This window comes from Pollachius pollachius (genome assembly GCF_949987615.1).
Source record: "Pollachius pollachius genome assembly, chromosome: 10".
NCBI lineage: Eukaryota > Metazoa > Chordata > Actinopteri > Gadiformes > Gadidae > Pollachius > Pollachius pollachius.
Genome location: NC_136943.1, coordinates 1,000,515 through 1,072,603, shown reverse-complemented (window position 1 = coordinate 1,072,603; position 72,089 = coordinate 1,000,515). Strand labels below are relative to the sequence as shown.

The window sequence follows — 72,089 nt, the reverse complement described above, 5'->3', positions numbered from 1 at the left end:
ACTCATGCAGGGGTGATAATTACAGCAGTACATTTTGAGTTGGACATAAAGAGTCGGTATACATCTGTGGACGGCACAGTGTGGTCTTTAGAAGTGCTGACTGGCTGGAAGGCTGTAATGAGCAGCCATGAGTATCATTGTGTTCTGGGTTTCTCTGAACCCTGAACAGGGGGCAGAAATTGCCTTCTGGTCTCACGGTAAGTCCCGGGCGGCTCAAAACCTTTTGTAGAAAAACAAAGCTTTTAATAGAAATCGCTTGTTCCCAATATATTATTTTTATAGCTGCTTGTCACTGAGGTAAAACAAGAAAAGGGAAAGAACAATATTTTCTGTTAACAGGATTTTTTTTTCTTCTTCTTCCGATATTCCTGTTGTTTAGTTCAACTTGGTCATGTGGTACAGTGCTCACATCTAATAAGAGTCTGACGTGCAAACATTTTATATACATTTTCTCTCTATATTTACATTTACATTGAGAGAATTTAGCAGACGCTTTTATCCAAAGCAATTACATACATTGGTCAGAAGAAAGAGAAACAATATATCACTGTCGGTACAGTGAGCATGTTCCTAGAACCAAGTGCTATCTCTTTCCCTCTCCCTCTGTCTGTCTCTGTCTCTCTCATACCTACATACGTACCTAGCTACATATGAAGTATAGAGTAGAGTGGATAGTTCTGATTGAACCCATGCTATTTGGACAGCCAGTAATGTCCTGAACCCGGTTCTTATGCCTCGGATGTACACGTCAGATAGCGGAATGAAAAACATGACAAGGATGTGATGTTGTTGTTCCCCTCAGAGCAAGCTCCCAGACAGCAGGGTCGGCTGAGGCTCACAACAGAGCACTGAACAACCTCTCAACCTTTTCACGATGAATGGAGCGCAGACAGAGGGGGATGCAGCCCATTGGAAAGATGTATGTTTACGTAAGGCAACAAGATGCACAAGCCTGTTCTTAGGGGTTTTATCTATGAAATTGTTCTGAGTTGAAGACAAAACTGTATTTGCCAGGTTATATTTTTGGTTTCTTATTGATTAATATGGCAGACAAGGGTCATTTCTAATGACGAAGGCCATAGTCTTAAATGTTTAAATAAACAAAGATATGATATAAGATATACAAGATATGTGTTTTATAAAGAATTGTTACAGTTAATACATTAAAAACAAATGCAAACTCTGACCTCAAGTCTATAAGGAAACCGTTGTGTACTCAATTCACAGTTGAGTACACATTGTTGAACGTCGCATAGTGAACCACATAACCACCAGCAAATATTGGCATCACTGTGAGCACATATTTCAAGCTGACATTTTATTTTTTCCCTCATGTTGACTTCTTCACCAATATGAATAATTTAGAAAAATGGCCAAATCCATTAATATAAAAGTAGCATAATAAAATTGTTCGTACAAAATAATCTCACAAGTGTATGGATAACAACATTATGAATTCATAAGCCACGGCCGCCTGAGCTGCCCTGGTGTTTTAAAAAACATTCCCTGTAATATTTCTTTCGGCCTCCGGGCTTTGTTCAGGCCCTTATAGCTGCAGGAGCTCCACTCCCAGCGACTGCACCAACACATAAACTCTTTCCCTGGTATTAATAATAATGAAACTGCTGCTTTACTGACTAGCTGTGCGGTAGCATCTTTCCTTGCCAGTGTGATTCCGGTTGAATCACATTCATAATCAGCCAATCCAAACGGCCCGGCCTCTGTGAAGCCACCTTACGCTGGGGGCTTTGTTCTGGGCTTCAGTACTGGGGCCGGTCCCAATGGAGGAATGTATTAAAAGACCAAGAGTCAGCATATGTAGCTTCAATTAAACTGTTGAAAAAATACAGGTGTGGGCTCTGTGGGTGGCTGTCTGTCTGTCTGTCTGTCTGTCTGTCTGTCTGTCTGTCTGTCTGTCTGTCTGTCTGTCTGTCTGTCTGTCTGTCTGTCTGTCTGTCTGTCTGTCTGTCTGTCTGTCTGTCTGTCTGTGTGAGACATTATGACAAGGTGCCTAGGATATGTCCCTAACATAGGACATGTTGGCAGTCTAGGACTATAGAGGTATAGCACTATGATAAGGTACAAGATCTTTCCTTAACAAAAGTAATTCTAAGCAGTGCAGGTCTGTTTTGTGCTATGAAAAGGTCCCTGTGATCTTTTCCTAACATGGTTAATCCTAACAGTCTAGGTCTGTTTTGAAAGATATAGCTCTATGACGAGATGCCTGGGATCTTTCCCTAACATAGTAAATTCTAAGCGTTGTACATCTGTTTAGAAAGGTTTACCTCTATGACGAGGTGCCTGGGATCTTTACTTAACATAGTTAACCATAACAGTCTAGGTCGGTTTTAAAATATACAAATCTATGACGAGGTGCCTGGGATCTTTCCCTAACATGGTTAATTCTAAGCGGTCCAGGTGTGTAGATAGTTAGGACAAGACGGCTGGTATCTCAAGGAGCCCGGGCCATCTGCATGCAGAAGTGGACACTTGTAACTGGCATATAATTACCCAGCAAGGATAGCACAACCTTGTCTGGCGGGAGCACGCCTGCTGCGGTGACGTGACACTGAAAGGGAAAGTCAAACAGCTACTTATGAGTTGAAGGTGCGACACCGGCTGACATGAGGAATCTGGTTGGCTGGCCTAAGGAGCAGCAGGGAATGTTGATTCTGGGGCCCCGCCAGGGGGGGGGGGGGGGGGCAGGAAGCTTTAGCTCGCTCCCTGAAGCATAGAAAAGATCTGCATGACTCAGACGTCCACAACAACCTCTGTTTTACCATAGCTGAGGAGTGGGTGGCCCGCGGTGTGAGAGCACGCCGCCTCGTCCCTCACACTCGTCCTGCACTCACTGGTCAAGCCGAGTTTTACTTTACTCCTTCGACGATGAAGTCCAAATCGGACTATTTATTTCAATTATTTGACTAATTTAATTATTAGCAGAGACATAGATCATGTCGTTACTTCCACATGTGCATATATATATATATATATATATATATATTCACACACAATTCATATTAGTAAATATATACACATATACATACATCTATACACATATACATAAATGTACACATATACATATGTGTGGGAATGCGTGTGGGTGATGGCTGCTTTAAGCAGCCTCACCTGGCCCAGTGTGATTGGACTCTGGGGCTGATGAGGCAGCACACATGTTGCATATTGAGTAAAGGGAAACCAGCCATCACCACACACACCCACACACCTAACAATATGGAGCCCCATGTCATGTATCATTACCTACAAACTGTACAATGAACCGGATTCAGCATCAGCACCCTGCTTGGGGGAGCCCAATAAAAGTCCTCTAGGTGACGTGCAACACGCAGCATCGCTACACATTAAAAAGACCATTGAAGCTCTTCAACTGTGACTGTATACAAAAAACAATCTATGCGTCGTAACACAGATGTTTAATAGGCTGTAGGATTTTTGCCATTTACATTTCAACATCAATTTAACAAGGAGAATAATTACAAGATACTTATTCATGACAGATTCCCACTTCATTGAGAATTCAGGTATTTCTACTGCTGCAGCCTGTAAAATAAATCACTTTCAAATTAAAAGTTTCTAATGTGATAATAGACCAATTTAATTGCGGAATTTTCCGCGAAGATGCATTGGTCTTGATTAACGCCTTTGGTTTAATTGTTTCATAAAAGTTTTTGAATCTCTTGTATCTATGTCACCGCGATGGGTTCGCTTTATATTCATCCAGCAGATGTTGAATATTAAAAATATTTATAAAATAGTTCAGGTAAAGGCTTAATTGGTTGACATATAATGTTTGGCCACACCTCTACCTTGGCTTCCTGCATGGAACAATATTTTAGTGAAAAGGTACAAAAAAAAGTGTAGAAATACAAATCGCAAATGTCTAATGTGATAATCATTGTCTAATTATATCCCAGGGTAATTACACAGCGATTACGGCCCCATTCTAGTTGAATTGAGCTCATTTCAAAGAAAGAGTATATATGGGATGATTAAAATTACTCATAAGATGATTTAAATGGGAAAGTGCTACAAAGTGTCTTTGTCCATTTCCCATCCATTTCCAAAAGTCTAATTGTGTTTGATTAAATTTGCTCAGACGTTGGTGGCCTGTGAGCGCCTCTTTGATCATCCTGCCGCGTTTCGAAGTGATATGCTGCTGGATCCTTTAACGAACCACGTTCATCACACTGAATCTATAGGCAGTATGTATCTGCCTGTCAAAAGACTCAAATCCATGTTGGAAACAAGTATGATGTGGTCAAAGAAATACATTCGATATGCACACGTATGACAACAAATGTAGAGAATGGTTATTATGCATAATGAGCTTCATCATTACGTTTTGAGGATTCATTTATGTTTGAAATACTAATGCAAATAATGATTATTCATAATATTTATGAATAATCACTGGACATATAATTGTTGTAAATGTGCCATATTAGGGTTTTGTTGGGTATATAGGTATCCATCAATGGCGCCAATTTGTCGCTTTGCTTTTGTTTATCTGTCTGCCTCTGTGTGCGTGTGCGTGTGCGTGTGTGTGTGTGTGTGTGTGTGTGTGTGTATGTGTGTTTGCTTGTCTGCGAGCTACATGTGTGAGACGAGTCCACCCTTTAAAGGAATAATTTGATTTCATGCAGAAGATCCATCTGGATTTCTTTTTTATTATTTATTTTCAGAATCAACAAAACATTGGGTTATTGAATAGGGATGCCTTCGCTCCCTGAACATGTTTATATGGAATTAATGTACTTATATATATATCTTTTTGGAAGTTTCTCACTTCCTCTTGCATATCTACAGGAGAAAAAGGACTAGTAACAGTGAGCTATAATAATCAGAAATAATAATTGATAGGTTTTATATAGCGCTTTTTTGGAGGTCACTCAAAGACGCTTTATATCACACAGAATATACAGCACATAAAGAAAAGAAAAACAGGAAAACAAGATGCAAAACAAATTCAAAATGAGGTTTGGAACAGAGTCAGGTGTGGTATGGGTGGGGTCAGGGGTCATATGCTTTCTTGAGGAGGTGCGTTTTGAGTTGGCTTCTGAATGAGTTTATTGAGTCTGAGTTTCGGATGTTTGGGTTACAGAAGGCTGGGGCAGCAAACGCTCTCTCTCCTAGGGACTCCTATGCAGGGGCGCTATGTGGACTGGGCTGTTTCCTCATACAAGCATCCTGATACTGTGTTCAGCCTAACGATGCATGGCAATCGAGTTCAGATGTACTTTTGTTTGAACTCATAGTGGAGCAATTGGACAATTTATCAATCATCAATTGCAACACACTTGCAATTTATAAACGACAATTTTCATGACCCGTTAACCAGCTCACTTAGTACTTGTTTTTACCGCTGTCATAAAACACTAGTTTGAAGGGGATTATGTGGAACAAATAGTATGAATTATAACATTTTTGGTGCTTGTGAGATCTATTAGTGTTATTACCCAATATCAGCCACAAAAGAAACCGGGAATTTCAAACAGCACTGCCTTGTTACATGTATACCTATACCTAAATTATAGGTGGTTTGAAGTGCCACTGCTGAGAAACGTGAAAGATAGAGGGAACCACAATTTAACAGAAAATGCTTTAACAGTTGTGACTTATTTAGCATGTAGAATACATCAAAAAGAATTGAACCAGAAGGCACATGTGCAGGGGGTGTGTGTGAACAGAACCTCGAGACAGAGGTTTATTTGTAGTTTTCCTCTAATACCATCCTTTTGTAAAGGTCCCCCATAATGCACTCCTTCACCTTGGGAGGTATTGCACCCAGAGAACTAGAAAATCCATTATTCAATTATAAACCACATATCTAATTAAAGGTGATAAAGTGAATTATAACTCCCTGGCAAATTAAAATATAGTTGTGTGCAGTCTAAGGCTGATGAAAGGAAGAGAAAAATTACTGCATTAAAATAATTTAGAGCCCCACTTACAACGAAGACTTTGCACAGAAAAAGATCCATTCACCATCACCAAGGACTCTAAAAACACTTCTCCCCTACACAATCAAATGAAGATAATTATTGTGTGAAAGATTGGGCTTTTTTCCCAGCTGACACTTAATACATTGTAAATATAAGCGTGGGTGTTCTTGTATTCTATAAATTACTCACATTTCCATTTAGTCCTCACAGGCTAAACTAGTATCCAGGCTGAAAAGAATTGTACCAGTTTGGTTGTGATTAGATCTCGCCTTACTATATGAATGTTCAACCACCTTCAGGCCTTTCGCGTTGTCATTTATACCAGCTACAGTTTCAAATTAAATCCATGATACTATTTCTCCCCTGGGGTACTAAGGAGCACAGGTGCGGTTAAAATATGAATCTGTCACTGCGCACTACATCACGCAAAACTACATACAAGGCCTCCCTCCCTCCCTCTCTCTCTCCCCCCCCCCCCCCCCTCTCTCCCCCCACTGGTTAATTTCAAACCATCACAGGGAGCTGAGGCAACAGTGCACACTACTTTACCAGATTTTCAGCTTCCGAATGTGCGGTTGAAACCCTTTTGATGGCGCGAGGGGTCGCACGTCGTAATGACTCACTTGTGAAAGGACCACTGCAGTGCCCCCACAGCGACATGGCAACAGTTGCTTAGGAACCACTTCCTCCTTCCATTGATGCTCCATCGTCGCCGGGGCTTCCAGCGCAGCGCTCTATTTATGCTACTCTCCCCGTTAGCCTTGAGGGGATATTGTTTCAGCGGGCTGTTTAGCTCCCGCTGTTTTAGTGTCTCCTCCTTTCTTTTTTCTTTTAGGCAGGAGGCTATTAGACGCGTTTGCAGAGCGGTTGTTTACCTGCGTGGCGAAACGCACCGCCATCCAGATGGGTCCTCTGTAGGGGATTGCAATTTGGACCGTTCATCATTTGTGTTTATAAATCCCCCATGATGCATGGCTGCATAAATCCGTTGTGTTGACCTATCGTCTGCGGGAATACCCATTCATTTAACAGCTTGTTAGCATGAAGTCTACCTGAGCACATGGCTGGTAGTCTGGCAGTGAGCACAGCAAGGTGCAGGATTAATGGTAGCCACCTCAGCCAAAGGTTGATGTCCAATTTAGCATGGTTGACACTGGCCGCGTCAACAACAATTCATAACATAACAAGCGTTTGTTTTACCGTGCAATAAGGTTAAAGGTGCTGTTGTTATGATTGAAGAGCAACAATTTGAACCAATTTGTTAGTAGTGTGACAGCCATCCGTCAGCTATTAGTGAGGAAATGTTCTTTGAGAATATCTGTTTCGAGTTTTGCCTGCCGCTGTTTGAGCCAATTTAGATTTTAGACCGCCCACGCCTCATTTTTGACCAATCAGGGCATCTCTTCTGTAATTGGTTTCCTGCCTGTCTGTTACTGAAATGCAACCCTCCTCAATGGTGGAAAACCTCAGAGGGAGGGAGTAGAGGGAGAGGGGACATTCTTTGGATTGTTTTTTAGGCCCGACCACAGCACAGTGTCTGCTGCTACCCTGGTGGTGAATGATATTGTCAATGGGATCGACAAAAGAAAACACTGTGCAGCTATCTTTGTTGATCTCTCTAAAGCTTTTGACACCATTGACCATTCCTTGCTCCTGCTCACACTGTCATCAGTGGGATTTAATCCAGGTGCTTGTGCATGGTTTAAAAGTTATTGAGATGGTAGACGCCATTCTGTAAAAATTGGAATGAATCAGTCTGAGTCGATATTAATAACAAAGGGAGTGCCACATGGCTCGGTCTTAGGCCCAGTTCTTTTCACAATTTTTATTAATACCATTGTCCCCCTGCTTAATTGCCAGGTGCATCTTTATGCGGATGACACTATTCTGTTTGTATTGCTGACTCTGTAAAGATAGCCATGGAATGGCTTCAAGCTTTGTTTGATGTCCTTCAAAATATTTTAACTGATCTTAAACTCGTGATAAATGCTCAGAAAACCAAATGTATGCTTTTCTCTAGAACTAGGAGAAACTTGCATCATGACATGTGCATAACCACCCTAAAGGGGTCTACCATTGAGAGGGTCTCGGAATACAAGTATTTAGGGATTTGGCTTGATGAAAAGCTTACTTTTAATTTACACATTGATAACTTAGTGGCCAGATCAAGACAGAAGATAGGCTTTTTATTTAGGAACAGATGTAATTTCCCAATTTTCTGTAGGAAAAGGATTATAGAGGCAGTTGTCCTCTCTGCACTGGATTACGGAGATGTGGTTTATAGACATGCATCTGCCACGTCTCTCGAGGCCCTGGATGCAGCTTACCATTCAGCCCTTAGATTCATAACGGAGGAAGCCCACAATACCCACCATTGTGCTCTATATGAAAAAGTGGGATGGATTTCTCAATCCGCAAGGCGTGATTTGCATTTGTTTTTATTTATTTATAAAGCATTATCAGGGAAACTTCCTGCCTATCGCATCATTGATTGACTGGTATTCTAGCCCTTACCAGACACGGGCTGGCAGGTTGGCATTCAAGACCCCTCAAGTCCGTACTGAGCTAGGGAAAACTGCTTTTAGTTTTTATGCCCCATCAGCCTGGAATACCCTGCAGCATGAGCTAGGTATTAACGCCTTGGTTCCATTTAACCTTTTTAAGACATTGCTCAAGGACCACCTGTCTCATTCATGTAATTGTTTTATTTAAATTTGTTTGTTATTATTTATATGTTTTAATTGTCTGTTTGTTTTCTTTTTCTGCTCCTAGCATTTGTTATCCTGTTATTTCTGTTAAATTCTATGTATCTATGTATCCTTTGAATTTCCCTTGTACTTTGTATTCCAATGTATTCACTCGACATCATTGCAAATGAGGGCTTTGCCCTCAATGAATTTTTGAGTTTAAATAAATCAATCAAGTCGAATTTCGAACTCTTGCCATCGCTGTCTCTCTTTAAAACTCTCGAATCTCACCTACAGCGCCTTTAATTGAAAGAAGAAGACGAAACATTCTATGCCTATACATAAATTCACCAAATACTGACTGTACTGCTGCTTATTATCTCTGTTCTAATCCGATTAAACTACAAAAATGTTAATTGTGTGTTGCATCACCAAGGTGATGAAAATCTGCTGAATGAATGCTTGGTGCATCACATCTGTGTTAATTGCATACTCCCTGCGTCATAACAGCTATTGATGCATTAGCACTGCCGTACATAAACAGCGGCAAACAAAGACCACCCCCCCCCACCCCATCCTGAGAGATCTGCTAAATCACTGCCCATTTACCTATTGTCATTCAATCAAGGCAAGTCAATTGGCGCTCTGCAGAGCACGGAGGTAATGACTATTGGGTTTGGGATTTGAGGTTCTGCTTCATTGTTTGAGTCTATGGCCCCCGTGCTGGGACAGCAGCGTCTGGGGGGCCCAGAGCTCGTTCAGAAGACAGTCAGCCCCGACCGCAACACTCAAGTGTTTCCCTGGAGAGTGCTGCTCCTCGCTCAACAAAGCCCAGCTGAGATACGGCGGAACCATCAGGCTGAAATACACCTCCACTTATTCCTTTAGCTTTTATTTCAAGTGCTTTGTTTGTGCAAGAAAAAAATGATATGTTGAACGCATCCTTGGAAGTTTAATATTTTTCTGACTTTTTGGATTATTTTCATTGTTTGGGTGGTGATTGCAATGTTGCAAAGTAAGGAGAACAATCCCAAGGTATATATCGTTTTTCTTATAGACAGCCTCTCTTCAAACTTGGAATTGTATTAATATTTAATCGCATAATAAATTGGATGAGGAATACAATTATCTAGGTAAATACACCTGTCCCGTCATGCAAGAAATTGAGAAAGTCTCCTTGAGTACAACAGCCGTCTCAAGGTGAGGTTTAAGAAAGGAATGTATAAACTTCTGAACATTTTCTGCAGCGTTGCAATCTGCTTCTATTCATCTCCCTCGCCTGGGGAACAACTCAAAGGAACTCTTCAGAGATGATGAAGAGCTATCCCGAACATTTCAAAGCAGCAGAAAAAAATATGTTTTCTTCTATTTGGGCATTTGCCAGAGCATCTCCGTTGGTTGTAATTTATTTTAGCTACACATCGTTTCTACAGAGCTCCGTATTTTAGTTCATACACATATGAATCATTAATTAAGTCTGTGCATATCCGGTATGCTATAAACGTAAACAATTACCAATTAATCGCCACGAGGCAGTTAGAGTTGCACCAGGTTGAAGGGCAAATGACATTCACAATGTGGCCCAAATGCATTCTGGGTACTGAAGAGTATAACAGACAGAGCTCCTGCTCACGACTTCATTGAGCAGCCAGCTGTATAGGTGGTCAGACCAGGAGTGGGAGATGAGTGGGTTTAGGAACGTTATTCCAGGATAATGCTTGGGAGAGGCTACAAGATTTTTCTAATCTCATACGATGTAAGAAATCTTCGATTCCGTCCGGTCCCCGGCATTGGTATTACATAACCCTCTAGCCCCAGGGTTGTGTGTGTGTGTGTGTGTGTGTGTTTGTGTGTGTGTGTTTGTGTACAGTCTACAGTGTGTTTGCTTATCCAATCAGAAATAAGTAACAGAATAAAGGGACTAAAAAGAGCGTGTGTGTGTGTATTTACCCAACTCCTCTAGTTTCCCCCGGTCTTATACTTTGGTCGGCTCTCTTTAGTAATCTGATTTTATGGGCAACAACAGCTGACCGCAATTTGGATCTGGAGGGAGAGACATTGTACTGAAGCCAAGTATGTGTGCTGGATACTGACAATAGAAATGATGTTGGGGTAACCAAGGTTGACAATGATTGTATTTAAGTGAGAGAGGAAATTGAGGCAGACATTAAAGGCCGGTTTAAGTTTTTTTGGGGGTTTGTAATCCAAAACAGGGAGCGGCTCATTAGGACTAATTACAACGATTTGTAGAATCCACTATTGATGCAGCCAAGTAGCGTTTGCACTTTTCTTCAGAAAAATCTTTAAATCACAAACTTTCTTCATGGAACATTTATAAGCTGCCTCGCTCCACATTTGCCTTCATTTTCTGCTTCCGGAAAAAAAAATACCAAATTCCAAGAATACAATTTATTCCCAAACTTTTGGAATAAATGGTGGGGCTGTATTTGGGCTGGAGCTTGAAGTGGAGGGAGTCCATGTTTATTTACAGGTTTTTTCTTAGTTTGCCTCAACTCCTTCCAGCTCCCCCTCCGCTGCAATCGACAACTATCTGGCATGCTCTCCAGACTAAATTGCTATTTATTCTTTTCTGTGGGTGTCAAAGCCCCAGTCTGGGTCTGAATGCTGCCGCTGGAATGAGGGGTCCATGCTCGGCAGCGGTGCTGACACAACACTATTCCTGAAAGACCAGCTGCTTGATTTATCCAAGCCAAACGTCACAGTAATTGTAAAGATTTATATCAATGGGGAAGAGCTGACTAAGTTCCCCAGCTATCAGATCTGACAGGCCCAATATGCGCTCAATCGGTTGCCTGCGACGCTAAAGGTTGCCAGCGGCTTGACCGAATATGTCCTGGGCTATAATGGAGGAGAGGCCGACCCTCTTGGCTTTGTGTCGCCCGTTGTGTGGCGTGTTAGAGGTCATGCCTTCAAGGCTGGGGTTTGGCTGGGCTCGGAATCACTGCTCAGGTTCCATGCAGATTGGGATTTTGCCTGTTTTGTTTGTCCAATATAAATACGTACCCATGATACGATTATTATTTTGAATTAATGACGAAGGAAAGGAAGGAAGGAAGGAAGGAAAGAAAGTAAAAAGAAAAAAGAGAAAGAAAAACGAAAGAAAGATAGATAATTGTATCCAAATTCTACTTCTGGTGGATTCAGCTACACGTCGTTCAACAGGTAGAGGTTTGTCTTCCTGCCCCAGAATACCTAGAGGTGTAGGCGGGTGGAGGATCTGACCCACCACCTTATGGCTGAGAGTCCCACCCTAACCACTACACCCTCCTGCCCGCCTTTACCCATTCCTGCCCTCTCTTACATGCCTTTTGTGGACCGGGAGACTTCTTTAAGGCAATGTCTCATGTAGGCACTTGTGATAGAATGAGTCAAACTCTCAGATTGTAAATGATTAATGTACAGAGTCATTTAGTTTATAATACAGTATCGTGTTGACAAAAGACATAACAAAAACCAACGACATTTGTAATGAAGGATATTGAGTGAATAACTATCTATTGAGGGAAAAAATAAGGGCAATTTCTGTTCTCAATAAGCCTAAATGTAACTCTACTAAAACAGTAACATGAAGGTGTTTTTCAAACTTCTGCTTAAAAAACACCACACACTCACACACAAATCAAAGGTTACAGAGGTGGAAGCTGTTATTTTCTCGAAAGTACGGTATATCATTTATTCAACACAGTCTGCCTTTCCCTGTGAATCCATCTACAATTTTCCACTTTTTTTTTTTTTTTACACAGCCAGATATGGACACAGTGCAGGAGGCAGGCATCTGCCTCAGCTTATAATGGCTATCGCAAATGTTTCAGTAATTCTATTCCAACTGAAAAACTTCCCTCCCCTTTAGAACACCCCCAAATTACCTATGGAGGGGAGCGCTGCACTGCTCAGCCTTCACTGCAGTTGCAATTTTCCAAGCTAGGGAGAGTGGAAGGAATCCTCCCGTGGGCTTGCATAATGGAAGCAAGAATCCAGTCCAACAGCCAGCAGGTTATATGGAAAGATGTGAGTATTATTAATTGGCCATTTGAAGGATGTGTTTCTTATGGTTTTATGATTGTTTTGGTGGCGCGTTTCAACAGCTGTTGATGAGGTGTGTTTGTTGTTTTACTGTGGTTGATTATTTGACATTCTGTTTATTTTAATTATTGGGGAATTTAAAAGCAAAAACAAAAAACAACATGTACTTTGGCAGAATATTGTGTTGTGTTGAAATCATAGCTGGAAATGACTGAAGAGCACATTTATAAGTTTCCTTTGAAAACTCTTTTGGAGAACAGTGTGGCTGCATAATGGGAGCATTGTACGGGACCTTCAGAGTTTCCCATCTGGTCCTTCACCTCCTGCTCCTCCTCGTCCTCCACCTCCTCCTGCTCCCCTTGATGTCTCTTGGTTCCCTCTTCCTTCTCTCGCCTCTTATTTCTTCTCTCTGAACACTCTTCTCTTAACCTATGCCGTGGTATATATTCAGCCGACTAAAGTCCAATTTTGAGTGACTTTGTTTCATTTGTTTATAAACCTATATATATATATATATATATATATATACACACACATAAATATTTATCTATATATATTTGGAGATCAAGGCTCTCCTTTACCCCAGAGACCTGACCCTGACCACAGCATAAGTAGTTAGACCATACCACTCCAAACAACACATTTAGACAGGTTGCACAAACTTAGAACTCACATACCGAAACAAATAAGTCAATACCAATGGCATTTTCCCTGTTGCTCTTCAGAAGCAGTAAAGTAGTTCAATACAGAGGCGCAGGGCACCTGAAAGCTTTCAGAATGCCCTATTAAATTGCTTTCCCTGCAATAACTTGAATGTGGGGTCGGGGTCCCTTGTCCTTGGAATACAGTATTTCATGGAGGCTTGGATGTTGACAATATGATGAGACTCCCTGTAATCAACTAAGTTCCCATTAATTTCAGGGGGCTAATTGCGTCATCATTTGGAATTATGCTTGCTGATAACATACTAGGTGAAGATAGTGATGAAGCTTTATATCTCAGAATATTCCTGTCAGAATCGATTGAGGTATAGTATGGTGCAGGTCCTATAGTTGAGGTAGGCTATAGCCCAAGCCCTGAAATGGAGAAGCGTGTCTTCTCGTTGTTATATCAGCAGGATGTCCCATGAGCTTTGCATCCCAGAATGAAAAGAAAGACGCCAACGCTCTTCAAAAGGAAGCATCTGGCCGCCAACCCCCCCCCACACACACACACACACACACACACACACACACCCCCACATGAATCTGATCCTAAACCCGGTGTTAGTGTCTCCGTCCCTGACTGAATTTCTCTGCTCTGTCATTTCATCTTTCCCTCAATCCATCCCTCTCGACTTGACTCAATGTCTGTCGGCTCGGTGCCTGTCTCGCCCCCCCCCCCCCTCCCCACCCCCGCCCTAGTTCTTGTAGTTGACGGCGGAGCGAGGTTCAGTGGAGGCTCAGGTTCGTCTTTAAGTTTCCACTGCGCCTTCAACCTGCCTGAGCAGCGGAGTAGAATTCCGCCACCGGTTTTTCCTTTTTTTCATGCTTGGAGAAATTCCCTCTGCGAGGAATTTCGGGCTCTCTGATTACTGCCTTCTGTTTCCTATAAAATTTGAGGAGTGCTCTGGGCTTTGATCCGCTCCCAAGTTTGTGGCCACTGTCTTGCGTTGCGTTCATGTGGATAATTATAACACACGTCCCTTGATTGAATTGAAGTGTGGCATTTGTAACTATGGCACTTTGGCAACCTACATACTTTAGGTTTATGGTATTCCACAAAACAAAAACCTTCTCGTTTTAAATACCATCATATTTGATTGTAGGTCTGTTCAAGGAAGAATCCACATTCATCATTGTTATTATTAGTATAGCTACATAGTGCAGATATGAAATACTAGCAGTATAAATAATTGAGCTAGGAATTTCTTTTTTTATATTTCCTTTGGCCGCTCTTTGCTGAGACCTTCAAAAGTGCTCTAGCGTGAATATAACATCTTTCATTTCTTCCTGTTGAAAGCAATGGTGAACCAAAGCCTTTCTTTGTTAATTTGTTGCCTGCAGCTCGGGGAATCGACTACAACAGAGGGCAAGATTTAATTGGCGGAAAAAAGTTGAATACTGCGAATGTGACCTTTTTATGGGCACAGAAGAACTCTCCTCTCCCCACCGCTTGGCTCCCCACAGCGTGGCATCCATTATATGTTTATCATCACCGCTCTGATGGGAGATCGCTCTATTCCCCGATACGTCACATATCCTCAAAGTCAAAGTTGGATTACGTGCATGTTTGTTTGTTTGTAACGTTCATCGGAATTGGTCGCACATCTGGAAAAGACCAGATAGAACCACGCTGTGACGCTGATTATTATTGATATGGTGTTCACAAGCTCTAAAGGAGGACCTGAATCTAAAGGGAGAGCTTCATGCCTGTCATACCGGGGTGGCATCGGGTGAGGAGACCGCATGCTGGGAACCCACAGCTGCCACAGACCTACGTGTGTGATACTATACGTTGTGTGTATGCCTTGTGCATCATTTTGCATTCCTGTCGCAGATTGAAACGGGGAAAGAGAAGACGGCGCGGTTCCGAACGTACCGGCGCCTGGCTCTGATCCTCGGGCTAGTGGTCCTGGCTTTGGCCGTAGGGGTCTTCAGCCTGAGGTACTTCTGGGGTCCCAACCAAGCCAAGGTAAGACGGTTTAGTCCCCCACTGTTTCTGCACCGTCCCTGTATGTGTAGATACGTGCTGTCTTGATATTTATCGTGGGGATGTGTCTCTGTCTGTTCCGGTGGGCTGACCGCGGGGGTTATCGGCCCAGAGTCGTTTCTCATGCTGAAAGTTTTGTGGCCAAACTGACATTTTTTATCATCATTTTTTTGTTCTTTTATTTGTTTTGCAAGGCTGGATGGAAGAAGAGGAAAAACTAACTAAAGGAATCATTGCAAAAATGGGGGGAAAAAAACCCGGCCCAAAATAGGTTGTTTTTTGTGGACACGTCTCCGTAATTTTTTATCCAAAACAAATCACTGGGCTTAAATAGTTGGACATTTCAGCCCCCCTCCCTTACCCAGTGATTTAGTGTTTATTTACATAGCAAACACTTTTGTGATGCCGGATTCTTAAAGCCCACTATTGGGTTTAATTGCCATTGACCACATTTCTGGGACTGGGACCAGTCAGACATTGGCAAAATAATTGCGGTTAACACTTGTCCTGGCAATTCATCTGGTAAAATCCAATTCAATCAGTTTGATACAGAACATTTTCACTCATCTGCTCAGCCTTGATTTTCCCAGGATGCCAAAAAAAGCCAATCTACTCAAGCCTCCAGCAACAATACATCGATAATTTCTCGACTACAATTTAGTGCTGCAAAGGAGAGAAACATTCTGGCAAATATATGATGTCTGCACTGAGCGAAATGGGTGATTGAAGCAATGCAGAGACATCTTGTAGCCTCACGATAAAATGAAGACACGTCTGCGCCGTATATCAACGGGCCAGTAACGGCTTTAAGAGGAAAAAACACCTTCGTAACCCGAGTAATAATGCCCCTCGTTGGAAGGATATCGCCAGCGGTCACGCCAAATGCAACAAGTCCTCCACGGACGGCGTGCACAGCATCCCACAAGCATAGCGTCAATAATTAAACTTGTTGAGTCTATGCTACGTTTAGGTTAGCCACGGTTCACCGCTACTTCCTGTAACGACACCATGCCCATGTCCTCTCCTTTCAACACAGATATAAATCACCTCAGAGCAATCTCCTTTGTCCTTGTTAAATATTTCCTGCCCGAGGTGGAGCAGTCGTTATTTCCACTTTAACAAGCTGTGATCATTCTCACGTGGTGTAAAATGCGGTGATGGCAGAGGTTGCTGAGGCAATGAACATCAAACTTGTGGACCCTTTGCTCTGCATTAATGGGGTCTTGAGAAGGAGGCGCAGTCATTGCCCTCCATCAGTGAGTGGAGATTGAGCCACTTCAAAGGGGAGAGTGTGCCAGCGCTCCGTTAGGACACCCCAGCTACAGATCTTTGATAGATTGGGCTGGGGACACCGTTCTAGGATGGAAGGGCGGAGGCATGGATGGAGAGATGGAGGGTTAAAATGGCGGAGGGAGGGATAGATTGACAGATGAAGGGTTTGATTGCAGATGGATGGTAGAGGGACGGCTGGATATACAGTTGGGTGGATGGATGTAGACGGAAGGTTGGATAGATAGATGAACAGGTGGATGGGGAGCAGATATCTGGATTTATATAGATGGATTGATGGATTGATAGATAGGTTAATGAATGGATGGCAGAGGAATGGATTGATGGGTAGATAGACTGATAGGTTGATGGATGGATGGGCAGAGAGAAATGGCCAGACATAGATATTTGCAAATATTTACCTTCAGGCCTCAAACATATGCCGTACATCCTCCTACTCAAAGCATAACGTGGAGTCAACTATTGTCTTCCTTTGTTTTGACATTCTGTGAAACAAAAATCTCCCTCTCAAAATGCATCCTTTGTCTCTTAATTCTCCACGCTACTGAAAAGAACAAAACTGACCCTACTGTTCTCAGAGTCCATACCATGTAGGCGTGAGAGGGAAACATAAAGCTTGTTAAAACAGCTTCACAAATCCCTTCTACTTCGTTTACAGTGTACACCACCGTGGAGCGGTATCCCTCTCTGTGCATTGTCTTTCTGCCTAACAGGGGAGCCACTTGAGGACCCATTTTAATTACTCCAAACATGTGTAGCTACACGATCCTCAGGAAGAGAGTTTGCCGTTCTTTCTCCAGCCCGTGCATTTGATATAGTCAGGCACGCCTTGCTGTGTAATTTAATATTCTGATGTCTAGATCGGCTGCACGCGGGAGTCTTTGGCTCACCGAGTGAAAGAACGGTCTCACTATTTACTATGTGCTCATTATTGTTTTGAACCACAATAACTCACCATGGGATTAGCCAGGCTTTCTCAATTAATTCACGGGTCAGAAACAGTGGATATCTGCAACGCCGTTAATACTGCGCCTGGCCAAATGACTCAAGTGTAAGTGGTAAAAAATATAGGTCAAATTAACTAAAACTCTAATTATGATTTATATACAGAGTTTTAAAAGAAAATATTAAAGTATCACAAGGTCTATTTGTTCTTGGTAGTGCCTTTGTTTCATTAAGCAGAATAAAGTTAAGTTAACTGATGCGGGTAAACACAACAAATTGTTGATGCTGTATACTGGCTTCTCCTTTTGGAAATAAACATTGAAAAAGCGTTGGAGTTTGACAGCGAGCCAGGGTAGACGGAGAAATACCCAAGTGACTTCCATGAGGGAATCTCCTGAATATTCAAGCAGAGATGTCTTTGTTCACCTTAATGGTTCATTCTCTCTCTAGCTTTCTTCCCGTCTCCGTTCCCATGGTGGACGCCGTTCTGACACTCAGCAGCATTTGAAGAGCTCTGTGTCAGTACTGTTGTTCCTTAGAGGGGTGGCGTGTAGAATATAGCAGCAAATAGCAGAACGGAGTGGGGTGGAATGGACTATTATATTTATGAGTCGGGTTTAATTAGTGTATGTTCCCATGAAAATAAGAATCGTTGTGTTTTCGTTACCTCAGAATGAGCATATAATCATAGGGAGACGATGATATCATTTTGGCCTTTGGCACCACAGCTTCTTGGTGGAATGGAGGTGTGGAGGGGGGGATAGTCAGCTGTTGGCAATCTGCCACCTCACCACTAGATGGCACTAACTCCTACACACTGCCCCTTTAATGAACGATCCTGGCCCCTTCTCAGCCTCCAGCGGTCATGGGTGGAGGTGTTCCCCAAGGCCGTCGCTGCTGTCTGTTTATAGCTTATAATAAATCAAGTCTTCTTAGCAGTGTCTTCATTGTTCTGCAATCACCACGGGACAGCGGACTGGGAGAGAGAGACTGTGATATCATCTGTCTTCTAGTCATGCAGATTTTGCATCCCTCTCCTTTGTACTTCCTTGTCAGCATACAATATGGTGGATTCTAACTTTGATAGGGAGCTATCACCGAAGCAGATGGCCCTTCACCAAGCCCGGACCAGCTTGTAATCGAACACATCGTGACGCTCGTTCTCCGACGTCCTTCCACTGGAGCTGTTCTTCTTCTTCTTTGAGGATGTTTAATTAAACCACGCCGAGATTCTACATCATGGTTTTTATTCAGGCAAGAGGATAAACGTGGAGGATTATGGGAAAAGGGGACAGTTAAATTTAGTGGCAAGCGGAGTTGAAGTCTACAAAAGCTTTCTCAAAGTTTTGTCACATTGTCTTCTTCTAGAGGGTGGGGGGTGGGAGCTGTATTTGGGAAAATCCGCGCCGGAGCGACCTGTTGGGGCCATTCACCGTGACATACTTCGTTTTACACTGTGCTTCTTCAGTAGCAATGGGGGAAAAGTGCAGCGTGTACATTTACATTTTAATCGCTGGTAGGACATTTTGCCTTTCCAATCCGTGCCTCCTTTGCCGCCTGCTACAAATACAGTGCATCTGGTAAAGTGAGACACGAAAGCCCCCCCCCCGTTTCCCCCCAGATCTACCCTCTCTCACCGCCCCCCCCCCCCCTCCCCCCATCACCCGTTTCCACACAGCGACAGCCAAGCTGTGTGCTATTTGGAATGTGATTGCACTTCACTTTCCCTCTCCCGAGTCACTTCTGCAGTCAACTCGGGGAGCATTCACCATCACGTTGTCGAAATGCGCCCCAAGCACACTTGCAACGTCTACTGTAAACATCATCTTTTTGCATGCATATTTTGAAAAGGTTTGGTGCTAATGCAGTGATAAAAGCCAGGCTTCGCTCCCCCCCAAAAAGGGCTACCCTATTTCAAAGAGGAGTGAGGTTTAGAATGTCCTGCATCTCTACTAAAAACACATATGTTTAGGTGTTTATTTTGTTTTATTTTTCTAACCATTGCTGACTTATCCATTAGTATAGTCTACACATTCATAAATGCATATACATTATATACATAGATACACATATATACATATACACGTGTACACCATACGATTTAATGTATTGATTGCTGACTATCGATTAGTCAGACAAGGGTTTTCTGTAAGCATACTGTAGAATGTTAAATGATGACTTTAAACCTAAAGACTGGTCTTGCTTGTTCAGCTAATTCATCGGCGCATCAATATGTATGTTTAAAATGTTTCTGTAATGCTCCCAATATGATTAGGATAAAATAATACAATTTCAGCAAAGAAATCATTTAAATGCTCTCTAACCGAGTTATTAACAGCTCTAATGATAACATCAAACTCATCAACACAACTATACATTTCTCCTGGTAATTCTTAAGCTTCCGAGTCATTAACCAACACTTCAGTATACTGCGTTATACAGCCTAAATCATTAATTAACGGCAGAATCCAAGAAGAACTAGGTATACAAATCAACAGCCAATTTCTCAACCTCACAAGTAGGACCACAAAATGTGTGTGCATTGGTCTCTCCTTAACCGCTTTATTTTGTGTTCCACTCCGAGGCGGAGCATGAAAGCTGATGGCTGACTGGATATCCCAGATGCTCTTGTGTTGGATGGAAACAGGCCTGCCTTAATAGTTGGGATGACATGGGCCCAGCAGGAGAATTGGCTGTGGTACTTAACATTCACAGCTGAATGTGCTGGGACCGTGAAGGGTATCTGTCACTGAGAAGTCCCCAATTAGGTTGTTTTTCCACTTTCTTGGCCAGTAGTGATCCACTGACATGGTGAACCATCCAAACCCAATATTGTTTTTATACCTGATATTCACCACGGGCTTAAGCTCACAAGTAGGCCTAATTAGTACAACTATCAACACAAACCTAGTTATGACCTCCACTCTTTTATACTACCACTCAAACCCCTTCCCTTCCCTCCTGAAACATGCTACAAGTGTTCTGTGGTCACACAATGAGCCATAATATCCATTTAGCCTATTTTAACTGACTCCCCGCACATTACGCACAGAGCTTTAAACCTACGTTGCCTCATGTGTGAGTCATGGCTGTGGTTCACCACACACCCTCACAGGCCAGCTAAATCAAGACATGTCAAAGTGTCCCCCTTCCTCCTTGGTCTCAATTATATAGCGCATCTAAATCATCATAAAGGCACCTCTACAGACCAGACCAGCCACTCCCTCGGTGTCACTTACTCCCAGGTGGCCCTGACTTCCTCCTCGGCGATGGGACGGTTTTAAAACGGGCAGCACACCAAGCGGCCATGTCCACTGCAGAGGGGTCTTATTCCCAATGATTGTTTCCTTTATAATGTCAGCAGCCTCCACCAATTCGCTGCAATGAGATGTATAGCGCAGCTCTACTTCCCCCCCCCCCCACACACACACTGACACACTGTCCCTTCTAAACATCCGCCTTTCTGGAGCACAATGGCAGACACGGAGGTGATTGATTGCCACGGAGAGTTCAAGTTCTTCAAGTTGTTTTAAATGTCAGGTGGGATTAGTCATGTATATAAATATATATACCCTCGCTGGTTGGAGGGGAACCTCCTCAAATTAAGAGCAACGGTCGCCCGTCGTGGGCGAGAGTCGCGGGGGTCTCACAACACACACACGCTGTCAGGTAGTAACTCAGGGGCCGCAGAGAAAAAGTGGGTCATTACACGTGTTTTACTGCATGTAATAAGCGGATAATGGATGAGAACGTCTGCCTGTGTGTGGAGGAACGGGAGAGGGAAACCGAGCCGATATCGGAAGTGTACCTTTTAAAACAGGCGTGTTGGCTCCTGGTTTGGAGATGACTCTGAAGGAATGATATCCTTCATGTAGGCGCGTGTGTATTTCCCCAACTCAATCCCGGACGTGAGTGCCAAAGGCTACTTAAATCCTGGGTTAACCCTTGAAATTATCATACGTAAAAATGTCAGATTTAATACCTTCATTGGTATTTACGTGGCAACATCGGTTAAATGGGTTTGTGTTAAGTTGTGTGCCCTTCTGTGTTGACATTGGAGACTTGGTCCTTGGGAAGGAATACTAATCAAGGAATAACAAGCACAAACGTTTTCACAAACTTTTAAACGTTGAAGATAAAGGTACATGTAACAACTACAAACAGGCCGTTTTAAGTGGATGGGAACAGTCTATATCCCAGAAATGTTTTGTCCTTTAAGTCAGAGTCCCCATGCCAGATCCTATCGAAGTCAACCCCATTCACCATTGAAGTATTTCAAGACTTTGTGACAATTTTCATCACATTCGATTTTTGCTTGGGTCTTGTTATTTTTTATATTTCAGATTGCGGTTTACAAATAATTGACTCCAATAAAACGTATAAGAAAAAACCTGACTTGGTGTAACCATTATAACTCTATTTTAACAGTGATATTTGCAAAGTGAGACGGAAATTCATTGCAACAAAAGCAAGAGACATTTTTTATCAGCTTCAAAACAGTTCCAGGTACACACACAATTTCAAACATAAGAATCCGGGGGAATTGGGGTGTTTAGATTGGTAAATTAGACCGCTATTTGAAGAATGCTGTACATGTGGGAGCCTCACAGATGATTAGTTTGCCATACTTAGCCAAAACAAAAAGCTAGAAAGTCACAAGAAAGTATAGAGGCCAGATAACAACGTGACTAAGGAGTTTCACAGAACCATACACCTATTACGCCTTCATCTGATCTCAACATGAATCAAGAGAAACTTTTTTTTTTGTACATCAAGGTAAAAGCTCATCTTTTGTTCCACGATTTTTTTATTTTTCTAGCACACCAAAGAAGTGTGGTGGGAATCTTCAGAAGCTCTCAGTGTCACTCATTTAGAGCAGAACGCTCGCAGCTGTAAAACATTAAACAAATGGATGTTTAATGTAAGTGCTTGGATGAGCTTTCTTATCAAAGCAGCCTTACCCCATCCCCCCCCCCCCCCCCCCCCATCCGAGCTCCATTTAACGCTACATACCCCACATTCAGACTCGGTAACGCTGTATGGCTTCCAAAGGCATTGTAAAACAACTGCCAAGTTGAAAGAGTACCAACTGAAGTATGCACCAAAGAAAACTATTTCTGCCGTTCACACCGGTATAGGATAAGATAACACTTAATGTTTTTTTTGCTAATGTTCAGCAATTAGAGGAAACATTCACCCACCTACCGAAGTGCTTTGGCTGGATCCCGCAGAGATCCTTCCACCGAAGGCTCGGGTTTGAGTGCTAGCTTTTCGTTATTGTTTGCCAGCATCTCCTAGCTAGGCTCGCTTCCACAATTAACAGAACCACAGAATAGAGTTGGTTGTAATTACAAAGCACACAACATTGAATGCCTCACAAATGTTTATATTTAGAAGCCCTCTTTGAATTTTTTGTAAACTTCTGTAACCTCTTTCTAAAAATGCAAGCAACATGTATAGCCATCTCCAAGCCCAGGCTAAATATCTGGCTGCTATATTTGGTAAAAATTGCTCTCCATTTATTTTAAGTGGCAGGACAAGATTTTAAGATATGCTCTGAACAGCAGTGCCTTTGACAACAAAATATAAAGTTGGGTAAGGGACGTTAAGATAATTAAGACTGGCATGAATCATTTCAGACACAAATCATCTTCCACCTGCCTGGTATGTCCGACCACAGGGCGGCGATAGAGAGCGAGCTGGTATGTCATTGTCATTATTCAATTAGTGCATCGGATGCAAGTGTCTCGTTTGAAATAGCTCCACGGCATCTCCATGACGCTCAACATTAACATCTGGAAGTCCAAAGCCTCTCTCCTCTTGCCAGTCGCTCTGGCCCGACCCAATGCCTCATACAAAATGCATACATTTAGCAGCAACCCCACAGCTTCTGTTTATATGCAGCAGCACTTTGAACTTCCCTCCATCTCTATCTCCCTCCCTCTCTCTCTCTCTATCCCCTTACAGATATATACTGCATGTGTGTCATATACTGGAGGCCTGCTAAAGATATCTGAACATTTAAATAAACATCTCATATACTACAGTAGTATTATGTCAGACCAAGCAACGAGAGAGATAATATAGATATTACTACAATGCTTCAGATACAGTGAGTGTATGTTCACACACACGGTGACCCAGGATCTCGATAAATCCTCCTTACGAGTGATCATTCATCGTACTGCCGTATCGCACTCTCTTAGTCACGGCTGTTCTGTATCGTTTCATTACCTCAGCGCAACACTTTGCTTTGGACACGGTGTTTCCTTCCCAAGTTTCTCCCTTCCAAGTGAGGGGGGGAGAACGCACACTAATTACTCCGGTTGAAATTGCGCTAGCTTTAATTTTCTAGAGCTTTTTGCTTCAGTAGTGGCAATTTTCCGTGTGCCTAACAGAGATGTTCATTTTGTGCTTTTTTTCTTCATTTTATTTTCCTCCTGAGAGATAGAGAGAAAAAAAGGCAAAGTCTTAATAGAACAACATTGCAAACCAAAGAAGAGCCCTGGGGAGACATTAGCCGTTCTCATGTGGCTGCCCATGTGAACAGACATGATCTCACTGTGAATATCAGCCCCACTACGGCTCCAGCTAGCTGGAGGACAAGGACCTAGTGGTGCTCCTCCATCTCTCCCACTCCCTCTCACTCCCACTCTGGGGGAGGGAGAGAGAGAGGGAGAGGAGCCACTCAACCTGCACTCTGAAACTTCATGAGGAAAAATCTCCTTCTTCCCCTTCTACTTTCGCATTCCAAGAAGCAACTGTATGAAAATGAAAACCCTATGTCGACTCAGTAGCAGTGGCACGGCTGCCAGGAGCTCATTTTTGGTCGGTTGGTTTCGACGAGCGGTGGAAAATCAGGGCTACAAATGAGGCGTTGTGCTTTAGCACGACGGTCCCACACAACAGCGAAAGGCGACAATAACTCACCGTGCCTTTCCTGAGAACGCTTGCAGCTGACATTTTCCACCCGTCTTTTTTTTGGACGGGGATTTTGCATTGGCTTTTGCCTACTCGAATCCCCCCTCGGCTACAAAGCAATATACAACCTGGGGTAAAGGAGAGGAAAATCAATGTGCAAATGCACTGGCACCACAGGTGCTCCACGAGGCACGGCGGCCGAGGCAGAGGGAGACCCCTATACATGCAATATTTGGCGAGACAGTCTGGGGTGGAACAATTGATCCGCTGCCAATCGTTTGCACAGATGGCTTGAGGTATATTTTCCGGTACTCGCAACACAGATGATTATTGAAATATATGTAAAAAAAAACGTCTGTGGAGACCGGGGTCTGTTCCTCAGTGCTAGCCTGGCCCTGGACTAGGGCTGATCCTCCTGCAGCCTGTGTGGCCGGACAAGAGCCTCGGTCTATTATACGAGCCATGCCTCCCCCCCACCTGCTCACCACCTCCCCCACATCCCCCCCCCCCCCCCCCCCTCCACCAGTCCCCCCACCGACCCGCTGGGACTGACAAGCATCCAGTTCCACCTCACCGGAGCCTCTATCTGCCATCCCCCCAAGGACAACCGAGGGAACATATTGTCATCACATCATCCTGTCTATTTGCACAACACGCCAAGCACACACACACACACACACACTCAGACACACACACACACACACTCAGACACACTCACGCACACACTCAGACACACTCACGCACACACTCAGACAGGCAGAGTCCCGACCACAGCTCAGTCACCTGTAACAATATCAGCGTGACCTTTAGCGTAATGTTCTCCAGTGGGCCGCCCCGGCGCTATTCACACAAACAGCCACAGGCTTTGGGGGCCGGCCTGTCGCCTCTCATTGGCTCCCCAAGCCCCTATGTGGGCCTGTGTTAGAAACAATCTGGCTGATGGTTGTTAAGGACCACCTCAGAGAGGAACCGCGAGGAGGGGAGTAAACAATGCACTTGCGTGTGCATGCACATCCACACACGTAAACACACAGACGCACGCATACGCACGCACACGCTCACACATCCATGCACACACGGCATTGTCTGTGACCACTTCCAGGGTGCCATTCGCCAAACACTCCCCAGCCTGAATGTCTTCTTGGCAGCTGAGATGGGAATCCTTTATCTACTGTACTACAGGGAAAGGCTTCCTGTGATGTGAGAAAAAACGGCTATTCTACTGTGAACTGACTATATTGTAGTGTAGGGGGGTTATTTTTTGTCGCCGTTTGTTTTGTCCTCTTTTTGAATACGAAACTGTTTTCGGTCGCTGGTGCAGAATCATTTGCATTTCAATTTGAATGCCAGATAGTTTGGAATATTACACTCAAGTGCTCAGCTCCAATATGCGGCCGTGGCCTCATGTCGTTTGTCCTTCTGTGGGGAAGGGATCCTTGTAGTTTCGCTCACACCAGTGGGAGTCATCAGTGAACTCCAGACATTCGAACAAAAAAACTGTTCTCCTTGCAATGCTTTAGTTTCTAGATAACACAACGTTCAACCAAAGAGAAGTCCCTTGTGAATCAATAAGTAATGAGTTGTCTTGAGGTTTTTCCTTCCTCAGCTTTAAGCAGCCTTGTTTTGGGCTTGTTTTCTGCCTATCGTGCCCTTCTGCTATTTTGGTGTGCAAGAGATAGAGAAAGGAATTAACAAGATGTCTTTCCAATTAAAAAGGTATAAAAATGGGTTATTATTGGTAATTAAATTAACAGCCAGTGATTTTAATAAGGCCACAAGGATCATCATTAATGATGATTGCTCTGTTCCTAACTTCTGGTAAAGAAGTGCTTTAACCGTTGCACCCGGCTCTACGCATACACAGAAGTCCAGGCGTCTGCACAGATAAAAGCACCCACCTCCAAAAAAAGGAAAATTATGAGGGCCGAGAGAGGCAATTTATTTCTATTTTGAGAATGCCAATTACAGTGCACAGCGTCCACTTTGGATATTGAACCAGTTGAAGTCCTACTGCTGTAATATATTATTATACATCTCATCCCTGTGATGTGGAGAGAATCTCACCATAGGATCTTCATCCAAAGTGATGGCCTGCTGTAAATGGTATTCACTGTTCTGGTAAGATCAATACTCCCCCAGCCCCCCCCCCCCCCCTTACGCCACAGACGCCGACGCCTCAACCTTTATGTTAACAGAATCGAAAAATGTTCAAATCGAATTTTAATCCACCACACAGACTTTGAAATTGTTTAATGGCCCAATTTATTTTCCATAACAGCTCAATTGACACTTAAATACCAAGCCCTGGCCTAGTTTAGCTCTGCTGCCGCAGTGTGGAGTCATAGCTCTCGTCGAACCTGGGAATCGTGACCTATGTTAATGAAGATTTTATATTCCGGTACCATTCCGTAGGTGATCCTCCATTAAGACTTATATCCCACGCGGCCATTATTACCGCGGTCGGCATCAGACGGAGGGGAGAAAGCATTTAAATCTCATGAATAATGCATGAGCAGGTATACAACATGCTAAGTACACACATTGTACTGTCAAGTGTGGGGGGGGCTTATGGACTATAAAAAGACCTTCAGATGTTTTCCACCAACGGGGAATCCTGATGGATTCCTGTCTAAGTATATTCATTAGCCATTCGTCTCATCGGCGATACTTTCATTTACCGTGGAGACGGATGAAAATGAACTCAGCAATATATTTCTCATCATAACACAAGCTTCGCATGAATATTAATAGCATATTTTCAGCTGGTGGGCATGGGTTCCTTTCCCTTTTTTCTTTGAGACAGGGAATTTTACGAGGCGCTCATGCGTGACCGAGAACAGCACACAAGCAAGCGGTGGAGATAAACAACGGCGCTCTGCGGCCCGCCAACGCCCGATGAGGAGGAGCCAGAGGAGACGCCACAGCCCCCAGAAAAGAACTCGCTTCAGAAAAAGGCGTCCATTTTGCTTACTGAGCCCAATCTCTAATGATGCATTCCATTATATAAACAGTGCAGCTTGTCACTATAAATATTTTCAGTGTGCCGCTGATTGTTGCCTCAAAGCGCGGGTTATTAATGCCGTACCGTGACGCCAATACTCCCAATGCCTCATGGTGTCCGTCCGTCCCCCCCTTCAGCTCTGGGGGGGGACAGGTCACTAGGCTTATGAGGAGATCAGAACAGAAGTTTATGAGGACATTGGAACAGACGTCCAGGCAATAGAACTCCAACATGTGACGGATTGAAAAGATTTAAAGAATAAAGTTTCATTTTTGTCCTCTGAATATGTAAGCATCGTTTGACTCATCGTTCACACGCTATAGTCGGCGTCTTAGAGAAATATATGAAGCACTAAATCAACATTATCCAATGTGTCGAGCATCTATTGACGGCGCTATCCTAATCCTCCAAGTCTTGCTAGCGTGAGACATGGTAAACAAGTTCATTGTGTGTCCCGTCGTTTCATATTACAACATGATCAATAACAAATTATCAATAACTATGAAGTTGTGCCAGTGATCCACAGTGAAACTAACGGAATCTGAAACTTTGTGTGCCTGTGTTTGTATGCGCGTGCTTGTGTGTTTGTATGCGTTTGCGCCTGTGCGTGTTTGCACGCGTGCGTGCGTGCATGCGTGTGTGTGTGTGTGTGTGCCTGTGTGTGTGTCTGCGCTCCTGCGTGCGTGCGCCTGTGTGTGTCTCCAGGTGTATGACCACCAGTACAAGGCGGTGGTGGACGGGAGGGAGACGGACAGCCTGCTGGAGATAGACCCCGGCCAGCGCATCGAGATCTTCCGCATGGGCAACGGCAGCGATGAGGTGCTGGAGGTCCACGACTTCAAGAACGTAAGTACAGAGTCACGTGGCATGCGTCCTGTAATCTCTGTGTGTATTTAAAAAGACGATACCACGATGAATTTCCACAAAGAACCCACAAAAACGGTGAAACACGGGGCCCGTTTTAAGTCCCGCTCCCCCAGTAAAGCCCCTTCGCTAATGGGATTGTTTCGTTCTTTCCTTTTTGCGATGACAGACAAGGTGACAGAGTCATTCAAACCGCGCCGTAAAAAAATGGAGTCACGGGCAAAACGAAAAACGCGCGTTATGCCACAGTTTGCTGAGGGCTGAGGATGGAAATTGAAATTTTGATGGAAGGAAAAAGCATGCAGCACGCCATTACAGAGACCAAAGCCACCTCTGAAACAATCTCCCCAGAGCCTGAGGGACGTGTAGAGACCTGGGAAATGGAGGGATTTACAACGGCAGGACAATGGGCCGGGGGCAGAAATGGCCGCCGTTATTGTCTCAGGCCGAGAAACCAGACGTGTTTCAGAATGGAAGGCCACGGCGCCGGAGATAAGACGTCTGGAGCGGCGGGACCGCACAGAGGGCGATCCTAGGCGGGCTGAGCGCCGTGATTCACGGCGCCGTGTGGCTCCGCCAATCGGATTGAACCTGACTTTGGGTGACTTTCAAAACAAGTTTCATCCGCAAAGCGAACACATTAACCGTTCCCTAGCAATCACTATTATTGCTCGGTTAATAGACTCATTATATGAGTAACATTTTAGGGAGACCGTCACGGGAATTCTTGGTATATGCGTCCATGGGGAGTCCCCATTAATGGGCGTCACTAGTTCGGCTGACAGCTAATCAGACCCACGTACATATGGCTGATAGGTTGGTTGATTTAAGATCCAACACATCCTGCAAAGTTATGTTTCCTGAGCTGAATTTTCCCCACCACAACCGCAGCCCCCACCTGCTTTGGTTCTGCTCTGTATTGCATGTAACCTGTACGATGGGTCGAGTTATCTGATGTACCACATGGGGGATTGTATAGAGTTTGAAACGTTGGTATTCTGTATCTGACACCTGTAGGTCATGCTTCAAAACCTACAGCAAGGAGCACTCTAAAAGAGTGGAACATTACCACCAAACCAAAAGAGTATGACCATTACCCGCAATAAATGGTTGAATCTATAACATGGGTGATCTCTGACAGAACCTGGTTAACAGCAAGGTTGAGTTGGGGCGGGAATAATTCCCGCTTTGAATTAGCTGTGAGGCCTTAGCATGTGGTTCTTGTTGCTAGCTGCAAGCTTTTAAAGCACACTTCCAGTAGTGTACGAGGTCTGAAAACTGCCAGCATAAATACAAATTATTGTGGAAAGAGAGCAAGAGAGAGAGAGCAAATAAAGGGAAGTCATATGCTCTCGAAGCCTGCCCCTGGATCTTATAAAGCATGATAAGTTGCCCATTATACACCACTGATAGACCTAATTCCGGCTGACACAAGTTAAGCTCTCTATTCACTGGAGTTGAGCAGCGAACCGGCAGTTAATTTCAGTCTGTCGCCTCAAAACTTCTCCTTCTAAAGGGCTGAGCCACTCAGCCTCTCGCCTGGTGTTTTGTTCCCAAACATCACCTGCTGACAGCCGCTCGAGTGGACGGGAATCACGGCCCTGGTGTCTCCGTGATTAGAGCTGCCTCCACTCACCTATCCCCAACACCGTCACGCAACTCGCCCCAAATCAAAACATTGCTCACAAACGTGAACGTATTAATATGCCAAGTGGATGCTTTAACGTGGGCCCAGTAAAACGACATCCTTTGTCTTGCCTTTTTTTTTTTAACTTCATTTCTTATCCCCGTAATGACATGTCTTCTTTCATTTTCTGGTTCACCGACTTCAGTAATCATTGCATCTCATCACAAGATTGTCTCCACCCCCCCCCCCCCCCCTCTTTTCTGTTGCAGCTTGCCATTACAGTAGACACAAATTAAACAGCAACTCATCACAATAGAGCTGGGCATAAACATTATGGTTCTGTGTTGGGGGACCATTATCGCCCCATCTCTCTCCCCCAGCGATGAAATTACATGCAGCGGATTATGACAGGCGTTGCTTCACGAGATGTCCCCTTCCCCATTGGTGCTTTGTTTGCAGACGGACCGCACCGCAGAAAGAGGAGGGAAAATGAGGAACGAAATAGCCATCCGCAAGTAATTGATTTGAAAGGAGCGTTGCCCCACCAATCACCACAGCCCCTTGATTCAATTTCTATAGAATCACATAAACACGTTCACATCATTCAACAACGCTTATGTCATTTTTAATTGGACGCCGTTGTGCGACAGAGGCGGATCTCCCAGTGCGCTACGACCGTCCAAAGACGAGAGAGAGAGCCCCCGGCCCTGACACCCTCTCATCGTCTTCATCCACCTTTCCTCCTGCGTCTTCAAGGAGTTCTCTTTTCAATTGCTTCTCTGGGATTAACATAGTTTGGCTGCGGCGAGACGGAATGAAACTGATCCTCATCCCCTGTCCGCCAAGGCGCTCTCTGTCGGCGCGAGGAGGGATGGGGTCGGGGGTGGTGGTGGAGTAGCAGGACCACCATCAGGAGAAGAAGGGAGGCGATTCGGTACATGACCGAGCAGATTACCTGAGACTCAGTGACCTGACACCCTAATTCAGCCAGAGGCCCCTCTGCGTAGAGAGAGAGGAAGAACACCTTGTATGATACACAGCTCTGTAGCAGGATTGTGGGATTTAGAGTGAGAACGAACACAACCACACACACACACACACACACACACACACACACACACAACAGGTTACATTATGTTTAAAAGGGAGAATTGTGTTTAAGCGAGGCAATCATCAAATCAGACACATAAAACGGATGAAACAAGGCGCGGGGTTATTTTTAAGGGCTTTGGTTTTCCTACAAACGAAAACACAAAACATGCTTTATTCCCTGAAAACAGCCCCCCTGCACCTCTGGGAAACGGCAAGGGCCGTCGCTGAACGCATCGCATTGCATTGATCTGAGTTCCTTGATTATCCTTTTCCTCCTTTCTTCCCCTTTCCCCTTCCTTTTTTTCTTCCCTCGTCAAAGGGAATCACAGGGATCCGGTTCAGCAAACATCAGAGGTGCTACATCAAGAGCCAATCTACCAGGGTTCCCACTGTGACTGAGGTGGCGTCTGAGGACACCGAGGCACTGGTAGGAGTCCACAGCCGCCGTCTCCCCCTCCTCTGGCTCACCGCCTCTCTCTATCTCCCTTCTCCCTCCCTGGCACACTATCTCCCGCTCCCTTAATCTCTCTGACACACCATCTTTCTCTCTCTCCCTCCAACTCCCTCTCTTTCTGACTCACTATCTATCTCTCTTCCTTTAACTCCCTCTCTCTGACACTATCTATCTCTCTCCCTCACATTAACTCCCCCCTCTCTCTCTGACACACCGTCTCTCTCTCTCTTTCCAACTCACTTTCTATCCCTCTGCCTTTCCAACCTTTCTCTCTGAGACAGAGAGAGAGAAAGAGAGACAGAGATAGAGAAACCGAGAGAGAGAGAAACAGAGAGCGAGAGTGACAGACAGAGACAGAGAAAGAGACACAGAGAGAGAGAAAGAGAGACATAGATAGAGAAACCGAGAGAGAGAGAAACAGAGAGCGAGATTGACAGACAGAGACAGAGAAAGAGACACAGAGAGAGAGACACAGAGAGTCTCCACCCCATTGGCTGTCCATCTCATCCAGCCTCCACCCTCACAACGCTTCTCCCACTGAAGTGAAGAAAAAAGGGAATTCACCCAGGGGTCGTGGGCTGCCTCTGACAGCATCTGAAGGCGCGTGTGCGAGAAAACCCCACAACCTCCTTTGTGGCGCACATCAAATGCTGTTTGCTGTTAATCTCAAACCAATATTAAATTTTAATCTCCTCCTCCTCCAAAGTCTCCCTCTCTACTCAAACAGCCTCGGGGGAGAACGTGTGAGAGGCCGAGGTTTGAATAAAAGAGAAAAAAAGTGTTTTCTTTAAAAAAGGTGTTTTTTTTCCTTCTATTTCGGTCCGATTTTATTGGGCTCCAGTAGGCAGGCATGGGAGAGATGGTAGTGTTTCATCACATTTTGTACAGTGTCTCTGCTTCATTCACTGGAGGTGCTGGAAGAGTGAGTGAGAGTCAAGTGTGCGCGTATGTGTGCGCGTATGTGTGCGTGTATGTGTGCGTGTATGTGTGCGGCGTGTGTCCCCAAAGCTGGCCAGCTATCGTTTACATCACATCATAGCTGTGAGACCGAGCTGGCAAATCGCGATGTACCCTCACCGCGCCTCACTTATGAAAAACATTTAAAAACGGAAAAAGTCTATTCTTATTCCGGCCTCCCAAAAATGCATTTTTTATTTTGTGAACACATGCTGTGCTCACCAAAAACAGACAACTGTGTTTGCTTTCATCACCTCTCCCATGCTTAAGATACTAATTGGCCAGGAAGTGCCATATGCCTCGTCTTTTGTGTATTGTAAAGCCTAATTGGCTAAGTCACAGCTCTCTCAGATACATAATCTAAGGGCCGCGAACAACAAGGAGAGCTGCAGAAACCCCTTTATTGTATGCTTAATTAAAAAAACTCATTCAGACAGAAGAAAGGGATAAATGTAATTAGAACAGATTTCTGTTTTTACGAAATTACTAGTAATTTTCAAGGAAGCGATGTAAATGTTCGCACAGAGGGAGAGACACACACCCGAAATGCCCAGTAAAAAGGCCTACCATTCAAATAGAGGCACTACTAGACGTGTGTTTAATCACAACAAAAAGGTGGAATCAATTTGAATGGAAGTAGAGCATTACCATGGAACTCCTCAAACATAACTTAGAAACAGTATCAACAAATACTCTTTTGTTGTTGTTGTGGTTGTTGTTGATGACATTGTTGTTGTGTTGTCCCCAGTGTGTGTTTGTTATGATGCCGGTGTGGCCCAGGGTGCCTGTGATCAGTAATCAGACCCCTGTAGCTTCAGCTCCAACCCGAGCAGATCAGCTCACCAGCGCACGGATGACAGACTGGCTTCTGCAAAAACACTGTCGCTTTTTTAACTCTCCCACCTAGACCGGGTCGCCCCGCCCGTTCTGCCGGCGATTTGAGGTCGCCCTGCCGAAGGGTCTGGAGAAAAGCAATATAATTCTTTCTATCTTCGAGTCGTTTTTCGCGGGAGCCAATCACCAAGCTGGCTTTTCCCGCTGGCGCGCTATTGGCTGGTTTAACACAATGACGACAGGGAAGCGACGGCAAGCAGCCAATCACGTACAGAATCGTTTGAACTAGGCCCGTTGATCACGCCTCTGGTGCTGAAGAGAACGACAGCAGCCTCCTCAGACCAAGCTCAATCTACGATGGAGCTTGGTCTGGCAATAACCAGGCTATTTCCCTCCCATTCATCCACTGCGTTCTACCGTCACCGCTGCCGCCGCCGCAGCAGATGGCGTAACCAACTCCTATCATTACAATCACTTCCACTAACTACTACTGTGATCCCCACCACTACTACTACAGTAACTACCACCATCAACAACACCACCACTACCACTACGACTAAGAGTACAAAGAGGCCTCATAACAACAACAACAACAACAACATATAATAACAATCACAAAACAGGGCCACACAGAGTCAATCCAAACTCCAGACAAACAACAACCACCACCACGTGTCTGGCCTCGTCCTTGTGATGTTGCGGTAGAAAGTAGCCGCACCGCTGCTCCTTCCTGTTGGCCCGGAGACGCCGGTGAAGGCCACGTCCCCCGGTGGTTATCACATGAAGGGCACGGGGGCTAAAGTCAAGCGCTAATGGCTCCTAGCTTATCCGGGCCCCGGGCTCTGTACTGCGGGCTCAGAGCGTGTGTCGCGGGCCAGAAAACGGAGGTGCAAAACAATGGGAAATACGGCGGTTAAAACTGCAAGCGGCTGATAAGGAAACACACAGTGTCTGCAGGGGGAAACCAGGTGACGAACACGAATAGCGCGCCAGGATTTTTTTCCTCTCTCTCTCTCTCTCCCTCTCCCCCTCTCTCGCCCTCTCTGTCTCTGATTAATGCCCGAGCGTTATTCCAGTTTTACCGGTCTGAGACAAAATCTGACAAATAATAATGCATGATTCACTCGCACCACATGGCAGAGGCAGTCGGTGCCACCGGCAGTATTAAGAAACTCACTTAAATATGTATGACTGCTTGTAAACCTCAGAACATCCCACCAGCACAACAGTGACAGACAGCGAAACAATTCACAAGCAGCGGACGGAACACATTACACATTGCATCCCAACGCAAGGGCCGATCGGAAAACAGTTGTTAAGAGCATTAGCGTAAAATGAGTCGCACTACTTCAACAAGACGATGCCTATCCTCCTACCAGCTCTTTAACGCAGGCCGTCATGGAAACGTGATGAAACAAGGCCTGCTGGGCGAGGTGTACCTGCTGGCACAGCAGGTTGTTGTGGCGATGTGAGACAGAGAAACCAGCGGGAGGAAGAGAAGTGATAGCTTCAGATAAACTGATGCAACAACAGACATGACAGCAGAAGACTTGTGTACCTAGCGTTACTAGGCTAACAGTATCAGTTTCACAAAGGAGATTCCATTTTCAATACACAACTTCTTAAGCACGGCAGTGTTTTTTCGCACCACCTTTTTTTTTTACAAAACTGCAGCAGCTTGACCACGGAGCATTTGAATATCTCACAGTGAGGAACGTTGCAATCAGCTGATTTTGCGCAGTTCTCCAGTGTGTCCGCGGTGCACAGCGCACATGAGCCCACATGTCAGCGCGCTTAGCATTTGTTTCGAGCCACGGCACATCTTGCATTGGCGCCACTTCTCGAAAAAAAAAACAGTTTCTTCTGCTCCGGCTCCGTTTGCCTTTTCTTTGCAGGTGGCGAACACCAAAGTATCTGCTAAATGTATTTTTTCGTTCTCCTGTTAGTTCCGCAAAAGTGTTGTAGAGACGCAAGTGACGTTACGCATCCCTGATTACAGGCGCGCATGTCGTGCTTGCATACCAGTTTTGTGCACCCCTGCCTATAATCAAGTGATGGAGGTCCGCGTGGCACGGCTATCCCCAGCATCCCCCACAACGTCTGTGGTTTGTTGGCGATGCAGCGAGTGGGACCAGTGGTGGGGAGAGCCCTTCTGCCACCGTCCGTCAGCTGGAGGAGTGCAGTGATCCACGCGAGGCGGTAATAACCGTTACCACCTCGCCCGCAGGTTCTCTCTCTCACGCGAGATCCCGGAGACGTTCCTCAGCTATGAAGTCAAAGTCATCCGGCCCGCCGGGGTTGTGACCTCCGCTGGCCTCACACTGCTCCAGCAGTTAAGAACTCCAATTAGCTTCGTCCGGCAGTGCCGCTCTTGCTAACTACATCGTACCGATTTTACCGTGTCAACAGCGGCTCGCCGCCGCAGCACTACCTGTCTGCCTGGCGCTCGTTAGTTTAGAAGTCACGGAAAAACACAGGAAATGTGTCGAGGCTCTGCGAATAACAAACAGCATCGGTGCCGCTCTTTTGGTCTGGCAGAAGATCTGAGATTTGCTATTGTCAGTAGGTCGTGACCGTGTTGCGCGGTGGCAGAACAGAGAGCGTGCTAAAGCAAATATTAAGATAACAGGAAATGACACGGGTGGGTAAACGTGCGAGAGAGCCCGGGGCAAATATGAATGATTCTGTCTGCTACTTCAGCTCCGGGATTATGCATGGAGTCTAACGAACGTGCAATTAAGCCCGATAGTGGAGGAAAATCACCTTGTAGAAAACATTTGTCATGTGAGATTCATTTTTCCCTTTCTGCTTCTTCTCTCTGTTATGCTTTTATAATTAACAGGAGAGTGGAACAGGGGGGAAATGCAGGGGGGGGGCTGTTGTTTTCCATGCAATACATGATATGCATTTACATGATATGTATTTACATGATATGTATTTACATGCACGTCACAAACAAAGAATAGGCGGACCGTTTCTGGGGGAACCATTAGCGGAGGCCACTCCATATATATATATATATATATATATATCTCTATTAGACCCTGACGTATAGCATCTATTATTAAGCTGTAATGGTTTACTCCGCAGCTTATAGAACAGCAGTATCAACAAATTAAAGGCAGTGACAGCAGCGTGGGGCCGCACACACCACGCCGGAGTAGGGAGCGGGAAAACCAGAGGAAAGTGGAAAACTTTATTGTGTCTGTCATATTTAACGACGACGCCGTCGTGTTCAAGAGTAATAAAGCACACTTCTAAAAAGACATTTAAAAGTCAAATCATCACTGTGAATTACAATGATCTGCAGTACGTTCAGAGGGAGAGAACAGAAGAGAGAACAAGAGAGAGCGAAAGAAAGCAGGCGAGAGAGCGAAAGGGTGAGAGAGAGAGAGAGAGAGAGAGAAAGAAAAAACAGAAGAAAGAACAGGAGAGAGAGAGAGAGAGGAGAATGAGAAAGCGAGAGAGAGAGAGAGAGAGAGAGAATGCTAGAGAGAGAGAGAAAGAACAGGAGAAAGAGGAAGAGAGAAGGAGAATGAGAGAGCGAGAGAGAGCAGGAGCGAGAGTGAGAGCTTGAGAGTGATGCCCTGAGGCGACAGAGGAGAAGGGAAGCGAAAGTCAGGCCAACCGCGGTCCAGGAGTCAGGGAGGTGCCAGCCCCTGAGAGGAGCGAGTGTAGACTAAAGAATGGCGGAGGCTCAGTCGCCCCCGGAGGGGGGGGGGGGGGGGGGGGGGGGGGGGGGGGGGCTGAATGCAGCGCGGGATGGCACAGTGGGTCAGCCCACACAAGAGAGTGTGTGTGTGTGTGTGTGTGTGTGTGTGTGTGTGTCTTTGTGAGAGAGTGTGGGTGAGAGAGAAGCGAACCAGTCCAGGAATATACGCCTTTCCACCTAAACGCAAATATCGGTGTGTAGCTCCTTCACGCGTGTGTTCGTGTGCGTGCGTGCGTGCGTGCGTGCGTGCGTGTGCGTCTTACCTCCGCGCTCTCCGTGACAGGTGGGGGACCCCCAGCGGGTGGACATGGTGAAGGTGGAGGAGTCCCAGGTCTGGGTGCCCTCCGAGGAGCCCATCGCCAGCAGAGCCTTCCTCCTCAACTCCAAGATCTGGGAGATGTGCCAGGAACTCCCCATCCACTGGATCTCCCCCAGCCCGCTGCGGGGGTAAGACCCCCACACACACACACACACACACACACACACACACTGGTTCTCCCCCAGCCCGCTGAGGGGTTGAGCCACACACACCGTTGAGGAGGGTAGGGGGGGCATAGGCTTTGTGCAGCATGTTATCTCTCTCTCTATATATATATAAGGTCCGTGCTATACCCCACCTAGGGGACTTGAACCAACTGGAAACCGGTTGATTGTAGGGTTTACATGTAGCGTGTAGCTAGGGGTTAGAGCGACACGGCTCAGGTGATCAATGTTGCCTCGCAGTGTCGGTGGTGATCGCTGCTTTAACCTGCTGCACACTGATTGCCCGATGTGCAACAGGCGTGCAGACTCACCTGTTGTTCACCCAGAGCCCAAACAGGCTGACGGGGGCCAGGTGAGGCTGCTTCAGCCGGCCATCATTCACACACACCCCAACAGTCCGTTTGAATATCCGCGGTTGTAATAGGGCTTTTTGGATCAGAATGCATCTTGGGGCCTCGTGGGGGGTTACCACGCGATACCATGTTGACCCAGGAGACGTGTAGTTCTGTAAAGGCCCAGATCCACCTAAACATACTGTCGCCCAAGGCTAAGGGAAAGGTGCCATGTCTCACCTGAGAAACGCTCTGGCAGTTTAAAACAATGTCTCCCAATAATGAAAACTCTATTTCACTATTAATTTCTTGACAGTGACCAAAACATAGCTGACGTGGTAACTCATAATAGTGGATGCGTGGATGTTCGTTATACCAGCCCTCTGTAGACCGCTGGTGTATCCCTTCCAGCTAAGTATCTTTTCTCAAAGACAGATTTCTTCTGTAGGATTCAAGATAAATATATTTACATTTTCTCTAAGTATCCCAACAGCGACATCATTGTTTGAGGGGTAACACAAAAAAAAATTAAAAAGCTTAAAATTAATTCAACTGGATCTTCTCCCCTGAATGTTGGTAATTAACATTGAGCTGGTGAGACAACACAGAGCCCAAATGCACACGCTACGCACATCCTGTTACCTTCAACAATCAGATTACTGTTGCAGCACAATAAGGTGTGCGCCAAACACACACACACACAAAGACAAACACTCCCACTCGCTCTCGATCTCATAATCTCTTCATCTCTTTCTCTCTTTTTTTATTAATCTCTCTCTCCCTCTCTCCCCCTCTCCCTCTCTCCCTCCCTTTCTCTCTCTCTCTCTCTGTCTCCCTCTCTCCCTCTGTCTGTCTCTCTCTCTCGCTCTCTCTCTCTCCCTCTCTCCTCTGTCTCTCTCTCTCTCTCTCTCTCCCTCTCCCTCTCTCTCGCTCTCAATCTCTCTCTCCCTCTCTCTCTCTCTCTCTCTCCCCCCTCTCTCTCTCCCTCTCTCTCTCTCTCTCTCTCTATCTCTCTCTCTCTCCCCCCCTCTCTCCCTCTCTCTCTCCCCCCTCTCTGTTTCTCTCTCCCTCCCTCTCCGTCTCTCTCTCTCTCTCTCCCTCTCTCTCTCCCCCCTCTCTCTCTCTCTCTCCCTCTCTCTCTCCCCCCCCCTCTCTCTCTCTCTCTCTCTCTCTCTCTCTCTCTTTCTCTCTCTCTCTCTCTCTCAGATGCAGAGATCAAGGAGGAGGAGAGCTTTGAGGACACACCCGACACGGAGGCCAAAGGTCAGCGGTTCGCCCGGGACGTGCATGACGACGTCCCCGTGAACGACTACGTGAGTACCCCACCGCAGGGGCGAGGGGGGGGGGGGGGTAGCCCACCCGGGGACCAGCTTTCCAACGAGCACTTTAAACCCTTTCTGCATCTAAATGGCTCGCTAATTAATGTCCAAATGGACGCGGAGCGCCAGAGGCCACGGCAATTGCTCTACATTTCTGTTTCAGTGAGGCTAGTGAACGGAGGATTCCCTTAATGTCCGTCTGCTGACCCAGAGGAAGATCAGACCTGTTACACTGAGTGTATCAGTGCTACACACTGTTACACTGTGTGTATCAGTGTTACACCGGCCTGTTACACTGTGTGTAGCACCGGCCTGTTACACTGTGTGTATCAGTGCTACACACTGTTACACTGTGTGTATCAGTGTTACACCGGCCTGTTACACTGTGTGTAGCACCGGCCTGTTACACTGTGTGTATCAGTGCTACACGCTGTTACACTGTGTGTATCAGTGTTACACCGGCCTGTTACACCGTCTACCGCGGTGTTACACCGGCCTGTTACACCGTCACTCTCCTCCACCAGGACTGAACACCAAAGGCCTCTCAAGGTCACTGGTGACTCAGCATACCGCCGTTATGAATAATGCCGTCGTTGTCCGTGTACGTAGAAGCGCCCGGATCAGGATAAACGGCCGATCGCGGGCTACCTCCAGAAACTGTTTGGTTTGCCAGGATACATTTTTAGATTCTTGGAAACTAAATGAAAAAAAAACAACCTTGCACTTTCACCACCATACACAACAACCACATACTTATATACTTGCAGATACCTATCCCTACACTCAAACAAGCGCATGGCCACACACACAGTACACACACACACAGTGCATATACACAGTGCACACACAGGTAATTCTTCATTCAACACATTCATCTCACCAGCCGCGAAAGTTAAATTCAGCGATAATAAGCAAAGCCTCTCTTCCTCAGAACTCTGGGATATAGCGAGAGACCCACAGAGAAATGAGACAACCTGTAATATTAACGTTTATCTGGCCGGTTGCAGGAATACACCACCCGCCCAGCTCCTCAATCACTCCCAGGTCTCTCTCTCTCTCCCTCTCTCCCTCTCTCTCTCTCTCTCTCTCTCTCTCTCTCTCTCTCGCTGTGGTGCTGTGCAATTAAAAAAGTATCAGAGGATGAAAAACTTGGGTGGGCCTTCTGAAAGCAGACGATATTCCACCTCTATCAGCCCGGTAATGTGTACGGCTGCAACCCATTCCAGCTCCACATCCAGGCAGTGTTTGTGGACCAGGCGATAGCAACAAAGGCCTTCCCGACCAATCGGGGGCGGGCTCTGGGTGTCTGTAGTCGGAGACAGAGGCCGTCTCCTGCTGCCAGTGGCGGTGAGGGTGGTGGTGGTGGTGGTGGTGGTGGGCATGCTACTGGTGGGGTTGGGGCTCCATGGGTAATCCATGGAGCCATTTCCTTTTTACTCTTCGAAGGAACCCATTGCTCATTCCTACACACACCCACACACACATGAAACTACACAGACACACACACACATGAAACAACACACACACCCACACACACACATGAAACTACACAGACACACACACACATGAAACAACACACACACACACACACACACACATACACACACAACCCTCTTGCACACAGACATGAATCTTCACACACACACCAACACACAGATGCACACACACACACACACATACGACACTAGTGCACTCAGAGGCATGAAACTACACACACACACGCACACACACGCACACACACACACACACACACACACACACGCGCGCCAACCATTTACGTAACCCACCACCTTTTCTCCGCTCATATATCTTTTTCCACACACTCTCACAAACACAAACACAAACACACACACACGCACACACGCGCGAGCGTGCGTGTTTCCCCCGGTCCTGAGTCCCTCTTTAAGGCGGTGCCTCGTCCCACCACCTTTATTCTTCCTCCCTGAAGGCAGAATAATGATTAGAGCGCGGTGACACAGGTCGGCAGATATATGGAGATGACCTTTCGCCAAGGCTGTCACATCGGAGCCAGGTGTGTCTCAGAAGGAGCTCTGGAGCCCGAGCGCCGCCGAGCCACCGCTGCCCTTGACCCACATAGCAAGGACGGCGCGCCGAGAGGAGCCGCACACAGGACGCGCGTGTGTGTGTCTGTTTGTGTGTGTGTGTGTCTGTGTGTGTGTAGTTTGTGTGTGTGTGTGCGTGTGTGTGTGTGTGTGTAGTTTGTGTGTGTGTGTGTGTGTGTGTGTAGTTTCGTGTCTATGTTTGCAACAGCGTTGTGTGTGTGCGTGTGTTTGTGTGTGCGTGTGTGTGCGTGTGTGTGTGTGTGTAGTTTGTGTGTGTGTGTGTGCACGTGTGTGTGTGTGTGTGTGTGTGTAGTTTTGTGTCTATGTTTGCAACAGCGTTGTGTGTGTGCGTGTGTTTGTGTGTGCGTGTGTGTGCGTGTGTGTGTGTGTGTGTGGTTTTGTGTCTATGTGTGCACCAGTGTTGTGTGTGTGTGAGAAACAGTGAGTTAAGAGACGGAGAGACGGTGTAGATACATGCACAGTATACAGAAAATACCTACAGACATACAAAAACAGACAAACATGCATACCTACATTCACACGGACAGATGGACAGACGCACACAAACACACACACAGCTCTGACTGTCAACATGTACACAAATAGTTCTGTTCAAACATAAGCTGTCCCTGTTTCTCTTCCATCGTCTGTGGTCGGTTCCTGCTTCATTAGAATCAATTCTGAGCTAAGATGGGAGATTTAATAACATATCCGCGCATGTGCTTCAAAGCCATGAAGAGTGGTAATCCGTGTGTGAAATGACGGCCAACTAGTGTGGAAATTAAGCGCGCTGTGCTCTCATACATTACGTCTTATTGAATGACTGACAAAGTTTTCTGCTCCACGGACTCATTTAGATGGCATGCCTTGCAATTAGCATGGCTTGTGTGTTGTGCATACATATGTCTGTTTGTTTGTCTCTCTGTGCCTGTGCCTGTGTGTGTGTGTGTGCGTGTGTGTGTGTGTGTGTGTGTGTGTGTGTGTGTGTGTGTGATGATGAAATCTGATGGATCAGGGGGGTAATAACTTGGCTCTTCATTAAGGCTGCTTGTTTGTTAGTGGCAGATAGAGATTTCCCAAGGTGCACCACTTCGAAAACGGCAACATCACACACACACAAACACACACACACACACACACACGAACACAGACACAGAAACACTTCACCTAAAATGATTAATATGTGCTCCCCGTTTTAAAAGAATAGCTATGATTAATTTTCTTTCAGGTACAATGCTACCTGTTTAGCTGTTTGTTTTGATCGATGATGAACACTATTTGAATAAAATATTTCCCTAATTTTCTGATCCAGAGAATACGATTCTTACCGCTTGGCTGTGGGCTGAATCTATAATTATCATTGATCTATTGACTGATTTTAACTTGCTTCTCCATCTGTGAAAAGCACATATGATTACCGCTGATCTATCCACCACATCTCTTTGCTTAAAAATATGTCTTCCTGTTGCCAGGAAGAGGTTGACCCTAAACCTGACAGAAACTATAAATCCTTAATTGTATTACCAGTCCTCGACCAATAATCCACTCCACCTTTCATGTCCTCCTCCCTACCTAGGCGCAGCAAGCAGCTTGTAGGGTTGTTATTTTTGAGCCACAATGATTTTGAAAATGATCACTGCATGCACATAGATATATAAATATATAACCCTGGCAGACATACTGCGGTTGTATCAAGCACCGCCGACTTGTTCCGTGGCGCCCGTCCGCGGGGGCTATCTCCCGGACCCTCAGACAGCTTTTTAACAAGACAGACTGCTGGGGATTGTCTCCCAGGATTCATTTACTCCAGAAGATTGAAATGTGGTCAAATGCGAACTGAGGGCATTCACAGCCTCAACTAGCGGGGCGAGTTAAGTGGCACTTGTTCTCGGCGCTGCACCGAGCTCCTCCTGATCAAAGGCCTGGCAGAATCCGCCGGTCGGAGATGGCACAGGACACGGCGACGGAGGAGGAGAGAAGAAGAAAGAACTCGCAGGGAAAGGGAAAAAACCAAGGGCCATTAATTCTACCCAATTTACCTTTCATTTGGGTTTCGGGCCCCCTCTATTAATTCAGAGGCAAACCGGTGCGGGCGAATGAAAGAATGCTTGTTAGGCGATCATTACCCTGCTAATTGCTCCAGGAATGTGCCATCCACTTAAGAGTCAAGGTCAGGGGGAGGTAGTGAGACGCCTCGCTCTAATGCCAACGCTTAAATGGAGAAGGGCCGCTCATTCTGGAGTGTGGGGCCGGAGTCCGGGGAGGGAGAGGTCAGAGATGAAAGGGACGCTGTAATTATGCCGGTAAACGCCAATGTCACGGCCCCGGTCGGGCCGGGGGGGAGGGCGGGGTGAAGAGCCGGAGATGGAGCACCTCACGGCTGCGGAGTAAGCAATGGCTCTGGTGCATTCGGGAAAAGGTCAAGGGTATTACACCCTTTTTTTTATGCTCCCAGTCAGACCTTACTGTAAATCAAGCCGACCCACTTTCACAGCGATCGTGATCTTTCTTGTCACCTGTCGCCTCGCGTGGTCCAACCCGGTTAAACAGGTAAAGAAAAGATCAGACTTGGATGCGGTTTGATCTTTGCGCGTCCGTTTAGCATTGCCATAAATACTGTGTGACCTCCAGTGCAACCACACATCATTTACCACAATTCAGTGCTCTGTCTCTCTCTCTCTCTATTGGCCTCTGTGTGATGGAGACTACATTTCCCAGTACACAATCCATGGAGACTACATTACCCAGTACACAATCCATGGAGACAACATTACCCAGTACACAATCCATGGTTCTGCCTCTATGTGTGTCTGAGACTACATTGCTCAGTACACAACACACTGTTCTGCCTCTGTGTGATGTAGACTACATTGCCCAGAACACAATCCATGGAGACTACACTACCCAGTACACAACCCACTGTTCTGCCTCTATGTGTGTCGGAGACTACATAACCCAGTGCACACCCCAGTCCTCTGTCCCTCTGCCTCTGTGTGATCCAGCCTCTGCATCGCACAGACGCAGGGAGTCACAGCGCTGCATTGCGTCCTGGGTAATGTAGTCTCCATCGATCCCCGGCCTCTGTGTCTCTGTGTGACGGAGCCTGCACCGCCCTGTGTCCACTGCAGCGCGACGCCGGGATAGAGCTGGACAACCGCCTGGACGACAACGGCTACTGCTGCCAGTACTGCCGCAGCGGGTACCGCTACTGCCGGCGCTACCACGAACCCCTGGGAGGGTTCAACCCCTGGCCGTACTACTACCAAGGGGGGCGGGTCATCTGTCAGATCGTCATGCCCTGCAATTGGTGGATCGCACGCATGCTGGGGAGGATCTGAAAGGACTGGTGGTGTTCCTTTTTTATTTGCTGCCCTGCATTCGATATTGTTAACGTCATTGTTGGCGCTGCTGCCCATCCATCAATACCGCCGACACACGTCTAGTGCAGGCAGAAAACCCGTGGCACACATTCATTATGTGATCCACAATGAAATGAAAAGCTTAGCGAACGGTCGGCCGTTGTAGCCTTGTTGTGAGTCCAGTGTGGTGTCTGAATTCCTTCTTCACCTGCTGGCTTTTGTGTCGGGAGTGATGTTGTCCTTTTGCATGTTTAAAGTGCCTTTTATCCGAGGCACTCGACATTCGTTTGCCATTCGTGTTGTGTGTAAAAAAAAAAGAAAGGAGACTTAGAGTGGGAAGGGGAATTAGGCTTGTTGTAGTGCTAGGTCAGATGCTGTGTTAAACAAACAAACAACAATGTGTATAAAATGCATTGTGGCTGTTTCTATATTTAGCAAAGACATGCAGTATTTCACTGTGTATGTTTTAACATATCTAAACCAATGTATATTTAAGTTAAGATATTAAGATTACTCTTAGACGAAACAACGTAACATTTGATGCCATATCTTTGACATTGGTTCCATTCAATTTTTTTGTAACTGATTAAAATAATATCTTTGAATATAAGATAATCATCTCTTGTCTTATGTGTGATGTGTTTGAATGTGTTGATTTCATATAATATAATATGATGTGATGAAAGGATAGATCAACTAGTTCTACATATATAAATATATATATAATATTTAATTTAATAATATATAATATATATTTTTATATAGCTTTAAAGAATATCCACTCATTTCCTTGATCTATTGCTGCCGTCTCAAAAAACACACATTAGGCTAATTGGAGTTTCTGAATTGCCTAATGGTATGTGAATGGTACATGTGTTCAAGATCCACTCGATTGCATGGGGCAGGCAGACAGAAAGAAAGCAGGGTGTCTAAAAGTGGGGAGGGTGCCGACTCTTGCGCACTGCCGGCACACTGACCCTGACCAGGGAGGGGGACGATAAACAGAGCAGATAGATGTGATGGGGGAGCCATAAATTGCTGGTATTTAGGATTTGTCGCACACATTATACATCGCCCTATATTTTCAGAGTGGTTCATTAAAACAGCTCCTCCTGTAAATAATGTGTTTTTTCAGGGTCAAACTGGCGTCTCTCCAGGTACAGCAGAACAGTATGGTCTGGGGCCGCCTCCAACACACTGCCACTAGTAGAACTGCAGAAAAAATAAGTAGGCACCATATGGTGTGTTCCGAAGGTGATATTACGAGATGGGGGTGCGTGCCATCGACGTGAGTTGATTTAAAAAATATACCGGTGGAATAAGGATGTCTTTGAACTTATAGTCTAATCTAGTCAGACCCATCGTAGACGGATTGTTGATTGTTTATCATGATTTTTTTAAGATGGTAAATGATTCAAGGTACTTAATTGTGTAGCGTCTACAGTAGCTGCTATCGTTGCTTTACACGGGGAATGGGTTAGCCTAGCGATTGTAATACTTGCACTTGGTTCTATGAACGTCTTTACTGTACCGACAGCGATGTATTGTTTCACTTCTTATGACAAATGTACTTATTGTAACAAATGCACTTATTGTAAGTCGCTTTGGATAAAAGCGTCTGCTAAATGCCCTAAATGTAAATGTAAATGTAAATGTAAGATATGCGGCTCAATGATGCTTAATTTTTGGTAACTTCTATGTGGTTTAAATGCTTGGAAATAATAGATCGGCTTATCAGGGTTTCCAACAACTAGGCGAGTGGCGTTGCCTCCACTAAATGACAAGAACATGGACCTTAAACATATGATAACTATTTGACAGATAATATTTGCTACTATAGCATAGCTACTATTAGCCTCGCATAGGCTAATATAATATACCTTAATAATAATGTATATGCCTTAATTCGTATTTTACACCAATTATATCAAACAGCGGCCGGTATCCTTGGAGACAGAGAGCTCCTGTCTGTCTCAGGTATTCACAACTGATCATGACAGAATCTGCATTTTAAATACGTGTGAACGTAACATTCACACAGTACCACTGAAGCCAGCAGAAGAGCAGACACAGGGGATCGTTTCAACCAGAGGGGTACGGAACGGCAGCTGCTGTTGACACAGTTTGTATTTGAATTATTTTGGATCTACTTTAATGGTTTGGAAATGAAGAAGAGTCAATCCTGCAGCCCCACCACAAAACAGCATTGTAAAACTGACTGCTTTTCTTCCTAGGGGCCAGGCCATGCTGTGGTGTCACTCATTTCCGATGCCTCGGGTATTGTGGTTTTGGGGCTAGTTATAACTTGAAGAGTGGGAAAGGTTAAACACGATTGTTTATTCAGAGATACAAGGGAATCTGAAGAGCGCTCCGGAGCTGGTTCCAGAAGCAGCGCATGCATCTTCCGGATTCAGGTTCATCTTCAGTCTTTACTGGTATGGGAGATCTGACTTCTGACTTCAGATCTCCCATACCAGGGTCCGACTTCTCTCAGAGCCATAAACATTTTTATGTTGTTGTCACGTCAGAACTGGTGTTAGCTGGTATTCGACTAACAAAGACACCTTGACAGAGTGTCGAGGTGTCCCTGAGCAAGACACCTAAGCCTGACTCCTCTGACGAGGTGGCTGTGACCTTGAATGTTAGACGTCGGTGTGTGAATGAGTGTATGAATGAGTGACTGTTGGGTGATGACTAACCCTATTATAAAGCGCTTTGAATGACCACTGGTTAGAAAAGCACTATATAAATGCAGTCCATTTACCATCAATAGTGGAAAGATTCAGTTTGTTACTGTAAGCCATTTAAAAAAAAAATGCAGACATTGATGTATAAAAGCTACAAATACAAAAGGTCCCTTTCCCCAAGCCACTAAATAATAGCAATGACTAGCTTTCAACCAACCATTACTTCACTTGGCATGCCTTGGAGCTTTAACTCTTTTAATGGACGTGTTTGAATTGCATTCATAAGCGACATATTTTAAAATTAGATGAATTATGACTCAAAAAATTCTACAAATATCCAATCAGTCAATAATATCATCTGTCCTTTCATACGAATATAATATTTACGACACAGTACACACACACATTAATGTTGATTTTCTGATAAATAGACGAGTTTGCACTGCAACCACATTGTATTTTTTAAATCAATAGTGTCATAGCCCAAAGCAACCATGTCAAGTAAAAAAATAGTGGCAAGAGTTAACAAATGCAATAATTGCAGACATACTTCAAATGAACTGACACTCGGGCGCTGCCAAACCCGCAGGCTATCCTGAAAAGTTCATAAAACAAATGTTGATTTGTTGAACGACGTTCTCTCTCTCTCTCTCTCTCTCTCTCTCTCTCTCTCTCTCTCTCTCTCTCTCCATGTTCTCTCCCCATCAATTTAGTTTAGTTGTATTAGATTCCAGTAGTTTGTATTGTGTTAAAACTGCTATAGTGTGTAGTATTTATTAAACTGCTGTAGTTTGTATCCTGTTTACTAAACTGCCATAGTGTGTGTAAGGATTATTAAACTGCAGTAGTTTGTATTGTGTTCACCAAACTGCTATAGTGTGTGTAGTGTTTATTAAACTGCTGTACTTTGCATTGTATTTACCAAACTATCATAGTGTGTAGTGTTGATTAATCTGCTGTAGTTTGTATTCGGTTTACCAAACTGCTATAGTGTGTAGTGTTTATGAAACTCCTGTAGTTTTTATCCTGTTCACTAAACTTCTACATTGTGTAGTGTTTATTGGAATGCAGTTGTTTATATTCTGTTTACCAAACTGCTATAATGTGTGTTTATGAAACTCCTGTAGTTTGTATTGTGTTCACTAAACTGCCATAGTGTGTCAGGATTATTAAACTGCTGTAGTTTGTATTGTGTTCACCAAACTGCTATAGTGTGTGTATTGTTTGTTAAACTGCTGTAGTTTGTATCCTGTAAAATAAACTGCTATAATGTGTAGTGTTTATTAAACTGGGGTTATTTGTCTAGTGTTTGATTAACTGGTACACATTCAAAAGTGTTTGATAAAGTGATGTTCAGTTTTTAGGGTGACGTTGAACTCCACGTTGAACTGATGTATAATGCTGGCGGTTTTGAGGTTAAACATTAAAATGGCAGCCAAACTGCTCCTTCATATAATGCTGGTTGTTAATGATAATATATGCTAATATTTTCTTGTATACCGGAATCCTCTAATGTCTGCGTAATGCAGTCTTACAATCAATCTAACAATGTGCATGGTCTGTTGACGATGATTTGAGTGCTGCCCTGTGTGTGTGTGTGTGTGTGTGTGTGTGTGTGTGTGTGTGTGTGTGTGTGTGTGTGTGTGTGTGTGCATGTGTGCGTGCATGTGATACATCTACATTCCTAATAGTACTAAATTTGCTGTGGTGGAATCAAACATGAAATGTTGAATCAAATTAAAGTAATGAGAGATTTCATGCCTTCAATCACTTCCTTTTATAACAAGGCACTACCAAATGGCTGCGAGGATGCTCCCATGCCTTCCTCCTGGCAGGAGAACCGGGGGAGGTATTCCGGGTGGAATGCTCACTCGGAGCGGCTGGGGGAGAGATATCGAAGCTAGCTTACAGAGCGCTTGTCTCGGCTGTTGAGACAAAAGAACGACGAAAACTGAAGAACAGCACAACCTCCGTGCACAACCCCGCCTCGATTAGACGATGGAGTTCAGAGCGGCAGAGATCTCGAAAGCCATGGGAAGCTTTGCATAGCCCCCCCCCACCCGCACAATATGGAGTCACTGACTCTCCCACTGCAGCTTTCAGATAAGATATAACGTCTCTATTGAGGTACAGAGGGATGGGTGGATGGGAGGGTGGATGATAGGGAGATGGGGAGATGAGGAGATAGAGAGATGGAGAGATAGGGAGATCGAGCGTTAGAGAGATAGTGATAGAGTCAAAGAGAGATAGAGAGAGAGAGAGAGAGAGAGAGAGAGAGAGAGAGAGAGAGAGAGAGAGAGAGAGAGATAGTGATAGAGTCATAGATAGATAGATAGATAGATAGATAGATAGATAGATAGATAGATAGATAGATAGATAGATAGATAGATACCAGATTATGTGAATTCCGCCAGGGTGGTTGGGTTAGTAGTTTTTTCAGAACCAGCAGAAGCCACAATGGTTATGAAACTGTACAGCCCCACCCCTAAGGCGCGCAGAACGCCACACAGAACCATGGCTCCTCAAACGAAGCATTAGAACAAATTAGTCTCTTATTTCAAATCACTCCCTTTAATGTTTTATTCACGATGAAAAACACTTTTATTGCTGCCCTGACGGGAGAGAAGGATGAGGAGAGTTTGGGGATGGAGGGCGTGTGTCGGTCCACTATGCAGAGCGGCTAGATGATTCTGCTCGTTGGGAATATCATTCCCACATTCCCAAGTGAGCGATGGCCGTTTGTTGCTGCATCATATGTGGAAGAAAAATGACCTCGAGCTGTTTATTTTTTTTTATTTCAACGATTATTTAGCCATCCGTTTAGGGGTTTGCATTCTGGGCCGGGCAGAATGTAAACTAATGTATGATTAAATTCCGTACTTTAAACTAATTATTTTCAGGAATAGAATCTCTTCCAGGGTTGGGTTCGCGTTAGACGTGGTTAACCAGTGCCATCTTGTGGACGACGGGGGCATCGCCGCCACATGTCGGCTACCAGACGACGCCAAAAACAACGGGTTTTTCACAACGGCGCGTTAAAAGAAAAACATGCACAAAATACACAATTAATATTAACTGAAATTTTAAAAGGTTTTAATTCTACAGCTGATTGGTCCCTAAACTGGGAGAAACACGGGTATGAAGGCTGCGCCAGCCTGCAGGCCGCACCAGGCTACAGCTCGCTTCCTCTGTCATGTCCCACCAGGCGCTGTGCTGGCATGGCGGTGGAATCATCTCTCCCTGTACTCTCTCAGCAACAAGCTGCAGGCATGGCACTGATGTCAGGCATCATCCTTCAAACAGCTCCCACTGCGACGCAGTAAACACTCGTGTCGTGTCACCGGCCTCGGGCGCCACAAAACACTTCCCATCCAGCCCCCGGAAGATCTCTCTTTCCCTCTATCTCTCTCACTCTGCCTCTCTCACTCTCACTCTGCACCCCTCCTCTCTCTCTCGCACGCTCTCTCTCTCTCCTCTCTGCACCCCTCCTCTCTCTCTCTCTCTCTCACTCACTCTACCTCTGCACCCCTCTTCTCTCTCTCTCTCTCTCTCTCTCTCTCTCTCAGTCCCTCTATCTCTGCACCCCTCCTCTCTAACTCTTACCCTCCCTCTCTCTGCCTCTCCCTCCCTTCAACACTCCTCTTACTCTCTCCCTCTATGTCTCACTCTCTCTAGGGTATATTTCTTATTTACCATAATAATCGCACACATCGTCTTTACGGCGTTTCGCCTGTAGTCTTCCATTAGCTCTACAATGTGTTGTGATTGTGTCTCCAGAACTGGATTTACAAACTAGATTTCATTCATGGATCAGCACATCTGGCCACGTTCCGGGTCCTCTGCTGGGTTGGTTTATTCCCTCTGTGTTCTCGAACGCAGAGCAAACACCTCCGAAGGTTTGTTGTTGCTGTTAAAGGAGCACTGTCAACTAGCTCATAACTTAACATTATCTTGACAAATTTGTTGTCAATGCCCATCGATAGTTATCTCGATAATGTTATCGGTACGATCACATCCTCTCACTGATGTATTCTGCAAATGAACAGTGCTGGCTGGCCTGTACCTCTCTTTACAGGAATCGTACTACAACAATCCCGAAACACAGCCGCACACAGCGTCCCACAGCCGCACAGCTGGTTAGATTTGGCAGAACATCGTGTAGTAGCACTCCTTGTTTTGTTAACATTTAGGACATTTGGCAGACGCTTTTATCTAAAGCGACTTACAAAGTACATTTGACAGAAGAAAGTGAAACAAGAATATATCTCTGTCGGTACAGTAAGGATGTTCATAGAACCAAGTGCCAAGCAATAAAAAAAAAAAAAGGTTAAGCCATTCCCCGTACACAACACAGATAGCTAGAGTAAGACGCTACACGATGCTAAGTACTATTTTTAAGTGCCAGGACGTACATCATACAATAAGTGCGTAAGAGGGTTGTTTTTAGGAGGAGAAGGGGCGGGGTGGGGTAAGGGGGGAGGCTGAATTATCCAAACTGAATTATGTCCAATCAGGGTATACGAAACAGTGAAGTAGTATTTGCCGGAAGCCCCCAAAGTACAGACACGTTTTTATTATTTATACATAACTAAATTATGCAATTTAGAGTTACATACATCTTAACAATAAAAAAAATCGAATCGTTTACAGTGCTAAACTAAACTATAATTAATATAGTCCCTCTCTTTTTATTTTACTCTGAAGGTCTCCTGCCTAATGAAGTGGAGGGGACCAATCACATTGGCACTTTAAAGTCCATCGGATGGGCGTGCTCTGAAACGGGAGCGCGGAGGCAAAGCAGCCGTGATTGGTGAATAAGTGGGCCTCTTTCTCTTTCTCTGGGCGGGAGGTGCACACTGGCACACTGCAGGATGGCTCCCAATAAACTCTACTGCAGTGCGCACACACACCCCTACACAGAGAAGACCACACACACACACACACACACACACACACACACACACACATACACACACACACACACACACACACACACACACACACACACAAGCTGTGGGGGTGGGGTCTGTGGGGGAGCGATAGAGAGAGAGAGAGAGAGAGAGAGAGAGAGAGAGAGAGAGAGAGAGAGAGAGAGAGAGAGATCATTGAAGATAACGAGAGAGTGGGGTTAAGGCAGAGAGCAAGGGGCAAGAGAGATTAAATGGGAGAGAGCGAGGGGGTAAAGAAGAGAGAGATGGGAATATAGATAAAAGGGAGCTGGGGGAGGGCCGAGATGAAGAGAGATAAAGAGAGTGAGGGGGTACAGAAAGTGATAAAGAGGTGGGTGGGGGCTGGGTCGAGATGAAGAGGAGAGAGAGACAGAACGTCCCTGTGTGTGGCAGTGCTTCACTTGGTAGGATGGAACAGAAACAGGTTCCTCTGACTGTAGTCACTGCCTATTATAATATATATATATATATATATATATATATATATATATATATATATATATATATATATATATATATATATATATATATATATATATATAAATTTAGTCTATGTTTTATTTAGACCACAGGATTCAAGCTACTGGACCACATATTTGTTGTGCTAACACCAGTCCTGAATAGCTTCTTCTGCACAAAGAGTGGTCAACACAGCACAATATTCAGTTCTATGGGTCTGAGATAAGTAAGACCCTACAAACATGGCCTCTTTGTCATCCCGCCCTTCAGGCCAAGCGAGACGTAGGGTTACCTGGGTCAATTAGAACCTGTAGGCGTGGCTTATTTACCACTCCGCCCATTTCATATTTCAATATAAACTGAATTCTTACCTGTGTTCGTGGAATGCTTCATGAACCACCTCGAGAGTGCCAGCTCGTTGAACTTGTGTCTCTGAATAACCAAGGTTGAACATTTATCTCTCCCGAGTCATACCTAGCCCGAAACAACGATACCACAAAGGATTAAATTACGTTTCATTAATAAATAAATATATATATATATATATATATATATATATATATATATATATATATATATATATATATATATATATATATATATATATATATATATATATATATATATACATATATTTATATATGTACGTATTACCCAACGTAACTGGACGAGTCCGTCAGTGTTTTGGGTCGCCAGGTTAAACGGAAGATTTTGTAAACTTTAAATTGCTGATCGACGTTACATTGACGAAAACTCATGAACCTGGATTCGGATATTAGGCGAAGCGAAGATCATGAATTAAAGTGTTATTCCGGTCCACCACAAGGCAGCTTCCGGTCTCTAACTTCATGTGAGCTGTGTAGCCCGCGCCAATTAATAGTCCACGAATCGAGAGAAATGATAACATGAGAAGATCAACAACAAAAAAGAAAAGGAGATCATGCGTCGAGTTTTTGACGAAGAATTTCACAGAGCAGTATCCGAAACATGTCACGGAAACGGATATCCCTCTATTGGATCTCGCCCCCTCTCTCGCCCATGGACCGGTTAAAGCTCCCGCCGCTAAACCAATGTAACTGAGCTGTAGAGTCCCGCCCTCTCTCTCTTTCTCTCGCTCTCTCTCAATCGCCGGTTCCGGGAGTTCGACTTGAAACGGGATACTCTCTTCCGCACGCCTCCCTGCGCGGAGAAGCTGAGCACCAAGGCCGAGGAAAAGGATGAAGAAGATGAAGGAGAGGCTTTGTGATCGAAAACAAGTCACGGAACGTTTATCTTTCGCGACCATGTGTGTTTAATGCATTTCCACCATAGATGTAAAAACGTCAACATAAAAATAAGATAATGCATTTCATTAAAGTACATCTTGTTTTTAATTATAACATTATAATGTTCCTTAATAATCGAATCTATGTTCAGCATAGGGGAGGAAAACGAAAGGCACAAAGACGATGATGATAAAATCAAAGAGAACGAGAGCAGCGGACATACTTCCAGGTTTTAAAAACAGTGGTCCAAGGCAGCGTGTGAAAGCCAGCACCTGATATATGTTACACTGTCAAGACAAATGAATAAAAACAAAGCAGTTTCAACCCCACCTCAATGTCATGGAAAAGGAGCATTTCACCCAATCCAGTGTCATAGGTAGTTATTTTTGTGTTTGTATTTCTCCAGTAGGGCTGTGTAGGGTATACATTCAAATCGTCATCCATGACAGCTATGACCCCTGAGCAGATGTGGGTCACACTGGAACCCCGTGATTACAATCAATAAGACTTTAGCATGGACTCCTGGTCCAATCATACACCTTGCTTTAGCGGTCCAACAACCAGCCGAGAGAATGAAGGAAGCCCAGATTCAACAGAGAGTATAGTGCACCACGGAGAAGACCATTAGTAGCAGAAGGTAGATATACAGTTTGGTAGGTACCATTGTGATTGTGGTACTGTTATTTTAAGCGTATAAAAATCAGAGTCTAAAATAAATCAGTTAAAGTCTGTCAAATGGCATCGTAAAGAAGTATGTCCGCCGGAGAGAGGAAAGCAAAGAAGGTATAATGCATGTTTAAATCATCCACATCATGGAGGACGTTTACACATCCGTGTGCTGCCTTTACAATATAGCACAGCTATGCTGATTACATAGAAGCTTAAACAATGAAAAATGCCAATCTTAACAGACAGAAATAGCGAACCAACGTCCTGTTTTTTAGATATTACTCTAATATTCCCTCATGATATAGCTAAATAGAAAAACAAATGTGCCGTTTTTATACAGAATTTAGAAAAATCGAAAAATAAATAAATTTCTTGTGGCCTTAAAATTGTATCTCAATTGTATATTTGTATCTCTCTCTCTATATATATATTCATATATATTCTATTTCATATTGTGTTATTTGTATTTTTCATCTTCCTCTCTTCATTGCTCTTCGTCCCCATGCTGTCTTTAGCTATTTACAAACACAACAGTAGTCTTTACATGGCGGACACGAAAATGCCCAGAATTGTCAAAAAAACAGTGCTTCTAAGGCAAAAAGAGAGGGCAACGCATACCTTACAGAAAGAATGGATACAAAGAGAGGAATTTTGACTTTTTAAATGTAAAAAAACTCATATTTTTCCGAGGACATCTTGAGCTGAGCTTTCCTTTAAGGCACTCTTCAGTTTAGTCTTTGGTGTGATTTTTTCTTTGAATTTTTCTACACATATTTTTGTCTGATTGGACACCACGACGCCGCTACTTTTGTTCCGGCATTACGGCGCGTTTGAGAAAAAAACAAACAAATAAAAGCACATTATCTCTCGAATGAGATTTAATTGCACCTTTTGGCTTTCATCTTCTTCTGTTGTGTTTGGTTGTTGTGGTTCCCCTGTGTGGAGATACTGTCTCTTTACTCCTGCATCAACGCCGTGCCATGTACGACGTTCTCGTAGGAAGAAAATAACTTAACTGGCACAGTTGGTACATAAGGATCCCTAGTCTGACAAATGGCTGTTCTCCTAACAGGAAACGAGATCTTGTGTGTGTCTGCATGTGTGCATGTGTGTGTGTGTGTGTGTGTGTGTGTGTTTGTTTGCGTCCACGGTGTGTTTATTATTAAAAATCCTAATGAAATCTTTCAAATACATAAACATAAAGTACACACGAGGTCGACCCTGCCGTGCGCCAAACAAAACAGACATCCAGAGAACCCCAAGATCGATCCCCAAGCGCTTCTAGCGTCACGCGGTCCATCGGGCGGACCGGATCGTCCTCTGCGTGAAAAGAAGCTCCTCCGTTCCCCACGCTACTCAGATGTGTATCGTCCACTGCGTACAGAAGGGTCCCCCGGCCCCTACACCTCGGCGGGCTCCGTCTTTATCTGGATAAAGTTTACGGGGAGTTGGGTGGCGTTGGGCAGCCCCTTGGGCCCCGGCTCCGCCTGCAGGGACATCTCCCCCCGCACCTCCAGCTCCTCCACGGGGGTGAGGCCTTCGCTGGGACTGCTGCTCTGGGAAAAGTGTCCGTTGACCGCGCCCCTGCCCCCGCCGCCAGCCTGTCCCTCGGGGCCCTGGCGGCGGCTGTCGCTGACGACAGTCCTGTAGTTGAGCTCCGCCCCTTCCAGCTCCATGTCCTGCCCGTCGAAGCCGCCCTGCGCCAGGCACGGGTCGCCGTTCACCATGGCCTGGAAGTAGTTGGGGTCCAGCAGCTCCTCCTTGACCTGCAGCCCGTGGAGGTCGCCGGCCTTCAGCACGGTGGCGATCACCGTGCCGGGCTGCTGGGCCACCATGGCGTGGCTCCCGGGGCCGCCGAGGCTGAGCAGGCGGGCCACGCCCGGGAGGCCGGAGGAGGTGGTGGGGTGGCTGACGGAGGACGGGCAGGAGGCGGAGGTGGTGACGGTGGCGGCCAGGCTGGTGACCAGGAGCTGCTGGGGCAGGCCCTCCTGCAGGCGGTGGCCGGGGTTCAGCGAGGCCGCCTGGATGGTCAGCACGTCCTTGGAGCCGGCGCCGCCGGGCACGGTGTGCAGGATGACCTGCGGCGAGGGGGCGTGGCCGGAGTCCCCGTTGCCCATGACGCCGCTCAGGGACTGGAAGGAATGCAGCGAGCAGGACGACGTGATGACCATGGGGAGGGAGGAGGGGACGTTGATGGTCCTGAGCGGAGGGGGAAGCGTTTCAGTAAACAGTGGTCACACAGGGGCCAACGGGTGGCGTGAGGGGTGTTGTTAATTCTATGCATTATGCATTATTCATTTTGTTTACGTTGTAACCCACTGTAATACAATTGTTATTCATACCTGGGTCCTTTTTTGATACAGCGATTAAAAAAAGGCAATTGCACACGCAGTATAATTATAAGGCTCCTTCTGAAGTTCTTTGACTGCAGTATCATGAAGATTTCAAAAAGTTATTTTCCATGGCAGAGGGAAAGCAATCAGAGAACCGAGTTAATGCCATATCAAACAGTATTCAGAACCACAGAAGTAGAGCACAGTGAGTTGATCCGCTCTAAGAAACCCTTTTTTTAATATTGGAACGCGTTTGCCACGAACAGACAAGGCGTGTTTCAGCATTTTGGTTCCACTATGAAAGCAACACACAACTTTAAAAAACGTTTTACACACAACACCTAGAGAAGACTTTTTCTAAATTCACAAAAAGTCACTTGTCTACATTGTGTATGAAAAATATATATTGTATATAATACATACATAAGATGTTAAAGGTTGCATCAGCGATGTTGGGTCACTTCTGTCGGTATTTGAAGCGACAGTTTTTTTTGAGCAGTTTTTAAAGCGTGCGTCCAGTGAACGCAGCGCAAAACCCCACAACACCCGCCCCTTGTCGGCGGTTGGTTGGAATACTATTTATTTTGGTTTTGATTGGTTGGTATTGTACCGTTTGTTTTTGTGTACGATCTCGGAGCACAGGCTGCCTACAGAGACGGCCTGCTTACGGGGCGGGCAGCTAGGGGATCGTGAGGAAAGATCTGCCCCCCTCATGGCAGACCACCCTGAGCCCCCGCCCACCTCCCATGGCAGACCACCCTGAGCCCCCGCCCACCTCCCCCCCTCATGGCAGACCACCCTGAGCCCCCGCCCACCTCCCATGGCAGACCACCCTGAGCCCCCGCCCACCTCATGGTCTGTGACCCCAGCGGCTGCAGGATCTGCTCCTTCCCGTTGAACTCCTGGTAGAAGCTGTCGTCCAGGGGCTCCTTCTTCACCTGCTTGGCCGACAGGGGGCTGTAGGCCTTGCCGTGGGCCCTGGCCCCGCCCCCGCCGTTGCCGCGGACGATGGCGCGGCCCTGGCCCCCGGGGCGCTGGCCGTTGTACACAGAGCTGCTGTCGGAGCCCGGGTCCTCGTCCTCGATCACCACCAGGTCTGTCGGCATCTCCTTGAACTGGTATACCAGCCGCTGGCCCTCCACCTTGGCCAGGATGCCCCTCTGGTAGTAGTACCTGGGGAGGGGGGCACGTGTTGTTATTGACGGTGGGGGAAGGATAGTCCTCCCAAAGGCTCTGGGTTCATCCTGAGATGGTAAACGGACTGCATCTATACCGCGCTTTTCTAACCAGTGGCATCTCCAAAGCGCTTTACAACACTGCCTCACATTCACCCATTCATGCACCCACTCACGCACACATTCACACGCCGACGGCGGTGTCAGCCACGCCGGGCGACAGCCAGCTGGTCTGGAGCAGTGGGGTGTCACGCTCAGGGACACCGCGCCACTTTGCAAGGCGGAGCCGGGGATCGAACTAGCGACCTTCCGGTAACCAGCACAACCCGCTGTGGCTCCTGAGCCACAAGCCGCCCGAGAGAAAATATGCCACGCCTGGATGCTCCTCAATGTTTTCGTGAAAGCGTCTCTCAAACAGTAACGGTAAATAGTACATCTGGCTGTAAAAGGGACTTTCTGAATCAGTATGCATGTGTTGTACGTGTAAGTGCATAATGTTAGCACCATGCAGTGTTATATGGGCACGGTGCTGAATAGACGCTGATTTATAAGGCAGTTGAGGCTGGGTTTAGTTTTTTCCCCCAGAGAGAGAGCTTCTTGGTTTATGTACATTCTGGTGGGTGTTTGTTGCCGGCGGCGTACCTGAGGGCTCTGCCCATAGTCTCGTAGTTCATGTCGGGCTTGTTCTTGTGTTTGCCCCACAGCTTCGACACCGCCTTGGAGTCCACCAGCTTGAAGATGCCCTTTTCCCGCTGTGTCCACTTAATGTATTTGGGACAGGTGTTTTTATCCTGAAGTAAAGCCAGCAGGAACTCCCATAGGTAGATGGTGTTGCCTATAATTTGGGCGGGGGGTGAAAGAGACATTAATCACGGCAAAGTCTCCTTTTTCATACATGCAAGTCAAATGAGCCTTTCGGAGCCGAACGTTGGAGCCGAGCTAAAGACTGTAATTCATTTAGCACTCCGGGATTTTGACCGAGCAAATGCAAAATGGCAGCGGCGCAATTACAGCAGGCGCTACTCCTATCCCTATAACTCTGTAAATCAAGTCACAGTAGTGTGTGTGTGCTTGTTTGTGCCCGCGTGTGTGTGTGCGCGCATGCGTGTTTGTGTGGGTGCTTGTGTAGGTGTATGTGTCTAGGCACGAAATTAATTATACAGGTCCTGGCAGTAGATTACTCTTGTTTATGCGACATGTTGGCCAGAAGTGGTTAAAAACAGCAACCCTTCCAGAGACCGTTCGAGTCCCAGACACCATGACAGTGTGATGTATATGCGTGCTGTTGAACCTCAGCTCTGGTCCCCAAGACCCCCTAACCCCCAATACGCCTCTCTCTCTCTCTCTCTCTCTCTCTCTCTCTCTCTCTCCCTCCCCCTCCCCCTCCCCCTCCCCCCCCCCCCCCCCGGTGGGTTCGCTGGCGTACCATAATGCCCCAAAGCCCACAATCACTTTCCTTTACCCGGGAAGCAGAGGAACCTCTGAGAGCAGCACCTCATCAATTAACTGAGCCCCCGCCGGACCGGGGGGGGTGTGGAGCTGCTGCTGTTCTCATATTCCTCCACCAGAGGAGAGCAGAGGATGATTTACAACGGGGCCCCGAGGACACCGGCACTTTGTTCCACTGGGTTCAAAGAGAGGCTCTCCCCCTGGGGGTGGAGGAGGAGGAGGAGGAGGAGGAGGAGGAGGAGGAGGAGGAGGAGGAGGAGAAGGAGGAGGAGGAGGAGGTGGTGGTGGGGGTTACCTTTGCCTTCCTTGCTCTTCTTCCTGAGGGGCAGGCTGGGCGTGTTGATGGGCGAGCAGGGACGCACCGCTCGCGGCTTGCGTACTGCGGAGCAGAAAGGAAACCCGTCAGTAGGTTTTGAATGATACTAAATAACTGCATATATTTAGTGCTTTTAAAGACACCCGGAGCTCTTAAAGTGGTGTGTGTGTGTTTTAAAATGTGTTGCTGTTTTGCTGTTGCTTGAGGCTGAGGCCTAGTCACATTATTTGAGCTCTCCTCTTCATTAAGAAATGAGAAAACTCCTGCATTTACTCAGCTGAAGAACTAATTATTGTTGGGAGGGGGGGGCTATATCTAACATGGACTGCGGTCCGGGCATGAAAACGCTACTAAATTCTGTTCCCTTTACCCATACGATGACTACAGAATTCATTTTTCTTACCCAACTGGGTAATGAGTTTTATTGAACTTGTTTGGCACGTGGCACGTGTTTGAAATACATCTGTTAGCCTGTTGACTCTCGGCGCAACCACAAACTATGTCCTTGTTGCAACAACGTCTAAACAATACCTCCTATTGTTACATCCTTTCTCTTTTGAGATTATTTTCTTTTTTCTGTAACAGTTAGAAGCTAAAACAACTCAAATTTTTGTACTTTTATTTCGTTATTAAAACACATACTCTCTTTTGAACAACATCAAATCATCATAAAGCCCATCATCACAGTTCAGTATTTAACCAGCCTTGCACATAACCATTTGAACATGAACACAAATATACATCAAGGTTTCAGAAAACATCAGTGCCAATCGTTTCAACTGTTCCCCATGTCCCCCCCCCCCAGAGTTGACTAGTGCTACAAATCTATTTATTTGATTGAAGTCACTGAGTCCTTGTAGCGTTGTGGCTTCACCCCAGCGCGACCTGTTGTGTTGGTTCCAGGCGTATCTGCCACCGGTGCCTGTGGTTGTGGTTCTGAGACGGTGTGCGGAGGGGCTGCTGTGACGGCGTGTTACGGGGGTCTAGAAACACAAGATAAGGCTCCTGTCCAGCAGCTTGCTTTGAGCATGAATTGAGTCGGTCTTCAGGGATGGGGAAATGTTACACCATATTAATAGTCTCTATTTCAGCCTCTCCACTGGGCCAGAGGATGAACATTGAGGTAGATAGGCTATGCTTCAGATGTCCGCCAGCAACATGTATTTACCTGGTATGTACACTACGTGCAGATCAGACTTCTGAATGCGCAGCATCATTTTTTGAAGTCATTTGGGTCTACTCAGTAGTGGCTTTCTCACTTTTTCTCTAACGGCTTGTGACGACTTTGAACAGTAATTTTGCAGCCATAGGTGGTGGTAGAACTTTTTAATGCTGTATACCATAGCCAAGAACTCATTTTCTATTTGGATATAGCATAGCCCGCTGTTTGCTCAGTGCTCTGCTTGCCAATGCGACAGGCTTACCCTTCTGCAGAGTGCCGCGCCCAAACCTGTTTCTGAGGCGTTGCACTGAACAATCATTTCTTCCTCTAGGTTGTAATACTTCAGCACTGGAGCCTCTGTGGAATTATTTAAGTTGTGTTCCACTCCCAGTCTTTGTGTGTTTATTGTCTCCCGTAACCAACGTTGTAAGGGAACTGGACTCATCTTGTAGCTCAACATGCCAGAAACCACTTTTGACCTCACACACACACACTTTGGACAGGTAGTATGAACGGCAGAATGTCTTCAGTGGTTGGTCGCGGGAAGTGAGAGCGCTCCAATGCCTTGTCCAAAGGTCTTGGATCGATGCATATGCTTGGCGTCCTGGTCTGCTTTTGTACAACAACCACCTGGCGGATCCAGGCTGTGCTGCATTCTACCGGCGGGACGATTCCTCTGCGCCGCGGGTCCTGCCATTCTTCCTTCAGTGGCTTCCTCATTGCGACGGGAACACATCTCTCTGTCAGCTGCACAGGCTTCAACGTGTTGCCGACCTCCCATTTTGTATTCTCCCTCAAGGCAGCAGTCAACCATGAACACATCACCATACCCTGCTTTTATCTGTCACATTGTTCACCTGAGTGCTTCTCAGAGGTAACACCTCTATCTATTGCCGGAATGTTTTTATAGTGAACTGTTATCAGTTTCATGGCCTCACTGGCTATTTTAACAAGAAGTGACACAGAACAGCCTTTGTTCACCAGCAGGAAGTACAACTGGTACAGCTTATGATTTATTATTCTCATCCCACATTTTCCTAGTGGCCTCAGTTTGCCTTTTGTTATACATTAGTAGTACACTCTCTTTGTCTTTAAGCAGGATTAAGCAGGTTAATAGGAATGACATTACAAGGAATTTTACAAAATTGTTGCCCAGGGGGCAATACCCTTTATTAGTGTCCACGGAATTCACCTTCTCCCCCTCTGCTTCCGTAACACAGATCATTTCTTCAGATACATCACTATCAACTTGTGCTACATTGTGAACATGTGTTGTGTATTGTGTCTTTGTTCCGTGCTTGTTCTACGTGTGACTGCAAAGTGGTTCTCTTTGCCACATTCTTTGCACTTCTTACCGTACACCGGGCATTTATATTTGCTTCTTCCATGCGTGTTCCCACACAACCCGCAATCCACCTCATAGTTAGTTAGTTTCCTTTTCTTGCGTGTTGCTGCTGTTTTCAGCACCTCTTCCACAGTCGGTCCAGAGATGGCTTTAACACTCTCCTCAGGCAGCTCTTCTCCTGGCAGTGCATGCACCTCTTCCAACACCGGACCGGAGATCTCTGTAACAACCGCCCGGGGCGATTCTGCCCCTTGCAATGCGTGAATCTCTTCCACCGTGGCTCCGGAGATGGCTACACAATTCTCCCGGGGCGGCTCGGACCCTTGCATTGCATGCACCTCTTCCACCTTGACTTTAACATTTTCCCGGGGCAGCTCTGCGGCCCTGCACAGCTGTACACATGTGTCTAGCGTCATGTTCTTCTGGCGGAGCAGCCTGTCTCTCATGCCCGTGTTGTGACTCCCACACACAATCCGGTCACGGATGAGCGAGTCTCTCAGAGCGCCAAAGTTGCATGTCCGGGCCAGCGCTTTCAGCTCCGTGACGTAACTGTCAATGGTTTCACTGGCGCCTTGGTTTTTAGTAAAGAAACGATACCGCTCCACGGTCTCGTTCGCGCCAGGGTTGTAGTGCTCATCGAATGTGTTTATAACGCCATCAATCGTCCAGGCCTCCTTGGCCGTACCGCCCATCAATGTGTCCAGTAGCTCCCTGCCACTCTCGCCGATCAGACAGCTGAAAAGTTTCACTTTTGCCATGTCCTCCTCGGTCGTCATTGTTGAGTCCAAATAGAGCACAAACTGGTCCCTCCAATTCTCCCATGTCCTCGAAAGATTGACAGCGGAGTCGAGGCACAGCATCCACGGTGGTTTCAGCCCTTCCATGACGCACGGAGGGCTGGTCAGCGTCCGGTTACACGGGCCGAGTCCGCTGCCGCTTCCGCCATATTACTTTCGGTTCCCTTTACCCATTAGGTGACTTCATGACTTATTGTTATCACCCGACTTGGTCTTTTGTTTCAACAAACTTCTGCCCGAGTTCATAACACGGAAGCTCAGCCTGTTCACTCTTGGTGCAATAGCCGCCTAGTTCCGTGTTGCAACACCGTCTAGCTAACGGTTCCTATTGCGTCACATTTCTTAAAGAGACAGTGGAACCGAAACCACTTTTATTTGTTTTAAACGTTTTAAGCTTCAACATGGTAATATATGGCATTGTTTCACTGTTACTGAAATAAATCCCAAATTTAGAGAAAAAAATGGGTAATATCCTATGTTTTTCTCCCCAAAACACTCCGTGAACGGCCCACTCTGCTGCGCATGCAGGTGGCGTTCGGATCGTGATGTCAGACTACCTTTTTCATAGCTAGTCTGACGTCACGACCAAGGGGAGACGGCGGCCTGGTTTGTGTGGACGTGTGGAGCTCTGTCTGGGAAGCAGCGGACTACGATGTCCGAGAGAAAGTTGGGCACTTAGTAATATAACCCTACGCGGTGTGTGTGTGTGTGTGTGTGTGTGTGTGTGTGTGTGTGTGTGTGTGTGTGTGGACGGTGAGGCTCCGTCTGAGCAGCGGTCTATTTTATACCCGGGTACGAGTGAGGGTTCCGCCTCCCGGACACCTATAGTATAACGCTACGGTGTGTGGCGGATCTCAGTTACAACATTGCTTATTAAGACACTCATTACACCTCTTTCCTAAACCGCTCTTTCTCAGGCCTTTAAATCACATAGTGTTGAATTACATCTGAAACAGTGGGCCCCCTGGCTCTTTAAGAGATTGTAATCTATCTTTCTTGTTTCCCTCTGTGAAACAGCATGGTAAATAATGAAACTCAATAACAATAAAAATGATTAACACCGGGCCCATATTTACATCTTAATAAGATCTAAGTGGCAACAGCTAGCGAGCAAACTGAAAATGAGCTCAGCTTTGACTAAAAAGGTTAGCCTTCTCTGGCTGGAAAAGACTAACTAATTAAGAAATGTAGGGCAATGTTTCAACTTTGTGCAAAATCTCAGACGTGTAATAAACCAACACATGAACTACAAGTCTCTTGAACACCTTAAACAGTACCCCTGTAATGACAAATGAGTCCTTGATCACACCTTCACAAACACACAAACACACACCCAGGTAAATGGTAAATGGACTGCATTTATAAAGAGCTTTTCTAACCGGCGGCCCCTCAAAGTGCTTTACAATATCGCCTAACATTCACCCGTTCATGCACACATTCACACACCGACGGCGGTGTCCGCCACGCAAGGTGACGACCAGCACGTCGGGAGCAGTCGGGGTGAGGCGCCTCGCTCAGGGACACCTCGACACAGGAAGAGCCGGGGATCGAATTAGCCACCCTCCGGTGTCCAGTCATCCTGCTCTACCTTCTGAGCCCCATGCCGCCCACCGGTGTGCGAGCAGACGGGTCATGAACGCTGACTCACTTTTGTTTTTCTTCTGGGGTTTGGAGACACTCTTCTGGGGCAGCTCGTCCATGGAGGAGGTGTCCTCGTCCAGGGAGATGTCCATACCGTTATGGTCTATCTGGTCCGGCCGAAGAGGGATGTATGTCATGTCAGACTCCAGCAGGGTGCCAAAGGTGTGAACTAAACACACAAAAACACACACACACACACACGCACAAGAGATCCACATTAAACACAATATTATTATCCCACGCCAAAGTTCAAACGTGAACTTCTTTTCGCTCTGATCGATTATGAAGGATGAAGGTGAATTATTTATTACAATGTATTCAGTGTATTACTCACTCATGCGCTTTTCATCTAGGATGTTGTTTGGAGACTCCATGTTTAGGAGGGCGGCCGCTGCATCGCTGGTCTCTCTACTATCGTCCGTAGACACGTTCGACTCTGTTTCCCGAGGAAATAAAGTATGTCAACATCAGTATGATCACGTATGTAAACCGTGTTTTTGAAATTTATTTTGCGTTAGCTCTTGAAAGGTCGGGAACGAGCCACTAGATGGTGCTGATGGAGCTTTTCATAAACAGCGTTTGCGTGCTGTATCATTTGTTTTCAGATAAGAGCCAATAGTGTACTTGAAGCGATGCACGTGTTTCATACAGATACTCATACAGTGTGATTTAATTCCTCATGTATATAGCTGGCTTTTCTTTGATGTCTTCAAGCCCCAACATTCAAACAAACACCTTACTTCTGCGGTGTAAGTTGCTAGACACAAACAGTACATCTCTAACATCACCACGGGTTGTACCATCACCGGCGGGGTATGTGTGTGTCCCCCCGAATCAGGTTCAACAGGTATGGAGACAATCGAACCATAAGTAATTCTCTAACATCATCACCGGGATGTGTACGTTCCCCCAGATCGGGATCCACAGGTCACCGACGGCGGGAGTTACCAACAGAACGACAGCGTCCCCTCCCTCACCTGTGAGGTCTACACCCCCGCCCAGGATGGGCTCCTCCACCACGTGCAGGGTGGTGTCCACCATGATGCCGTTGGTCAGCTCGTCCGCCTCAAGGCCGGAGTACACCTGCATGAGGTCGGCGGCCGGGATCTGCTCCACGATGACAGCCGGGAACACGGAGGGGTCGTCCAGCTGGATGCAGAAGGGCACAAACAGGAGACGGGAAGCACACACGGAGGGAGCTGTTAAATGGCGTCACGGGCGGGCTGGCCCCGGGGCCTGTTTACTCAGTGTGTGTGTGTGTGCGCGCGTGTGTGTGTTTTTGTTTGTGTGTTTTCTTGCGGTCTTGCAGCGTTAATATATATCAATTTGTCTGGACCAATAGGATACAAAGTACAACGAGCAACACAGCAAAGGTCTACAGTCCACAGGCCCTGTTGTTATTGCATAACCTGGTCTCTTAATACCATTGTTATAAAAGAAAAGTAAGATGTTTGTGTTCTCAACAACTTCAAACCCAACACAGATAAAGCAAAGCGTCAGATACAATAATCCAGACACAGTTCACTATCTCAACATTTTCAAAGAAAACATCCATCCTAATAAACTTTTATGGATTGACGGTAAATTGCCGGAAAGCACGCCCTGACCAAACAACCACCAACGTTCGACTCGTTCATTTCCAGCATGTGCTTCCTGCTAATGCAGGAAACTATCATGAACAAAGGGCCAATAAGATGGAGCCAAGCCTTGATGCGATATCAAACATATGAAACCCACAAGGACAACAGACCGCACACACACGCACACACACACACACACACACACACACACACACACACACACACACACACTGTCTGGAAGCCTTTCCGATGAGGAAGTGGATGTGAATCAATGGCAGAGTATTTCAGATAGGGGGGCTGGAATGTGTTTGGCCTGCGGGGGATGCTGTTTCCCTTGGTTAAGGTATGCATCGCTCGGACTCGGTGGAGAGGTTGTTGTTGTTTATATACTGCAAGAATGCAGATTTACGTAAAACAACATTGTTTTTTAATTTAACTATATTAAGTGTATCTATTTGTCTATCTTTTTGGGTATCTATCTGTCTGTCTGTCCGTCTGCCTGTCTATCTATCTGCCTGTCTTCCTGTGTGCCTGCCTGTTTGCGTCCTGGAATTGAACGTGCGTAATTTCTACCTGTAGGTGGCAGCAAATGTTACTTTCTCGGCAAGAAAGAGAAGTTGAAAGCGGCCAATAGCCATCTTCCTTAAGGCCAGGGCAACGCAGTTTATATTTCAGGGTTCCACTTAAACAGCTGAAGGCTAATCGAAAGTCAGTTACATTCAAGATAACAACGTGCCTTTAGATATACTGCCCCATAATGTGGATTGTGATCTATTTCTTCCACAAGGCTGTCATTGTTTAATAAAAAGGGGTACGCCCATGATTGCCACAAAGCCCCAACAGTCAGTTAGATTCTGAATGACGAAGTGAAACTGAAAAGAGCTTCAGCGAGACATCACTCCTCTGCCTCCGCAAAGCATGAGGCCATAACCCATCATACTACCACTGCATAGCATGTCTAGTCTGACTTGTTATTCAATTCCAATGACACCAATGGAACCCATTATTTATTTTACACTCAAGGTGACACCCTAGCATGAAGAATCTCATGATACCAATAGAGCCGCAGTACAGGATAAGAGAGGCGATATGGTAACTCTAGCAGGAAGATCATTATGGATGAAGGCTTATCTGTGTCTTCTCACAGAACTCCATTGTTGGAGACCCAGGGGCATTCCAGGTGTCTGGGCCTTGGTGTGAGTGTGTGTGTGTGTGTGGGGGGGGGGGGGGTCCAAGGCTACGCTACCGTTTTGGCTAACCTTCAGCTAATAAGCTAGCTGAGTCGGCGCCGTTGGACTATCACAGACGATGGTCCGTGGTCGACCTTCCACAGCGTGATAAAGGTGAAAGTCCACAAGAAGTCAACACAAATGATAGTGTGGTGAGAGATACACACACACACACACACATTTGTGTAGGACTTCTGGAGGAATCCATAACGTCTGTGAGGGGCCGAGCTCAAGACCATTCACGGATCACTTTGGCTGCGGCCGCCGTCAGGACCGCCGTGGGACACACAACGTGTTTCTCATGTATCACTCAGTCTCAAATGGACTCACTATCACTATCAGATAGACAGACAAAAGAGACTAGCCAGACCCCCCCCACACACACACACACACACAAGACAGGCCGACAGGCAGGCAGGCAGACAGACAGACAGACAGGCAGGCAGACAGACAGAGAGAGAGAGAGACAAAGAGGGTACTAAGACCCCACCCATTAAGGCTGACTGGTGACTGTCTTCGAGAGTCACAGAAAGAACGACAGACAGACAGAGAGACAGAGTGACATACACAGAGGCAGAGAGAGAGAGAGAGAGAGAGGTGAACACATGAAGACCGGCAGACAATGGCATGGAGAGCGTGTGTGTGTGGTCTTGCTGATTTGCAAATGTGGGTCTGCATGTGTTTGAAAAACTTAACACATACACACACACACACACACTCAGAACCCGTCCTTGAGGGAGCTGGCTGCCGCTCCCCTGGTCTCGTTTGGACCGTGGACCGACCCAAATGGACGCCAACACGAGCGACCGCAGAAAAGGAAGAGCAGAGCAGTGCGTGCGTGGAGGGCGTTGGGGTTTGAGCACAGACGCCCAACTGTCCACCATGACTGTGGCCACATCTTCTCCTTTGTCGCCCTGAATGGTGCTTTCTATCTGGGACATTTGCATTTCTGAGTTCCCCATTCCACGGTTAACAGCAACAGCATCTGCCCAAGAGGTTCCTCTCTGCCTCGTCTCCCTTCTGCTTTACTGGCGTCCTATCGTGAGGTACAGCCCGCGGCGCCGGTCGAGCCCATTCTGTACAAGTACATCACCCATGTACATGTGCCCCGATTGAGGAAGTGTACCAGAGCCACTCCCCTTCCCAAAAAAGAAGTTGACTTTAAGAGGGACGTACGTCTGGTTTAAAGAATAATCGCATCGTAACATAATCAGATCATGCTATTGGCTACCAAGGAGAGGGAAAGAGAGACCGTGGGAGGAGAGAGTGAGGGAGGAGAGAGAGTGTGGGAAGAGAGAGTGAGAGGGAGGGAGATGGATTGCCTAAGTAGATTTACTGCTCTCGTTCCGTGAAGGCTATTTTTATTTTCATTTTTAAGTATTACTTTAAAAAATAGCCAAGTCAATTCCCCCCAGATGACCCACGGGAATACAGCTCACAATGACCAGGACTGGTGAGCTGTATTAGAGGTACTGTTATGGCATCAACTGTCAATTCTTCCTGAATCCCAAAGCGACTGTTTGGGCTGAGGGCGTTTTGCTCTTCAGCTCACCGGTGTGCCTTCAGCTCACCAGTGTACCACAGCATGCAGCATGTAAACAAGAGCTGGCTACACTGGTCGAAAAACAAACAGCCAACCCCTCAACATGAAGGGGGAGAAGAAGAGAGGGCATTGAGCCGCCGTTGGGTTCCCGTCGCTTGAGATGTAACCATATCTTACGCCAGCCATTCTGCCATGTTGACTCTCAAAACAACAACAAAGGATAGGACCATTGTCTTGTTGTTGTGTGTGTGTCTATGTGTATGTGTGCTTATATGTGTGTGTGTGTGTGTGTGTGTGTGTGTGTGTGTGTGTGTGTGTGTGTGTGTGTGCGTGTGTTTGTGTGTGTGGGTGTGGGTGTATATATGTGTGGGTGTGTGTGTGCGCGCGCGTGTGTGTGGTTTTATGTGTGTGCGAGGTTTTATGTGCGTGTGTATGAATGTGCATACGTGTATATGTGTGTGTGCGTGTAACTATAACTCCCAGCTCCCTGTCAGCAGCCCCTAACGGCCTAATAACTATTCCATAAAGGTGATGTTTGGTTGGGCCCAGTCTCCCAGGTGGGGGGGGGGGAGGGGCCTTGGTGCCTCAGAACAATAGAAGACCTTTGAGCGGAGTTATCCTGTCACCTCTGTGCACTGCCAGGACCGGTCTCGGAGTTATCCTGTCACCTCTGTGCACTGCCAGGACCGGTCTGTCAGGTTAGGCCTGAACCGCAGCAACACAGCGCTGCACTGGATACACACACACGCACGCACGCACGCACACGCACACAGAACCACACAGAGAACCCATATTAATGCAACGCAGAGATGCACAAAAAACAGACACACACACACAAACCCACAACACGTCCCTATGGAGGGACACACACACACACAAACACCAACATAATAGCATAGATATATTAAACGCACACAACACAAAGATGCACAACACACACACACACACACAGATAGCTAGAACACACACACACACACAGATAGCTAGAACATACACACACACACACACACACACACACACACACACACACACACAGCCATCAAAGACAGACGTGGTGATTGTGGCTTCCCTGACTGGGCTGGCGGTACGCACACACACACTCAGTCACCTTTGCGCCATAAACAGAGGCCTAACTGCCTAGCCACACCTTCCCCTCCCACGCACATTAAACATAGCCCTGGCTCCTGATAACTCACTTTTTCCATTCATGTTGTGCTTCCAGCCTGCCCCTTTTACTTCCCCGATCTCTCCCCGTCCCTAACCCTTCCTGTCATTCAACTCCTCTTCATAAGCTTCTAGAGGCTTCTTTTTTTTGCCGTGAAATGTCTAGTCAACCAGAGCCTTTCTGTATGGAGGAAGGTTAAGCAGAAGAAATTCTCTGCCCTTTTACTTTAAAGGTGCAGAGTGTAGGATCAAGTGCCCCCTAGGGGTAAGGTTGCAGATTGCAGATTCCATGGAAGACAACCCACTACCTATGTAGATATGAAGGGCTCCCTCTAAGATGACGAAAACAGCAAGAGCAGGCTGTGACAAACTGCCACCAGCCAGCGGTGAATAGGTTTGACCATTTTGCATTTTGGTAAAAAATGAAATCTTGGTTACATTTTAAACAATTTAAACAACATTGCTGGGCTGGTAGATAATTCTGGTTATTATGTTGGGCAATATGTGTATTCTGGACCTGGGGTTGCAGTGAAACAGACGAACATCGGGAGTGTGGACATGTCTGTCCCTGTGATAGCTACCTGGTGGATCTCATCCATCCCATTGCTGGCGAACTCAAACACCAGCTCGCTGGGCTGCATCGCTGTCGTCATGGCGCCGAAGAGTCAGATGGTGGGGAGGGGGGGGGGGGGGGGGGGGGGGGGGGGGGGGGGGGGGGGAGGGGAGGGGGAGCTCAGGAGGGGAAGTTGCAGATGGCGACCCCAGGCCCTCCTCCTATTGGTGGTTCTGCTCCGCGGGAACCGTCGAGCCAACGGAGGGAACCAGGGCGCTGTGCTCGTGTTGTAAGTAGAGAGCCGTCGCCCAGGTGGAATCAGCCTCCTCCCTCACTGACGCAGAGGCCGGGTCTGGGCCGGACACCTGGAGCATCTACTCCTGGAGGGGGGGGGGAGACGACAGGCAGGTCAGCAGACGCTCGGTCTTGACTGTGTGTGTTGGCTTTTCATGTATGTTTGAATATGTGCACACACGACATGCAAAGCCTTCGACGTGTGTGCAGGGTGGGACGAGACCGATGCAAAACGTATTCATACAGATTCAAATAGGAACTTCTACATAGGCTGACAGCAGACGTGGTGGAGGACTCGAGAGTGCAGGATGAAGTCACCAAACCAAGGTCTGGCTGAGCAGGGATAGCACTGGTTTAACTGGAGATTATCGTTTGTTTGGTCAACTGGAGGCAAGGAAAAAAAGCGAGGAACAGGCAGGAATATTCTGAAAAAAACAAACCTAAACTTTATGCACTACGTACCTCATCCACCTATAGTCTATCTGCCATCAGTGTTTGCGATTCCTCCAGATATAAACCAAACTACCTGGAACTCCATGGTGGCAAAGCCAGGAGGAGACACACACACACACAGACACACACACACACACACACACACACACACCCACACATTTACAAGCATACACTCTGGAATTTTTGACTTCAGTCAGCATAAACCAGGAGGCTGCTACAATGACCGCATGACTGTGTTCTGAAAGGTCCTGGGAAAGACACATATTCCCCGCCCACACATACACACACACACACACACACACACACAGACACACACAGACACACAGTATCTTGGGATGGCACGCCCCAGTCCCTCTATGTTATCCCTCAGGGAATCACTGTGATTGCA

The 72,089-nt window shown here is 46.1% G+C and overlaps 2 protein-coding genes across 3 annotated transcripts; one reads left to right on the top strand and one right to left on the bottom strand.

Moving 5' to 3' along the window:
• Positions 1-12,550: 12,550 nt before the first annotated feature.
• On the top strand, positions 12,551-45,247 carry tnmd (tenomodulin). Its single transcript, XM_079744338.1, has 7 exons — positions 12,551-12,679; positions 15,233-15,367; positions 28,248-28,388; positions 31,445-31,552; positions 37,366-37,528; positions 39,104-39,210; positions 44,408-45,247. The coding sequence occupies exons 1-7, from the start codon at positions 12,632-12,634 to the stop codon at positions 44,615-44,617; spliced, it is 912 nt and encodes a 303-aa protein (XP_079600464.1). The 5' UTR covers positions 12,551-12,631; the 3' UTR covers positions 44,618-45,247.
• Positions 45,248-54,006: 8,759 nt separating this feature from the next.
• Positions 54,007-71,086, bottom strand: elf1 (E74-like ETS transcription factor 1). Of its 2 annotated transcripts, none has more exons than XM_079745005.1 (8): positions 70,983-71,086; positions 65,863-66,034; positions 65,220-65,321; positions 64,893-65,054; positions 59,920-60,003; positions 58,818-59,010; positions 57,850-58,173; positions 54,007-56,866 (listed from the first exon to the last, which is right to left on the bottom strand). In XM_079745005.1, the coding sequence occupies exons 1-8, from the start codon at positions 71,052-71,054 to the stop codon at positions 56,068-56,070; spliced, it is 1,908 nt and encodes a 635-aa protein (XP_079601131.1). In that variant the 5' UTR covers positions 71,055-71,086; the 3' UTR covers positions 54,007-56,067. The 2 variants fall into 2 exon arrangements, with proteins under 2 accessions (XP_079601131.1, XP_079601130.1); XM_079745004.1 differs by having other exon boundaries at positions 65,863-66,056; positions 70,984-71,084.
• Positions 71,087-72,089: the final 1,003 nt, after the last annotated feature.

What these genes read in the sequence shown, in the direction of transcription:
- tnmd (XM_079744338.1), top strand. Translation starts at nt 12,632, where the DNA reads ATGGAAGCAAGAATCCAGTCCAACAGCCAGCAGGTTATATGGAAAGAT. An exon ending in AGGTCCACGACTTCAAGAAC is followed by an intron (nt 28,389 to 31,444) that starts GTAAGTACAGAG and finishes CCCTCGTCAAAG; the next exon opens with GGAATCACAGGGATCCGGTT. An exon ending in CTCCCCCAGCCCGCTGCGGG is followed by an intron (nt 37,529 to 39,103) that starts GGTAAGACCCCC and finishes TCTCTCTCTCAG; the next exon opens with ATGCAGAGATCAAGGAGGAG.
- elf1 (XM_079745004.1), bottom strand. Translation starts at nt 71,054, where the DNA reads ATGACGACAGCGATGCAGCCCAGCGAGCTGGTGTTTGAGTTCGCCAGC. An exon ending in CGGGGGTGTAGACCTCACAG is followed by an intron (nt 65,322 to 65,862) that starts GTGAGGGAGGGG and finishes CTCGGGAAACAG; the next exon opens with AGTCGAACGTGTCTACGGAC. An exon ending in ACTATGGGCAGAGCCCTCAG is followed by an intron (nt 58,174 to 58,817) that starts GTACGCCGCCGG and finishes CCCCCTCCCCAG; the next exon opens with GTACTACTACCAGAGGGGCA.